At 37.4% G+C, this 72,089-nt stretch overlaps 1 protein-coding gene and 1 pseudogene across 1 annotated transcript; one reads left to right on the forward strand and one right to left on the reverse strand.

The window, feature by feature from the left end:
• Positions 1-21,612: 21,612 nt before the first annotated feature.
• On the reverse strand, positions 21,613-45,382 carry SLC5A7 (solute carrier family 5 member 7). Its single transcript, XM_036092994.2, has 8 exons — positions 45,171-45,382; positions 39,934-40,047; positions 39,010-39,165; positions 34,101-34,249; positions 31,158-31,301; positions 27,128-27,281; positions 23,286-23,503; positions 21,613-22,239 (listed from the first exon to the last, which is right to left on the reverse strand). Exons 1-8 carry the CDS (start codon positions 45,346-45,348, stop codon positions 21,613-21,615), a joined length of 1,740 nt encoding a protein of 579 aa, XP_035948887.1. The 5' UTR covers positions 45,349-45,382.
• Positions 45,383-61,738: 16,356 nt separating this feature from the next.
• Positions 61,739-72,089, forward strand: part of LOC118536283 (transcription factor IIIA-like) — a 14,328-nt pseudogene continuing 3,977 nt past the window's right edge.

Here is a 72,089-nt window from a genome sequence, read left to right on the forward strand (position 1 = left end):
TTTGCCCTGGCCACCCTTGGCTGTGATGCACGCAGCTGTGTGGGAGACAGCTCGGGTTTCCTGGGTGGCAGACTTTGTCACCAGGTGAACTTCTTGTTGAAACAGATCTGAAGTCCTACTTGTTATGTTATGCTCATTCATATTCAATTCAATAGCTGTAGCGCTTCTACTTGTGTCAGGCATTGTGCAAGGACATGAGTAATGAAGATGTGGGGGACATGGGTCATCTATGGCTGCTGACATCTTTTGCATATTGCCTGTACATTTGATAATCTACACCTCACCCTGGGCAGATCCTTCTGTAATAATAGTAATAATATGGAATCTAAACTATATTTTCCAGACTTCCTGCAAGCATACACCTTCTTTCTAACTTCCCTGGGAATAGTTGGAGGATTTGCTCTTCCCACAAATGGAATATATCTCATTTCTCTCTTCTGGGGTGCTGCAGGGAAGCTTCACAGATGCACTCCCCTGAGAACTCCACTGGGGTGACCCTCGAGCTCTTTAGGCTTTTGACACCTGAAATCCATTGTCCTGAGGCTTTGGGATTCCTCCACCAATATCCTACTTCTACTTCTTCTATGCCTCTTAAAGTTATCTTATTTTCCATTGTTCTGTTGAATCCTTTATATGTTCAGAAGGTGCTTCTTCTACTTAAATTTTGATTCCTAGTTCTCCTTGAAAGACCCTACATTCTTTTTGATTTTTTAGATTGGAATCTCCTTATTAACCCACACACCTCATGCTATAGAACATAGAGAACCCATTAGCATTCTCCCACCATCCCGTGCTACTTTGAAACATTGTTTCTCCTCTTGGAAACTTTCTCTTTGAAGGTCAAAACCTACCTCTTATCATCCCCTTTTCTTGTTTCCGTAATTGGAACAACTTTCTGGAACTCCTCTTTATTCATTGAAGACTTTCTTTTTTTAAGATTTTATTTATTTATATGAGAGAGAGGGGGAAAGAGAGAGAACATGAGAGAGAGCACAAGAAGGGGGAGGGGCAGAGAGAGAAGGAGAAGCAGACTCCCTGCTGAGCAGGGAGCGCAACACAGGGCTTGATCCCAGGACCCTCGGATTACCACCCGAGCTAATGGCAGACAGACACTCAACTGACTGAGCCATCCAGGCGCCCCTCATTGAGGACTTATGCAGGGGACTCTCCACCTTTCTTTAATGCTCCAAATTATGCCTTCATTTTAACTTTCCTATTATTCAATTGTTGCTTCCCACTCCCACAGCTACATTCTGGATTTTTAATGGCCCAGACCTTTGACACAACTTCTTAGTTTAGGCCTCTACACTGAAACAGTGCATGGCCAAATTGTTTTTCCAAATGTCAACCTTTCCTGCCATCTGTCTTCAAACTATCATTCTACTTGGAGATTGCAAACACTGAACAAAAATAACATCTCTACAATAATTAACTTCCACATTATATTTGAAGATATAAATAATATTTTTCTTTCAGGAACAAAACAGGCTTATTTTTAAGCCCCACAGAAACTCATTCCTTAAGGCCTATTGCCAACTTTTATGTATCATAATTTTGCTTCCTGTTTTATGTACTAGTTTTATAGTCTGTAGAGTAGAAAAAACAACAACAGAACCAAATATGGTTTTTTTCTCATTTTGCTTATTTCACCTGAGATAAGAAAATATCAAAGATAATTAATGTATGCTGAAAGGTGATGCCTTGCACCTCCAAATTTTTAAAAAATATTTATCTATTTACTTTAGAGAAAGAGAGAGTGAGGGGTGGGGAGGGGCAGAGGAAGAGGGAGAAGGAATCTCAAGCAGACTCCCCACTGAGCAGAGAGCTGACATGGGGCTCCATCTCAGGACCCTGAGATCATGACCTGAGCTGAAATCAACAGTTGGACACTTAACTGACTGAGACACTCAGGTGCCCCTTCACCTGTAAATATTGAAAGCAACTTGAAGTATGTTTCCATAACATAGATATTCATACCTACTAAAAGAATTCCTCTGGAGTGTGTGTGTGTGTGTGTGTGTGTGTGTAATATAATACATATATATATATATATATATTTCTTCTACAGAATATATGTAATATAATATATAGTATATATATAATACATTCTGTAGAAGAAATCACATTTTTAAATTTTATTTTATTTTACTTAATTTCAATTAACTAACATATAGAGTATTATTGGTTTCAGCGGTAGAGTTCAGGGATTCATCATTTGTGATGGAACTAGAGGCAAATCACATTTTGAAGGGAGTCATTCTTTTGCTGCCCTGAAAGAACAGAGTTCAAATTCCAATAAAGAATCTTAATAAAGAAGCCTGGCAATTTGCATTCTCTATTCTTAACTCTGTTAATATAAGATGTTGCTTTGGGCTAATGCAGCTTTGGTTTCACTCAGTCCCGCTCTGCCACCTGCCTCCTCATGGGCAGCATTCACAGAAAGATATCAGCTTCAGTCCTGGGAAGCTCCACAGGAAGAGAAATGGGTTCTTGTGACAGCTCTGCCATTTATTTGTCTGTCCCTAGGTAGTTGCTCAGCTTCTATAAGTGATGAGCTTATTAAGGCTCTGCTCTTTCAAAGTCCCCCAAGGGACAGTTTTCTGTCTCTTTGGCATTCTGTGCTCAGTATGTAGCAGTCAAGCAGTCCCTATTTAGCCAAGCTTCTGGTTGTATTCAGCTGTGTCCTTTGAGCCTGCACACCAGGTGAAGGTGCCCTTCTATAAGTGAAGTCTTAGAAATGGAGGCTGTTGGGCCAGTGTGTAATTCATGCAAGTCCTTCTTCCTTGGTCTGGCTGACTTCAAGGTGAGCAGAAAAAATCAAATTGAAGAAATTGCAAAGTAAGGTAATGCAGTTCAGTAAATACTTGGAGGTAGAAGACATTGACCCTACCAACTCAAGTTAGAGTTTGGGGCCATCTGTGGGTTTCAATTTGATGTTAATATTCCCTGCCTCCTCAAAGTGTCGCTGCTTAATGCTGTAGTAGATTTCCAGAAGTTGCAATAGGAACATGGTTACTAGAACCTCAGAAAGCCATACTACATGACTTTCAGCAGGAGTGTTACTTCAATTTTTTGAAATATATCAAGTGTCAAAAAAACACATCCAGTATTAACATATGGCAAAATTGGCTGCAGAAGCAGCTGGATCCTTAGTATTTTCTCCTTTAGACTATTCCATTTTTTTTCAGTAAATTACCCTTGTGGAAGAAAACATATTATCACATCCACATTTTGATTTACTGTCAATAAGATGACAGCCTAAGACTTACAAATAATGACAGCCATATCTCACTTTATCTTCTTGCATTGCTGAAAAATAAGGAAATGCAAGTATATATACATATATATTGAAATGTTTATATATTTGTTGTTACGTATTAGATAATGGTTTCTGGTTGAGATTATGTGTGCAATTTTTATAGCAAACTATATGTAACAAAAGAGTGAGCTTTTGATATAGTAAAAAATTAGTAGAAGATTGAAAATTAAGATTAGTTACAGCCAATGTGGCCAGTAGAATTAAAAGGAAACTTGCAACTTCTCTTTGCCAAATGGAAATTGACCATGTGACCTTACCTCTCTGTAAATGAAATAAAAATGTTCTAAGAAGAAATAACATCTGAACTAAGGGCATTTGTGAGCCCAAAGTAGTGAGATTCTGTCTCAGGGCTCTATTTGGATAGAGCAGATTTTAAAATGCGAGGAGTCGGGGCGCCTGGGTGGCTCAGTTGGTTAAGCGACTGCCTTCGGCTCAGGTCATGATCCTGGAGTCCCGGGATCGAGTCCCGCATCGGGCTCCCTGCTCGGCAGGGAGTCTGCTTCTCCCTCTGACCCTCCCCCCTCTCATGTGCTCTCTCTCTCAAATAAATAAATAAAATCTTTAAAAAAAAAAATGTGAGGAGTCGGTCTGTAGTAAGCTATAGTATTTTCTAAAGATGTAACTGAAGAGTCAAGGTTAAATTTTTTTTTTCTTTTCAACCAGATTGTGAGTTGCAGGCCTTTCTTGGATTAACCGGAGGTTAACAAGTCCTGATAGTTTTGTTTGGGGAGTTTTACAAACTCCTGCTGGGAAATGGAACATGGAACCAGAAGCATGAGGTTAGGGGAAGCGGAGGAGACAGTAATACATACGTATATATATATATATATTACTGAATCATTATAATTAATAATCATTTATATATAAATGAAATATTTACTAACTAAATTTAATCACACATATTTGTATATAATTATAAATATTATATTTTATATAATATGTATATTTATTTAAGTCTTTAATCTTAGGACTATTTCTCCAATGGTTTTAATCAGGTCTATTTATTTTCAGTAGTAGTGAATTTAGGGTTTTATGCTAAAAGGAGCTGGCCACTTGGGAGGTACTTTCAAAGCACTTCTACCCTGGAGGACAATTGGGAAGGACTGTGACGTTATGAGTAATTCCCAGACCCTCTGCAAACCATGACCTGTCTTCTGTAAAAGTCATTCCTGGCCCCGCTATGCAGTGGCTGGTTAGTGGAGTTCTGCACTTACCTGAGAAGTAGCCTCTGGTCTCAACAATGACAGGTTCGGAGATGCCTCAGAAACAATTGTACATTTAGTAATGCAGAAGCAGCGAGCTTTAGATTTCTGTTCTGATAAGGAAAATTCTCAATTCAAGAGAAGCCATCAATGTCTGGATCGACCTAAAATAGTTATCTTCTCTGAACTTTGAGCTTTCTGTTGGGCACACAGCCCAATCATAGATATACCACAAGCAGTGTCATTTTAATAATCAGATTTACAGTGTCATGTCAGCCACCTGTCCTTGTAACTTTGGATTAGGCTAACAGTGGGAGTTAATAGGATTTATCTTCATCAAAGAGCTAACAAAGCTAAGACACCAGTCCCAGACAACACAGTGGGTCTAAGCAACAGACTTCAGATTCTCTTTGAAATACTTTATAATCACTGGTGCTTTGTTTTGTTTTCTCATTGCAGAAATATCTCCTCACTTGTAAATAAAAGTATGTGTGATGAGTATTACAGAACATAAAATGGAGCTTACAGTGTGCCAGGCAGTATTCCAAGTGTTTCATTCATGATCAATACAGAAAGTGGGCTCCAAATGGTGAACAAACTTGCCCACAGCTAGCAAGTGTTTGAATCATGATGCTCCATCATCCTGAAGCTGATCATTTTATAAAGTTTGGCACTGAAAGTTTCTGAAAGTTTTGTTCATTTTGTGCCCTTTAAAAAATTATTATCAGAAGTAGACCAGAACAAGTGTAAAAGAAAGGATAAAATAGAAAATATCCATCACGTGCATTAATAAGTGCATCAGCCCAGTGGATATATCTGTGCATCATGCCCACATGACAAAGAGAAAGCATTTTATTTGAAGGGGACTGCTCTGTGTGTGATGGATCAGCTCCCTTTTGTCAATAACCTTGCCTTTTACATCAAGATTGATGGATATGCCCCGACCTTCTTTTCCCTCTATCTCTACTTGAAATGAGTGAGTGACCTAAAGAATAGTTCATCTAAGGTTGTACATTTAAAGAGCAAACACTTTCACTCAAGATTCAACCAGAGTCACTTTCTGTCATTCACTCTGCTTCAAGTGAAGAAATATATACTAAGGATGCTTCATTTGATGACTTTTTTCTCTAAAGAATTTCCTCTTTAGAGAAAAGTCTTTTGGAATCCTTGAAGATAAAATGAGTCTATTGATATGTAAGTTGTAATTTATTCTACAAGTTTTACTAAAGTAAGTGACAATGTTAATGAAAATATTTGAGACCAGTAAATCCTGACACATGACCCCCAGGTAGGAGACTCTGATTTAATGCCTTCTGGAGAGGTAACTGGGCCTCTGGGTTCTTAAAAGTGTTCCCAGGAAATTTTAATGTGTAGCCAAGGTAAGAATCACGGTATGAAACTCTTCAGACTAAATAAGCAGACTATTCCTTTATGAAACTAGAATTCTAGACAAAAGAGAACACACACACACACACACACACACACCACACAGAGTTCTTAGTTTCCAATTTGCTCTTAACCGTATTATTACAATCTTCCACTTTAAAAACATCTTTCTTGAAAAAGAAATAGAAAACCAATAAAAGAGTCTTGTCATCTGTGATTCTTTATAGTTTACACATGTCATCCATTTAATACTATCTTCCTAATTAATCTTCATGGCATCCCATTTTACAGACAGTAAAACTAAGAAGCTATGAGCTGCTTTGTACATAGTGTATTAATCACCAATAGGTATTACTGAAACAGAAGTGAAAAAATAAAAGTTTAAAAATCTTATTAAAAATTAAAGTTTTCAATTCATAAGAAGGCTTATGAATATTTTGATTTTATTTTTTCAGGCATCCTTGTCTGCTTTTGGTATCACAGTAATACTGGCCTCATAAAATGTGTTTGGAAGTGTTTACTCTTTTATTTTTTGCAAAGGTTGGGAAGGATTGGTATGAATTCTTTTTTGAATGATTAGTAGAATTCACTAGTGAAGCCATCTGGTCCTGCAATTTTGTTTGTTTGTTTGGAGTTTTCTGATTACTGATTTAATCTCCTTACTAGTAATTGGTCTGTTCAGATTTCTATTTTTTCATGATTCAGTTGTGGTAGGTTTTATGTTTCTAGGATTATCCATTTCTTACAGGTTGTCCAATTTGTTGCTATGTAATTGTTCATAGTTGTCTCTTGGGATCTTCTGCATTTCTGTGCTATCAGCTGTAAAATCTCCTCTTTCATTTCTAATTTTATTTGAATCCTCTCTCTCTTTTTCTTGGTGAATCTAAATTAAAGGTTTGTCAATTTTGTTTATCTTTTCAAAAAATAAAAACCAAAACACATAAAAAAGAAGAAAAACCCCAAATTCTTAGTTTCATTGATCTTGTCTATTGTCTTTTTAATCTCTGTTTCATTTATTTCTACTCTGATCTTTGTTACTTCTTTTTTTCCACTAGCTTTGGGCTTAGTTTGCTTTTCTTTTTGTAGTTCCTTGAGGTATAAAGTTAGATTGTTTATTTGAGATTTTTCTTGTTTCTTGAGGTAGGCATATATGAACTTCTCTATTAGAACTGCTTTTGTTGTACCCCAAACTTTTAGTATGTTGTGCTTCCATTTCATTTATCTCAAGGTATTGTTTTTTAAACTTCACTTTTGATTTCATCTTTGATCCACTGGTTGCTTAGTAGTATGTTGCTTAATCTCCACATATTTATGAATTTTCCAGCTTTTTTTCTTGTCATTGATTGCCAGCTTCATATCATTGGTATGATTTCAATCTTCTAAATTTGCTAAGACATTGTTAATGAACTAACATACGATGTATCCTGGAAAATGTTCCCTCTGCACTTGAGAAGAATTTATACAGGCACACCTATGAGAAATTGAGGGTTTGGTTCCAGACCACCACAATAGAGAAAATATTGCAATAAAGCAAGTCAAATGATTTTTTTTTATTTTCCAGTGCATATAAAACTTACTACTATATTGTAGTCTATTAAGTGTGTAGTAGCATTATGTCTAAAAAACAATGTACATACTTTAATTTAAAAATGTTATTGCTAAAGAGTGCTCACCATTATCTGAACTTTCAACAAGTCATAATCATTGATCACAGACCATCATAACAAATACAATAATAAGGAGAAAGTTTGAACTGTTGTGAGAATTGCCAAAATGAGACACAAAGAGATGAAGTCAGAAAATGCTGTTGGAAAAATGGCACTGATGAACTTGCTCAATGCAAGGTTGCCAAAAACCTTCAATGCACAAAAAACACAGTAGAACAAGGTATGCCTGTATTTGCTGCTTTGGGATGGAACATTCTATTAGGTTCTGTTAGGTGTGTTAGTTTCCTTTGGTGTAAATTATACGTCAAGTCCATTGTTTCCTTTTTGATTTTCTATCTGGATCCATTGTTGAAGATGGGGTATTGAAGTTCCCTACTATTATTGTATTATTATTATTCTCTTTAGGTCTATTAGTATTCACTTAATGTATTTAGGTGCTCTAAATATATATCTATTTTACAATTCTTATATCCTCTTTTTTTTTTTATTTATTTTTTTAAAGATTTTATTTATTTATTTGAGAGAGAGAATGAGATAGAGAGAGAGCATGAGAGGGGGGAGGGTCAGAGGGAGAAGCAGACTCCCTGCTGAGCAGGGAGCCCGATGCGGGACTCGATCCTGGGACTCCAGGATCATGACCTGAGCCGAAGGCAGTCGCTTAACCAACTGAGCCACCCAGGCACCCGAATTCTTATATCCTCTTGATGAATTGACCACTTTATCATTATCTAATGACCTTCTTTGTCTCTTCTTACAGTTTTTGACTTAATGTCTATTTCTTCTGCTATAAGTATAGCTACACTTGCTCTCTTTTGGTTTCCATTTGCATGGAATATCTTTTTCCAACCTTTTTCTTTGAGCCTATGTATGTTCTTGAAGCTGAAGTGAGTTTCTTGTGGGCAACATATAGGTAAGTCTTGTTTTTTTATCCATTATATTACTCTGTGTCTTCTGATTAGAATTAATCCATTTACACTTGATGTAATTACTGATGGGTAAAGACTTATGATTATTATCTTGTTAATTTTTGTTTTGTTTTGTTTTGTTTTGTAGTTTTTTTTTGTTCTTTTCTTTCTCTCAGGACGTCTTCCTTTGTGAATTGATGAGTTTCTGTAGTCATATACTTTGATTACCTTCTCTTTATCTTGTACATATTTACTATAGGTTTCTGTTTTGTGGTTAGCCTGAGGCTTACATGACCCATCTTGCTAATATAACAGTCTGTTTTAAGCTAACAACTTAACTTTGGCTGCATAAAAAACTCTTCACTCTTATCCTCCTGCCCCTATTTTATACTTTTGATGTCACAATTTACATCTCTTTATATTATATATTGTTTAACAAGTTATTGCATAGCCATTTTTAATACTTTTGTCCTTTAACCTTTATATCAGAGTTAAGTGGTTAATTCTCCACCATACTATGGTATTAAAGTATGATAAATCTGACTTTATGCTAAGCTTTATCAGAGTGCTGTATATTTTCATGTGTTTTCATTTTACTAATTAGCATCCTTTCCTTTCAGCTTAAAGAACTCATTTCTTGTAACACAGATCCAGTGGTGATGAACTCCTTCAGCTTTTGTTTGTTTGCTTAAGTTTCATCTTACCCTCATTTCTGAAGGACAACTTTGCTGGATGAAGTATTCTTGGTTGGTATTTTATTCTTTCAACACCTTGTATGTATCATCTCACTTTTCTGCTGGAAAATCTGTTTATAACCTTATGGGGGGCTCCCTTATAGGAGAGAATGTTTTTCTTTTGTTGTTTTATTTATTTATTTATTTATTTATTTTAAAGATTTTATTTATTTATTTGACAGAGAGAGACACAGCGAGAGAGGGAATACAAGCAGGGGAAATGGGAGAGGGAGAAGCAGGCTTCCCGTGGAGCAGGGAGCCCGATGCGGGGCTCGATCCCAGCACCCTGGGATCATGACCTGAGCCGAAGGCAGATGCTTAACGACTGAGCCACCCAGGCGCCCTCTTTTGTTGTTTTAAAGTTTATTTTTGTCTTTGATTTTGGATAATTTTATTATAATAGTCATTGTAGAAGGTCATTTTGGATTGAAATTATAGGGGTATCTATTAGCTTATTAAACTTGGATGTCCGAATCTCTCTCTAGGATTGGGAACTTCTTGGCTATTATTTCTCTATGTAAGCTTTCTCTTTAGCCCTTTCTTCTCCTTTTGGGACTCTAGTGATGTGCAGATTGTTTCTCTTATTTCTCTTGTTTCTCTTCCCATGAATGCCACAGGCTTTCTTCATTCCTTTTTATCCTTTTTTCTGACTGGACAACTGAAAATGATCTATTTTCAAGCTCACTGATTCTTTCTTATGCTTGGTGCGGTTGCTTATTGAAGCTCTATTGCATTCTTCAGTTCAGTCATTGCATGCTTCAGATCCAAAATTCTGTTTGGTTCTTTTTTATTTTCTATATTTTTGCTGAACTTCTCATTTTGTTATATTGTTTTTCTGATTTTGTTAAATTACGTATCTGTGTTCCCTTATAGGTCTCTGAGCATCTTCAGAAGAAGTATTTTGAATTCTTTTGTCAGGCAATTCATGTATCTATCTCTTTGGCATCTATAAGTGGAAGTTTACTGTGTACCTTTGGTGCTGTCATGTTTCCATGATTCTTCATGATCCCCATAGCCTTGTGCAAGTGTCTGCACATTTGAAGAAGCTGTCACTTCTTCCAGACTTCATGGACTGACTTCAGTAAAGAAAGCACTTCACCTGCAGGTGGGAGAACCCTGCAGTATACTGTAGCACTGGGTCTAGTTGTGCAGGGCCATGTGGTGGCTCCAAGTCTGGGGTGGCATGATGTCTCCTTGGTCCAGGCCTCTGGAGTCCACAGTATCAACAACTGCATGGTCCTTGGTGAGCACTGCAGGAGTCTGCAGTGGTTGTAAGGTCTATGGGGATTCTCAGTGGCACCTCCAGTCCAGTGGCTAGGAACAATGGCAGGCAGCATGGGTGACTGGAGCTGGTATTCTGTACATACTTGGTTGAGGGGGCCAGCTGCAGAAGCCTGTGTAGTAGTAGGGGCTAACTGCAAACACAAGAGCCTGGGTCAACAACTGTGGGTGTGTTGGCAGCTGTGGGGGCCCTGCATGTCAGTATGTATTCCTCGGCCTGCAGAATCTCCTCATGGGTGCATGCATGGCAATGGAGGATGGTTAAGGGAGTTGGGCTGCTAGTGTGAAAGTGCATAGCTGGAAGGGCTTGCTGCAGGAAAATCCAGTGGTACAGGCCAGTGACAGGATCCAGGGCTGGAGCCAGGCCTACAAGCAACTGTGTGAGCTAGCTGCCGATGAGCCAGTGGTTCAGGCCAGGTACTGGAGACAGGGCCAGATCTGGGTCCGCAAGCATCTGTTAGGATCTAGGCTTTTCAGTTGTACTTCTGTGTCTGCAAAACCTTGTCATGGGCACATACATGGTGGTAGAGTCTTGTGATGTGTAAATGCACAGCTAGAGGGGTTGGCCCTAAGCAAATACATGGAGATGGGGGTACCTGCAAAGGTCTAGGCTGGTGTTTTGTGCTCACACAGCTGCAGAGGCCTGGGCTGGCTATTGGTGCAGTTCCTGGGCTCTGGTATGGTGGGAGTAGAAGGGGGCAGGGAAGGACTCAAATGACCGGCATGTGTGAATGCAAATAAGTGTGGCGTGAACACCTGGTAAAATCTGCAGTGGGTTCATTGTTGCTGTGCTGGCTATATGTTTCTTCAGAGATGAAAGCTGCTGGGGTCCTCTGCAGAGGTTATGGGAACCTCAGTCATTCAACATAGCTGGTACCAGTAGCTCTTGCTTTTATTCCTTGATCCTAGGTTTTATTCCTTGATCTCTGTTCATCTTAGCTTTACCAGTCTCTGAGTGGGGTAAATTTGAAGTGAGGCCTTCATGTGGTGCCCCAAAGGCTGGGGAAGCCGGTTGTTCACCCTGCTCTGCCTTTTCTATTGAGGGGTTCTCTTTCTAGTTGGGGAGTTCCCATATGGTGCTCAGCAGTGCTGGCCTGGGCAATGGAATGATGCAGGCAAAATGAAATTGTTCTTCCTAACCTTTTTGTGCAGTTATTCTCAGGTTTTCCCACTGTGTTCCTGAAGTTTCTTAACTGGACTCCTGAGCTCTCCCAAGGATGTTTTTGTTCAGAGAAAGCTGCCTAATTATTGATCTTTGTGGGAGGGTGGAGGCTGGGGTCTCCTACTTTGCCACCCTGGTGATGTCCTAGAGTCTTTTTGTAATATGGTTTATTAAATGAAATCAGAATGTTTCTAAAAAATATGAGCCCTCTGCTTCCTAATAAATATAGTTAGAAGTATTATCATTGCTTGATCTTTGATTTCTACTAGTACCCAATAAAATTGTTGCTTGGTCTCAAAAAATTGAATAAATGATTCTATTTCCACCCCAGAAATAGTCTTAAGAGCCTCAGGGCCTTTTTGTTGGCTAACCAAGCATACTGTTTTTGTACTAAGTAATATCTGGAATGATACTTCTGACCTGTGATCTTATTAATATCCTCAGAGGAAAGATATCTGAGTTCCATAATTCGCTAAGCATCTGTAAGTTTTCTTTGTATAACAACTGGATTAATATGGACAAAATCATGTTTTTAGGGACTTGGATTGGCTTTGGTTCACATCTGTTCTATAATAAAAACCAGAATGGAATATGTGTAAAGTTTTGTTTCCTCTGTACCCTTAATTAGCTGAAATATCTCTAAGAAGGGAACTACAAAGGGCAAAGGCAGGGAATCTTACTCTTTGCTTCCTCTCTATTCAATTCAATTTTTGACATATTTATAAGGATTTATAAATTAGGACACTTCCCTGGAATTATCTGAAGTCCCTTGTAAGATATGTCTGTAACCAACCATCTTTTTCTATAGTCAAGAGGCCAGATAAGATCGCTTCCACATAAATGATGGATGAGTTCATGCTCTCACGGAAGTTATTCCTTCAGTGAAGAGGGAGAGATTGGTACACAGAATATGGTATCTTATAACCAGGTGCATTATGACAGTGGTCTTTGATTAGCAATGGCTTTTGCCTGTAAAATTAAAAGCATTCTCATTTTTTCTGTTATTTTAGTTTATTTTAGCTCTAGATTTTGTAGACATGCCTAAATATGGTTTTAGAAACCATGAGAAAATTGTGCTCTTAGAATATTAGCAGAGTTGACATGCCCAAATATTGGGAAAATACATTTTTATAAAAACGGATGTGTGTATAGCTTCTACTTTTCTCATGGTCTAAAAAGGGCTTTTGTAGGTTTGCCACCTTTGTTCTGCTTGTCCAAGTACAGAGTAAAGATATAGGCCTCAGGAAGACCAAAAAAAAAAAAAAAAAAAAAAAAAAAGGCTGAATCTTTCTCCATGAGGAAGAAAAGGCAAGAAAGAGTCAGAGAGAGAACATGGCCAGAAATTTTGGGAGAGAAAGACAGAGAAGGGACAATAGGGTAGGACTGGGCACAGTGGGATTTTGAAGACTTATGTGGATAACTTTTGACTTCATGTGGAGTGGTGGAATTTTCCTTTGTCACCTCTTCAAGATGGCAAATTATATGAAAGTATATTAGACTTGAATTTGTATTTGCTGTGAATGGAACATATGACAAAGACTTCTCTTTCTGAATTGCTCTCTTATAGTTCACCACTTTTCTACCACCTTAGCTATATTTTTTTCCATGAGGACAAAAGGTGACAGGAGTTTACTATATAGGTCAGATTATTTGTTGCTGTCCATATAGCATCATCTGTAACTATTTGAGTGGCAAGAGTGCGACTCTTCTGTTACATTTTTCAATCAAAATTGTGCGTAGGGAGGTTAATTTGCACTTTGTTGTATAGACAAAGTTTTTGTTTCAAGTTTAAGGGAAATGCAGACTTTGTTCAATAAAATGAATACATGCTAAATAGTAGGAACTTTGTAATATTTGGGTCGGCTGACTCAGGAGTTGGTGAGTATCCTTCACCAGTATGTTCCAAGGGGGACTGAAGGACCACTTGGAAGGAGGAAGTAGGCAAACATTACTTAGAGGTCCAGAAATTTTAATCGACTCTTTCAAGATTCCAGTGGATCTCTTTTCCTGGTAAAACTTGGAAAAGGAAAGCAAATGGAACCAACTACAGACCTACCAGGGCACCTGCTTTCAGGGCCATGACTAACACTCATTGTCTCCCTTTTCTGCTAGACATCTTAAATTCCCTCCCTAACAAGACTGCTAGTGGTGACTCATGCAAACTTCATCCCTGAGGGGTCTAAGGGTGGGGCACCATGTCCCTTTTCAGGCATATTTGCTGAACTTGTCCATTTTTATTTTCTCAAGTAAGCAAGAGAATACCAAAAGGCATAGAGTAATCGCTTGGATGCTAAATGTATTCCTCCTTGCTCTCACTGGGTAAAAGCAGTTCTAGTTCTCTCTCACGATCAGCATCAATATCCCCATTAAAGTGGTAACTTTTCTTCTTGCCTTCTAGAGCCTTGGTAAATGAGCTCAAAGTGCCCAGGTGACAGTGGTAGCTTTTTTTTTTTTAATTTTATTTTATTATGTTATGTTAGTCACCATACAACAGTGGTAGCTTTTAATGCAATGAGATTCTTGCTGATTTCATTGGCAGAAGTGATTCCCCTTTTGGGGTCAGGATTTCCAACTATGCAGAGCTCAGAGCTATAGGGATAGGTAGCGTAAATTCCCCATTGGGTTACTAAGGGTGTTGGTTAGTAAGGTCAGTTCTGTTTCCCCATTCTTTGGTCCCAGACACATTTATTTTTCCTACTGAGCACACAGCCTCAGGTAAAGTTCTTTAATCCAAGGTGTATACTGCATCCTAGAAGATGGCACTATATTATCATAAAGTCTTTCCTCTGAAGCAGTGTTTCAGTTGTACCTTCAGAAGGTTGTTACACTCTGACAGGCAGGCAGCTTCTAGGTCATATGTTGTAGAACATGACCAAAGAATCCCATGGACATAGGCCTACTTGCATACCTCCTTTGCTATAAAGTAAGTCCCTTGGTTTGATGTGAGGTTATAAGGGACCCTGTGTTGGAGGAACAACAGTCTATCAACTCTTAGATGGAGATGTTGTCAAGAAAGTCAGCCCATTCCCAGAAAAAAAATATATATATATGTATTCTATTCTTGTCAGAATTAATTGCTTAGTCTTCCAGAGTGGAAGAAACCCAATGAAATCAACTTGCCATCATGTGGTCTTTTGGTTTCCTCAAGGAAGGATGTCACTTCATAACTCTGTTAGTCTCTGTTCCTGGTCGACTAGACACTTGGGCAGTGGTATCTAGATCAACTTGGTAAAAAGGAGCCTGTGTGCCAGTCTCATCTACAGCCCCTATCCATGCCACCATGGCCACTTCATTCATGCGGTCACCATGTCAGCACTTAAGTGGCCGATGACAAGGACTGTCTTGTATACTTGGTTATTGGTGCCTCTTCCAGATGAGAAGCTTTTTGATGGGAGCACTTGTCTGAGGTACAGGATCTCTGGCAAGGACCCCTGGAGAGGGTGTGAACTCATTACTAGGTTGGCCTTAGAAACATGAAAATGTTTTGGCCTTGCTCAATGAAATTGAAATACCAGAACTGCCATATTAAATAGTAGAGGAAAGGATTAAAACATTCTGGGAAGTGGGCTTACTGGAGTAGGGTATAATACACGTAGTGTTGGAAATTCAGTGGTGCTTTCCTTTGTAGGCCAAAGCAGATGGTAGCAGGGTTCATTGATAGCAGTCAGAATGATAAGAGATAGGACCACAAAACAGTAGAGTCCTTGGGGTGCCTGGGTGGCTCAGTCAGTTAAGCAGTTGCCTTTGGCTCAGGTCATGATCCCAGGGTCCTGAGATCAAGCCCCACATTGGGCTCCCTGCTCAGTGGTGAGTCTCCTTCTCCCCCCCTTCCTCTGTGATCTCTCTCATTCTCACTCTCTCTCAAATAAATAAATAAAAATCTTAAAAACAAAACAAAACAAAACAAAAAAAACAGTAGAGTCCAAATTGAAGTACTCAATTATCAGGAGGCAGGAGACACAATTATTGTAATAGGCAACAAGATTGGGTGGTCATTAAGGGTACCTCATTCATAAAAATTATGGCAATGGTATATGGCACACAGTGTTCCTGAACAGTGAATACTCTACAGATGAGAGATGAAGAAAATTACTTTTCTTTGCTCATAGAGGTGAGGAATGCAGCTGTCTCCTTGGAAGGATAATGGGCATGGGTCCTAATTCCAACCCTTTTAGTATTTAAAATCTCTCCAAAATTCCGAAAAACTCAAAATTTGGCTTTTATGACCTAGACATTCTTCCAAGTTCTGAGCTTCATTTCTCTTGAAATGTAAATATGTAGTAAGAAAACACTCCAGTCTTCCTGACATCCTTGGGTGTAATCCAGAGCCCTACTGTGGATATTGATTTGGTATAGGAGAAGTTTTGGTCATTTGGTATAGGAGAAGTCTTCTTATATTTTGGGTCAGAACAATTAACTAGAAAAATGGCCTCAGAGCTAATGCTCATGGTATTTAGAGTTGCAGAATGTTTGGGCTCTCACAGGAACACTGATAGAAGGGAAGTCTTATTCCCATTGTTCTATGCAGTTGTGTCAGATGTATAGATTTGCATAACCACTGCCACAATCAAGTTACAGAACAGGGTCCATCACCACAATTTTTGCTTGCCATTTCCATAATGCTTCAGTTCACAGCAAATGAAGAATTTGAGATCCAGGAAATCTGATAATTTGAATAGTTCCAGGATAAGTAATGAAAGTATGTTTGGACTGATGTGGAGGAGAGATGTAGACTCATGTAGTTGTTAAATTCCAAGTCAGAGAGATCTCTAAAGACCATCGTTTATAGAAAATTACTTGGCACCAAGAAAGGTCAATTAGCCTATCTAAGATTAAACCAGGAATGAAGGGTAACATCTCCTAACTCCTTATTCAACTGGGGATGAAGGTAAGAAAGTAATAGGTCAGCAACATGAAGGTAAGAAAATAAGAGGTCAGCAACATGAATTTTGAAAACTGGTTTCACTTCAGGCTTTATTGTTTAAAATTCTCTACATTTTTTCTTAAATTAGAAGGTAGAGTAAACTAAAATTAATTTTAAGGCTTTTTCTTAACCATCTTTCTAAAAACAGTGATCTCAGAATTGTTTTGTAGATAATAGGCATAAAAACAATAGAAGACAGAATCAAATATGCATAAGGCTAAATAGTCAGATAGATGGTTTTTATTTTATATTATGTTTTAAAATCTTTAGTAGGAACTGGTTTACTGGAGCTTTATTGTTCTCTCTGAAAAGTGAAATGTGGAAAATACTTACTAAACATAGTGTTACTTAATAGAAATTTTATTCTAAAAACTAAAATGAAGTGAAAAGCAAGTTGTTATGAAATGGAAGCCTATGTGGGTTAGATTTTTTCTGAAGGCTAAATGTCAACTCAACGTTGAGTAACAGAAAATAGATCATGTGGCATCCATTGTATCTATTCATGCTCTGTGAACACAAACAAACATGGTTGGGGCTGCAATTGCTTTGCATGCGTTCAATCCAGAGTGCTCCCTGCACTTAAGTCATAATTTATATTTTATGCCCATGGCCATCTGTGCTCAGGACATCTTAACCTATATGGAGTAATGTGGTTTGCAATGCTTTCGTGATCTGATACTTCTAAATTTCATATTAATTTCTATTGGTGTCCATCAGCACATTTCCACTCCCACCCTCAACATAAACATTTATGAGCTTTGAAGGCCAGCTTCGAGTGGTTTTCAGCCTAGCAACAGACAAATGCAATTCTCATTTGGGAAACTGAGGCCCTAGAGGTTAAATGCCTTGACTGAGATTTTGACTGTTGAGATCCTCATTCTGAGGCAGAGCGGCTGTTTCAAGCCGTATGTGTCTTACTCTGCATTTCCTTTCTTACCTACTGTTATGCTACAACCAGGCCAGAGGCCGGTGAGTCCGAGCCATTCTTGCGCTGTGGCTCACTCACTCTAGCTGTGTTTTGCAGCACCATCAGGAGGCCATTTTCAGTTATTCCTTTCATTAATATCCACTACTCTATCATTATTAGCCTTTTGGTTTTATCTGATTTATGTTTTTAACTACTCCTAGTTCAAAAATTCATAAACCAACACAGCATTTTGACTTCAAAATACATAAGGTGGTGCTTATTTTAAGTAGATAACCATAGCTTTCCAACCAAAAACCAAAACAAAACTACCATATACTTCTTGATTATAAAGAACTTAAATACTAGGAGATGGCTGTTTTTACTGTTTTGGGGTTCTTCTTTGGGTGATTGGATAAAATATAAAGAAGTAATCATTTATCATCATCTTGTAACTCTTTGGACCTCTCTCAGAATATCTGCCTTAGAGGAGAATGTTAGTGATCATATTAAACTCTCTTAATACTAGGGTTAAAATGAAGAAAGCATACACAGGCTCCAATACACATTGTCTTTTCTAGCTCCTAATAATTTCCCTTGTAGTATAGATTTCTGATAAAGCAAAATACAGGCTCTTCAGAAATGTGTCCATGATGACAGACAAACTGGTATGTGTCTTCCTGTAACTACTTATTCTTTCCTTCATTCATCCTTAAGCTCATTCTAGGCCCCTCCTCTCTACATATCCAAAGGCACAAATGTTTATGATGAAGGTGTAAGAGGCCAAAGTTCTTCTGAGGATATATATAATTACACTTTTCAAGACACTTGGAGAGAGTTAGTAAGAGATATAAAGTACATACTTAGAGCATAATGAGGACAGTTCTTCACTTAGTGATTGGTTGTGTATCCTAGATCAATAATTATCAGACACCTATTTGGTTTTTAAGATGCAGCTATCTTGATATGAATGGAATAGATATTCTGTCTACTGATTTGTTTGACTCAAAGAAAGGCCTGTGTGCAGTGGCAGAACTTCTTTTCCAGGAACAATAATTCATATTTTTTGAGATATGACATCATATATTGCCCTAAGATTTATGCAAGGTGCAATATTTCCATTTTATATTTTTATATGTTCCAGCAGTGAGATGGTTTATTTCAATTCCATTGAATAGTTGTCTCCAAGCACCACTTATATTTGTTTTAAGGGAGGGCCCCAAAAAGCCAAACCTAGACAATGATCTCCTGAATTGCACCAGCACAATTTAATACAATACCATTACATTGAAAACATTTACATGTATAGTTGCAAATCTACTTATTTTAAGCATAGTTTATATAATATCTTGACAGACAAAAATATATGTTTAGAACCATTATATGTATCTGTCTGTTCAGTAGCAAACTTACAATAAATTATACATTATGCCGGAGTAAATTTTCTCAGACTAAAAAGAAAAAGTCACACTTTATGTTTAAAATACAATGCCAATTCATTATTTCCAAATAAAAAAGCTAATAGCCATTACATTAGATTCACTTATTACAAGCTTACATTCATTTGACATTCACATAAAATTCATTACTTTTAACAGTAGCAACAAAGTTGAATTTTACACTGAGTGTTTGAAAGCTTGTTGACTTTTCAGTCCAGCTACAAGCTTGATGTTTTGGAAAATATGTGTGGGGAAAAAAAGCACATTAAAATTACCCAAGAAACCATGTTATCATGTTACAATTATTGTAGAAGTATGAAAATAAAATATGTGTTTTATCCTAATACCTAGTTTTTAATATTTTGGACAAGGTAAACCCTTTCCCCCTTATCTTTCTATTATTACAAAATGAATGGAATGGAAGAAATTTTCACTGTTAATATTTATTCTATTTCACTGGATTTAAATATGGTTATTGCACATATCTGAACATATTTGGACAACTGTTGCCCAGTAAAATAGTAAATTATAACATCTTCAAAGAGACTAAATCTCTGTTATATTTTATTATAATATGGGCGATATCGTCTATGGAAGGTGGCGCCTAAATGGGTTGAAACAAAAATTCAGGGTGATGGGGTGCATAAAAATAATTATTCAGGTAGTGTGCTGCAGAGCATGGAACATCTGAAGGAGCAGATGTACCAGGAACTGCGGTCCCCAACAATTAATCACTTTTCCATGCCAAATGTTTCCATCATTGTACTTTGTCCTTCGTGAGCTTCCTGCCCTGGGTTCTTTTCTCCATCCATGTCTGAGAATCTTGGGATTCCCACACTTACCGGTTCCAAAAATGTGCTCCTTCCAAGTACTCCACTGGGTACTAGGCATAAAGAAGATTCTGAGCAAATAGATGAGTGAAAAGAATTCTCTTTTCATTTAAGTATAGATGATGATCTATAAAGATTTTGAACGCAACATCATATTCTCCATCAAGTTTTGATAAAGCATTAAAATATGGGACATCACAACATATAAAATTATTTAATTCATGTTTAAAAAATTACCCTGTGAATTTAATTCATGTATAATAATAAATAGATGCATTAGTTGATGCTTTTAGATGATTAAAAATTTTTAAAAAAAGGAATTCTAGCTTCCTCAACACAACTTTTATACTTAATGTTGAACACTGAATTAACTTCATTTTGTCTATGAATTGCAAAACAAATGTTTTTGGACAATGTGCTTTAGTTTAAATAAGTCATGTTGCCTTTCCTTATTGGATCAAATGCTCAGATAATTTTTTAGCTCATCAATTCACTCTGTTTTTGTAGACACAGCTATGGTTATTTCTATAATGTGACTACTGGGAAAGCATTTAAAATTCTAAAATCATATAAACCATTGCATATTTATATACACATATGTATTTTTTAACTCCAGAAACGGAGTAAAATAATATTTAATGACCAACCTCATGAAAGTTATGTGGACACCAAATGTTAAAATTGATGGCTTTTTCCCTTTGGGACTTATTTTTACTTTCTGCTTTCTTCTGCATTTTAAAATTCACTATCTACTCTCTGTAGTGGTGATTTGTCTAGTACCTAAGACTGGTTTTTGCAAAAAGTGCCACAGAGTCACTCTCTTGACATTAAATCATCCTCATAAATGAATGAATGTTCAAAATTGAGAGGGTTTTGTTTTTCTAGTTTTATCAAGAGGTGCTGTTCATCTCTCGTTAACCTTAATTGGCGCTACGCTGCTACCTCACTTTATATATGGCTCAATTTCACTTCCAATACCAATTTAGATAGGAAGCCAAGACATTACTTCTTTTATCATGAAGCAAAACTATATAAACTTCAGATGAAAGTGGAAACCCACTCTTCTTCCTGTCACTTTCTGCTTAATGGCCTTCTTGATTTATTGCTTTAAGGTTGCCTAATAGTCATGACTTCCATCCTCCAGGTATGTGTCTCAATGCATATGGTAGCTATTAGACACACTCAAAGGAACCAGTGCTCCTCTACAAAGATGGATTCTACTTTCCTATTACCTTGTACCTAAAGAAATGACACAACATGATATTTTGTGTGTGTTTGCTTTGTCTGCGCTCAGAATAATATGTGCCACTATAAAAAGAGAAACGGAATGCATATTCAGTAAATGTTCTAGTTAAGAACATGAAAGAAGGGATTAATCATCACATCAGGACAATCAGTGGTTAATTTGTTGCACCATTCATTGGAGTGATGGCAAGTTCCTCTCCTGCTTCACTGCGACCGTAAACTAGACCCACTAGTGCATTAACAGACAAGGTCTGGATCAAGCCCACCTAATTTCCTTGGCTCTTTCATTTTGTGTCTACTTCTTTTTTTCAGAATAAATACTCTGTTTGGCCCTCCGTTCTTTGAGTGGGTCTTAATTCAATTTTGAATACTTAACAAAACTAACTAGAGTCAGAATGAAATGAGGATGAGAAATATCGATGAGAAAGCAAGCTGTTGCTTTCACAGATGCTTCCTTCTAGCTTGGCTTGCACTTTTGCAATTGCACTTTTATATGGATTTTTGTCTTCCTGAATGCTGTTTGTTTTTAAAGTATATTTTTTATATGCTGCAACCCAGATTAGCCTGCTGTGGTGCTCTGTTTGTGAAAGCAATATTTTATTTGGATGGGGTCATTATGAGTTATCTTCAATCCCAGACCCTTCTGGGCTGGAGTCGATGTCGACGAAGGCCTCCTTATTGGTGAAAGTGGTGCTGAGAGTTAGGCTCTGTCGGGGCTTCACAGGTGCAAGCTCATCCAACTTAATGTTTTCATTTTTGACCAGAACTGTCTTATCCATGTTTTCTTCACTGTGCCTTGCGACAACAGCATCAAACACATCTAATTTGGGCGGCAAGGTTCCACTTTCAAATAGGTATTTGGCTAGATAGGAGATGCAAATGTTGGATAAGAACGAGGTAACCATGGCAAGGGTTTTAAATGGGAATCTCTGATTATATATGCCACTCTTATCAGAGTAGTAACCAGGGTAAAAGATCAAGGGCTGCAGGCACAGATACGGCTCCCCGCCAGTTATTCTCAGGAAAAGGCCAGACACATAACCTGTCACAGCCCCATATGTGTTGGTTCCCTTGACGAAGAGCACACAAAGCAGCTGGGGGAAGATGATGATGTAAACGAGGTCTGAGCTGAGGTACCAGAGCCCGTACACGGTCTTCGTTAGTAAGGCCATGGCTGTGGCGGAAGCTCCAAACACAAGTACGGTGATTCGCATGACCCAGATGATTTCCTTGTCTGATGCCTGCAAAAATTGCCACAGTAACAGCTTTTCACACAGTGCACTGGCTCATTTAGGTGAAGTATGAGATGGATCTCTGTGCTTTAAAGCTGGTGTAAACAATTCCCCTGGTTCATATAGTTCAATGTGGCCAAAATCACCTAAACCACATCGTAGGGAGCAAGCCGTCTAGGTGGCCTCCCTGGTGGGCCTTTGGGAGGGGTTTCTGTGTGCCATGTGCAGAAGCACAGGCAGCTACACCTTTCCCTGAATGCGCAGGGGAGAGGTGAGATGAACTAACGTGCTGTCATAGGGGAATAATAATGCGAGAAAGGATTTCACATATTTTACATAAGGAATTAAGGACAATTAAGGACTAATTCCTATGTGGCTGTGAGGAGGTATGGCCCACCCTTGCTTGCTGTCCCCTGGGAGTCCTACCATCTTTAAGCCCAGCCACCTTAAAAACAAGTGGAACCATTTTGTTCACTACGACCTAGAAAAACTAGAGAAAAACAAAACCTTAGTGAAGGAAGAAGGTGAATAGGGGTTATTGGCTCCTCAGTGACACAACAGTGCTGTTCTGCACCTACTTGATTCAATAAGGTCAATCACACTGAAAAGCAATTTTCTTACCAATATAGACTTGGGAGTTCAAGTGAAGAGTGGGACAGATGCTACACAAATGCCCAGGAAATAGCTTACTCACTATGCTCTGCTTCAAGTTTCTTATCATATTTGATTAAACTCAAAGTTTTTCGATGTTTTAGGTTTCATGACTCTTTCATTAGAAAGACAAGAAATATAAATTATAGCAATATGACTGTACCTCTCAAAAAATGCTAGTGTTGATTTGGTCCCTTTCATACCAAGATAAATGATAACATGCATTAAAAATGTTTATGTACCGCTTAAATAAAATTCAGCATTATTTAACCTTGTGTGCTTAATCAAACTAGAGTTCGATTTTAATACAGGATATTAATAAACATATAATACTACAGACACAATAAATACAATGATGACAACAACAACAACAATAACGTTACGTTTGGAAAAACCATTCTTACATTTTGTCTGAATGAAAGCTGGTAGATGTTCCGGGCAAACATGGAACTTGCTGACAAGATTGAAGAATCTGCTGATGACATAACAGCAGCAGAAACTGCACCAAGGCCAAAGAAAGAAATGTACACAGGGCAGAGATACTTCAGAACAATGGGTAAGATCATGTCCGCTTCATTTTTGTCCTTGGGACCTAGAGGCCCGTATGAAGTCTGGTTCCAGTCTGTTGAATAGAAAAAACACATATAAAAACAACCAAAGAACCATATGTTCTTTATCCATCTGGGGGTCATCCTATTTACTAGGAGCTTTTGAAATAAATTCAGAATGTATGAATAAGTCTAACTAAAGGAGAAGTCTAGGGTGCCTGGGTGGCTCAGTCGTTAAGCGTCTGCCTTCGGCTCAGGTCATGGTCCCAGGGTCCTGGGATCGAGCCCCACATCGGGCTCCCTGCTCAGCAGGAAGCCTGCTTCTCCCTCTTCCGCTCCCCCTGCTTGTGTTCCCTCTCTTGCTGTGTCTCTCTCTGTCACATAAATAAATAAAATCTTTAAAAAAAAAAAAAAGGAGAAGTCTATAATTCGGTCTAGAAATCTAACTAGGTATGTTGGTCTGAGTAGGTGGGAAGTCCATTGTCTTATATACAATTCTGGCTTCTAATGGGTTTTGGTTACACTTAGCCTTATTCATAAGACCTGTTTATCTATCTATCTATCTATCTATCTATCTATCTATCTATCTATCATCTAACAATCGTCAATCATCTATTTACTTACCTACCTTTACCTATTTCTATTCTGTAATTATGACATCAAATTGTCATTTGATTTCTACCTATTTCTATTCTGTAATTATGACATCAAATTGTCATGTGATTTCTATGACAGAATCATAGAAAACAAATGTTATAAAACAAAAGCATTGAGTATTTCTTCAACCAGTTGGAGATGTGAGAGGACACTTAGTGTTTCAGTGCTCAGTCCTCAGTCAGACATTCATTAATGCATACACGATAGTGGAGCTATTCTCACCCATCCTCTTCCTGTATATAAACTTGGTTTTTGGAGCTCCCTCAACATTATTTTTCTCCCAACTAAATTCCTTCTTGCATTGGATTCTACCTCCTGGAAACAGGAGGCATGATATGTAAAAGAAAGTCCTTGCTTTATTGAGTAGAAAGTGCAGGTATGAGCCTGCACTTCAGGAGGATTTTGGACTTTGTGTAAAAGGACTCAAAACATAAAAGATAAAAAGAGTCTCAAGGAAGCAGGAGGGCATGGGCACCAGAGATCCACAGGCAACTGTTTGCAGCACATCTCTGGCTAAGTCTGTGGGCCAGGCTGTTAAAAGCAATGAGCCAGTTTGACAGTTGTGAGGATAAGGAAGAAATGCGCAGAGAATGGCAAGTGCTTGATTTTGTTAAAGCAAGAAGTAAAAAGAAGAATCATCATTGGATTAATTCAGTGGTTCTCAAACCTTAATGAACACTGTGATCTCTCAGGCATGCCTTTACAATGCAGAGTATCCTGAAAGATTCTGATTGCATAGGTCTGAATGATGATAATATTCAGCCAAAATCTGGGAATTCACCAAATTATAGTTAGTGCAATAGATTAACCTTTGGAGTAAAATTTCATTACAGAGTATTACCAATTTTTTTTATCTCACAAAATAACACTGTGAAGCTGATTTAGAAAAACTACATTCATAAATTATACAACCACACATTTTCATACAATAAGTAATATATGTAAGTGTCTGAAAATGTTTTTTAAAACCACAAAGCCAAGTAAGCAACATGCAGTTTCTTCAAATATATAAACGGTTTTTTGAAAAAAAAATAAGCAAATGTGCTTTCAAGTTTTAAAATTTGAAACTTAGAAATTATATCTGATATTGATACTATGAAGAAAATAAGACACTGTATTTTTTATTTCAGAAAGTTTGTCTTTTTTATCATAATTGAAGGAATTGCATGATCAATTAAACACTGTCAGCATTATTTTCCAAATTTTCCATTAATTTTTTAAATGCAGCCAAAAACCTGAAAGTTTTGATTTATACAAACCTGTCCATTAATGGTCTAAGACTCACCAACATTAATATTATTCTTCTTCAACAGAATCTGAGATAAGCCACTAGTAAAATAGGCTATAAGATTATTTAGATTTTATGATGAGTTGGTCTGCTGAACTGTAGAATTCATAGAAGGAATTATATCTTCGAATTGATTTTAGAAAATGGCTATTAAGGCTTTATTGTAAAGGTTACAAAAATACCTTGTGCACCATGCAAGATGGAGACAATCATGGTGAAAACAAACAAAAAAATAAGTTTATCTTTGAATATATAGTTCTTTACTGTTTAGTTATACTATCATGTACTGAAGAATACAATGGAATCTTTAAATGTACATTAGTATAGCTCCTTTTTTATTTGCTGAACTTCTATGGCGTAATTCCAGGACCAAATAGGAATGGTTTCCCTTGAATCCTATCACTTTTTTCTTCCCCCATTTTCCACTACAGTTGTTCAAAGATATGCTTTGTTGAAGCCAATTTTATAGCATTCATTGAGACGTTATGGTACCAGAAATAACAACCAAGAATAACAATCCAAGAAAAAGATAGAGTTTACATTGGCTTTTTTAGTCTGCTGTCCTACAACACACACACACACGAACACACACACACACACACACACACACACACACACGAACACCCACACACATGCACAAGCGTGAGTACACAGCCAGATCTGTTTTTTGATTGTGACAGAAATGCTATTTTTTATTCAGAGGCACACAATCACCTTTGTCAGTCATCTTTTTAAGTGCTTGTTTATGCTATGGATGAACAACTGGAATGGAGAATGTACACTATGAAACATGGCTGCTCTTGTAAAAGTGACATAATCCAATAAGTAGCTCTACTAATTGAAAATCAAAATAGCCATGGGTGTATCACCTGTATCATCTTTACAAAACACAGTGGAGTGCAAGGTAAACTTCTTTAGTCTGTTTTAATGATTTCTACCTACAGGACTTCTTTGAATTTGGGTTACTGTGATGTATTTTCATGAATGCTCTTGGAAGCTATATAGCATAGATATGTAAGTTTCAGGAGAAATTAACAATTTCAATTAAATTAATGGTGAGATTTTAAAAATGTCTTAGATAGAGGCTAACTAGGAGACAAGCATCTCATTATGCTCTTTTTACCAATTTTGAGTAAGTTATTCTCTAAGTCTCAGTACCTTAAGTTTACCTTTACCTGCACACCTATTGATTTATTTCTCCAAGAAAGAAAACTTTTAATTAACCAACTATTAAGAATGTAAAGCAGGAATCTCCAGTTCAAAGTGGTCCTTAGGTGTCAGTTAGATTTCTAAGCCAGTAGCTTTCAACTCAGACCAACTTTGACCAACCAAGGGGCTTTAAAAAACACCAGTCTCTGGATCCATCTTAGATTATTAAAATAAAATCCCTGTGGGGTAAGATAGAAATAGGTTTTTTTAAAGCATCTCTTCTCCTCCCCAGATGATGTCAATGTGCACCTTGACTGAGAACCACTGCTGACAGGATTACATATACACAATTCTTAAGTATACCAACATGGGGGGGTATGCTCACATATATTTTATTAGTGGTGAGAGCAATCAAAAACTGTTTGGAGGCACTGGGCTATAATACAATTATTTGAATGCTATAATAAAAGTCTATATGAATATGATGAGAAACAATCAACTAAGTGGGGTAAGAGGGCAAGTGGGGGAAGGAGGGCAGTGGGTGGTAATTAGTCACTTCAGTGAAGCCTCAGTGGGTCAATTAGTGAAGTGTCAAGAGATATACCTGTTGATGCTCCAATGGCCCCAATGAGTATGGCTGGTAGAGCCATCACCAGGCACCCAAAAGCTGCCAGGAAAGACAACACTTGAGCATAGGTGGCTGAGGATGAAGAGAGGACCCTCTGGAAATAGGCTTGCCATGGGATTCCACCCAGCATCTGCATGGAAACAACAGGGACTCAGAATGAATTGGAGGCAAACAACATCTATTAGGTATTTTTAAGTAAGATTTTTTTTTTTACAGTCACATTCACAATAGTCATATGTATGGTTCTGATGTGCCATAAAGAGTCCTACATGACAAACATCTCAATTGTGATCATGTCATTGTCACATCTTCAACTATGCAGAATTTCCTCAAGTTTTTTTCCTTCATCATTACATAGCCCAACCTTTTCTATTCTTTAATTTACCTATTTCAAACTGCATTACAACTATCCAGAAGCCTTCAACCTGTTTTCGTCTGGAGGTTTTAACCATCACAAAATTGTCTCAAAAAATTAAGATTCTGAAGGGAGGAATTTTAATTTGAATCAATAAAACCCAATAAATATTTCTGAACCAGGTAATAGGATGGTAGCGAGGGGAATGGTTTCTTGCTCTGGAGCAACCTGTTCATATCGGAGAGTCAATGCAACACACTGTTTTCCAAAGCGGGGTGTACAGAGTGCTCAAGACAATATAGACAATAGCATCAAATAAAATATTAGAATTTCTATTTATACTCTTTTTTACCTCATACTTATATGTTACATTCTTTTTATTAAATGATTATATAATGTATTAGTACCCTATGTGTAAGTAATTCATAACTACATATATCTACATTGGGAGTGTGCTTACAATTCTTACTGAGGATATGCATTCATAAGCGTTTTGGAGACAGTGAACTATAATGTAATTTGTAGCCTGCTATAAGGAGGTATGCATGGGAAGAAAAATGAGAAAATTAATTATTCAGGAGTAACAGAGGGAGGAGGGAAAGTGGGATGAAGGACAACTGCATGGTAATCAGGAAAACCTACAGAATTGCATGGAGTCAGTCCTTAAGCATTGAGAGGGTGTCACTATATAGAGATGGAGAGAGAAGAGAGCCCCTGGCAGAGAATTCAGTGTGAAAAAGGAAGAAAGAAAAAAGAACAATGAAACAGCTCTGAGACCACTGTGTCTTTGGCTTGATTAAAGGTTAGGGTGTGTGGGAGTGGCTAAAGAGGAGTCTGGGGAATTCCTTCCCCATGATTACTGCCATGGGTCTCTGACTTGCATACAGTCGGTGTTCAATAAATATTTATCATATGAATGAGTGAACTGATGAATGAATTTTCCATATTACAATGTACTGAAGTTGTTTCTTTAATTGCCTGTCTCTCTCACTGGGCTCTAAATTCTGGGATGTCTTGTTTATCAACTCTCACCTCTGTGTTAATCAGAGTGCTTGTTACATATTGATTCCAGGATAATCTCTTCCGTATAAAAGCTATACATGTTCAAAAGTAAAAAAAAAAAAAAAAAGTAAAAGAAGAAATTCTAAAATTCATAATCCATGCCTCAAGTCTGTATTCTTTTTTTTTTTTAAAGATTTTATTTATTTATTTGAGAGAGAGAATGAGAGAGAGCACATGAGAGCGGGGAGGGTCAGAGGGAGAAGCAGACTCCCTGCCGAGCAGGGAGCCCAATGCGGGACTCGATCCAGGGACTCCAGGATCATGACCTGAGCCGAAGGCAGTCGCTTAACCAACTGAGCCACCCAGGCGCCCTCAAGTCTGTATTCTTCCAAAACTTTTCCTTTGGTTTGCAACCTGTTAATCAATACAGATCTTCCTTGACTTATAATGAGGTTATATCCCAATAAACCCATCATAAGTTGAAAATATCTGAAGTCAAAATAAAAAATGCATTTAATACACCTAACCTAGTGAACATCATAGCTCAATCTAGCTTACCTTAAACATGGTCAGAACACTGACATTAGCCTATAGTTGGGCAAGTCATCTAACACAAAGCCTACTTTATAATGAAGTGTTGAATATCTTATATAATTTATTGAATACTATACCGAAAATGAGAAGCAGCATGGTGTATGGGTACAGAATGTTTGTCAGTGTATCCGTTGTTCACCCTCATGGCTGACTAGGAGCTGTGGCTGGCTGCCGCTGCCCAGCACAATGAGAGAGGATCATACCCCCTATTGCTAACCTGGGAAAAGACCAAAATTCAAACTAGGGTTTCTACTGAATGCTATCGCCTTCTCCCCATTGCAAAGTTGAAAACCTAAGTCGAACCATTAAAAGTCAGGACTGTCGGAATACCCTTAACATTTTCTATGCCAATGAATATTCATTAATAATTTCAACGCCTGTATGAATCGATACACCATAATTTACATGCCAATCTCTCTAGACATTTAGGTCATCAGTGCTTTGTAAGTAAGGTAAAATCTGACCTCCGCAGACAAACAGAAGGCCTGATGGCAAGGTGGAAGAAGGGTTTGGACAAGTGGGATGCGGGCGGGCCGCCACATGGAGACTGTGAAGGGCCACCACAATAGGCCAGCTGAGGAATGCTGTCAGCGAGCAGGTTCAGGGTGGGGCTGGGAGATCTGTGGAAGGTATCCAGAGCAGGACTCCACAAGTCACTTATGACAAGTGGAAGTTGAGAGAGACAGTTGGAAGATCAGACACCCTTGGCGAAACATTTCGAGGCATACTTCTACAGTTCACTCATTCGTTCACTCAACATCTATCATTTCACTACCACTTATGGTACATTTTGAAGAATGAATATGACTTAGTCATATAATTTTGGGGGGATGGAGGAAACTTTAGCAGTCATTGGATATAATGCCTTATCTTGAAGATTAATAAATCTGAGGACTAAAGTGTAGTGTAGGAGAAATGATTTTAGGGTCTTGATGCTTTATTTCAATCCCTCATTCACACAATGGTGTGATTATCAACAGACTGTCTATCTTCTCTGAGTGCCATAATCTCCTCCATATAACCATAGATATACCTGCCATGCAGATATATTTTCACATACTTATAATATTTAACCCTTTCTCCATTCAATTCATAATTATAAACCATTCTAGAAAAATGTCAGCCAGTACATTTCTTAACAATCCTTGGGAAAGAAGCCCTCCCCCCCACCCCTGGAAACAGCTTGTTTGCATGTTTTCCTGCCTTCTTACCAGGAATTTCTCTACTGGGACAGACACATCTACTTTTAGTGCTGAAATTTAGCAAAGTGCCACAAATACAAAGTGAAATCATAAAATATTGTGAACCCTCAAAAAAGGAAACAAAAATAATCTCCGCTTAATTTTGATATAAACATTAATCTATTTCTTATTTTGAAATTAAATACAGTGTTTTACTTTTGTAAGTAACCTCTCCAGTTAGCAAAATCACAAAATCTGGCAGGTTCTTTTGGTTTTTCCCTCTTCCCTCAATCTGTGATCTGCCTTTATTTCTTCTGTGCCCCACGTCTCACTACCAACACCTTCACCCTGAAGTTCTGCAAATTCCTAAGCTGTCTCTGACTTCCCAGTGCTTCTTTCTTGGCATCTTTCCTGAATGACACCTCCTTTCCCAACTTCTGTCTGCACTAAAGGCCTTTTGGCAGTAATTTACTTACTCAGTAATTAGAAACTGAATGGGTTACTTATTTCAGAAGAAGCTGGTTTTAATGCCTTAATCCAAAATACAAATTAAAACTTTTAGATGGCTTGGCGTCAGACTGGGGAAGTCCCTGGGGGTAGGGCATGGTGTTCCTTACTTACAGCACAATAGGAATGTGGATACACCATACATCACCCTGCAGACATTCTCCCTTTAAGGCTTCACTCTCTCTCCACTTTGACACTAATCAGCTACCATAGTCAGTAAGTGGCTCCATCCTTCCAACAGGAAGTAGTCAGTGCAGAAATAGACATGAGCCAGTAGGTGATATTTACATATAAACCTTAAATCTGAAAAATGCACTTGATTTTAGGAAAAATGAAATTGCCTTCCTCAGGTAAGGGCATTACTTACCAACAGCAGAAAACTATCAAGCCAAGTATAGACTTCAAATGATTCAATGGTCCCCAGCCAAGGCTTTTGGTATCTGGCATGCAGAGCAGTGTACCCAATGTCAGTAACTGAAGAATGCGACAGGGCGAAAGGGACGCTGATCCACTGCAACCAGAGAGGGACGTGACAGAGTTAAGCTATGGCTTTTGCCTGTCTCATATACACAAGGTTTAGCCATGTGTTTGTTTTCTCAGAGACTACATAGCTCGGTTGTTCTTCTTGTTCAGACAGAGAAGAACCTGGAATCACGTTCTCTGTGGGACACCATGAAACACTGATTTACAAAAGTTAGAGGAACATATTATCTATGCCTGTGCTTAATTATACCATGTCATATCAATTATAGGAGCAGTCAGCCAACCTTTGGGAAGAAAACATTGAATTTGAGAACATTATATCGATATATAAACTTTTAATGTTCTCCTTGAATTAGAGAAAGATGTCCATTTATTAAAGTGACAAGGAAAGATCTGATTGAGAACTTGGTGGGTGAGACAAAATTTCAAGGGTGAGCCCAGGGCTAATAAAAGAAGGAAGAGAATGGGGAGGCCGTCTAGGTGGAACAAGGCAAAGAAGAGAAAAACATACAGGGTGTGCACACAGATCTTTTGCATGACAAGGTGTGCTGGCATGGGAGTGGCTTAGGGAAACGGGAGAGATAAACATAAATATATGGCAAGAAATTTGAATTGCAAGCTAAGGGGTTTATATTTTGTTTTGTGGGCAACTGGAAGCTAGAGGCATTTCTTCTGAGTTGTGAAAAGATTTTAGTAGATTTCTTCTGCATTTTAATATTATAGATGTGAACAGTGAGCTTAGGAGAAGGAGGAGTTAGGAAAAGCAGTAGGTGCACTGATATGACCCAGGTAAGGGCCTTAAATAGAGCCATGATACTAGAAATGGAAAGACATTGGTACTGAAAAGAGTTCTGAAGGGAGACTGAGCAGCCCTTAGATTACAGTAGGAAGAAGTTAGAGAAAGAAAATGAACAGATGAACCTCAAATTTACAGTTGTGGAGCTCCAAGGATGGTGATAAAATCAACAGAATTGGAGAATTTGAGAGGAGATCGTTTAAGGTGTAAATTGATTCATTAATTATGTATGCATGTATAGCCATTTGAAGCTTGGAAAACAAACCAAGCTTGGCCTTTTACTCAGTCAAGTCAATAGGCTCTTAACTAGTAACCAAGACAACTAGATTCCTCATTAGTTTAGTTACATTTTGTAGCAGAAAACCACTCTAACATCTATCCCCACATATATTTGTCCTATCATCTTTATACTCGCATGCTTGATTTATGCTCCTGTGTATTTTAAGTTCTGATCTCATGAAAAGCAATGAGAAATTACATATATCATCAATAAATAGCTTCATCCCCTAGCATTGTCTTTCTTGGTATACCAAGTGCATCAGCTAAGAGATCTGTCATTGCCAAACCCAACTTGCCTCCAAGTTCTGAACAGAGATTTATTTCTGGAAGTTTATGATGATACTAAGCAGAATTCTGAATTTCAGCACTGTTCACTTGCTTTTGACAATTTAAAAATAAGAAAGTAGGAGTCATTAAGCAAATTAAATTGACTTGAATTCAACTAAGATACTAGTGAATGAGATTCCATGAAATGCACATAGATGCTAATGGAAAAAGAGGAAATGTTGTGATCATTGCTAGCATATGTAAATTTATGGCTAAACTGTAATTTTAGTTGTAGTCAGTTCTTTTAAAATGCTCCTCCCATTATTACAGATGCTAGGAAATAAAAAACAAAACAAAAATGAGTATGAGCTTCGACTTCATTTTTCATTCCTAAATGTCTAGTGTAAGCATTAAAATAGAGTGAAGAGCTTTTCATTCTGAGAAAAAGAAGGAAAAAAAAGGAGGCTCAAGGGTGCTTTAATCATCCATGGGAAGGGAGTCATGATGTGCAGCCTTAGCTGCTTCTTTCTGTGGTCTTTCTCCAAGGGCACTGGTCCTATAGGCTACAAAGCTGAGATAACATACATGTGTATGAACCCACTACAGTGCCCAGCATGGAGTACTCACACCATTTTCTTGGATATGTCTTAGGTGTTGGATATTATTATATGTATAATAATGCAGTCTTCACATTTTAAAATGTTGAGTTTGCAAAGGCTCAACATTGACTAAAATGTGTTCATAATACACAAAAGCACTTTTAATGTAATACCAATAATACGTCTCATAATTATACAATACCTTTTACTGAATAAAACACACATATATTACCTAATTTAGTTTAGGATTTATAAGCAATATATAATAAATATTTCTAGTATCTTATATAATTAAGCCTTTTCTTTGTTTTTAGGCCACAAATAGTGATGATTAATATTGAAACCCACAGTTTTTCAAATGTGATAATTTCTGTCTTATGAGCAGTCTTATGGATCACTTAAAACAATTACAGGGGAAGGTTAAGAGACCAATGCAGTGGGCGCCTGGGTGGCTCAGTAGGTTAAGCATCTGCCTTTGGCTCAAGTCATAATCCTTCAGTCCTTGAATCGAGCTCCACTTCAGGCTCCCTGCTCAGTTACATTTTAACTCTGAGTAAAGTGTGTTGCATTCAAACTCAAGGAAGAGCACACATAAGTTTCCATCAAACGTAGGCATGAAGGAAAGGAAGCCCTAGACCTTTCTAAGAATTAAACTGAGGGCATATTTTCTGTCAAAATCTAGCAAAATGATTACATTTTTTTGTCCAATTAATTCACTGAGAAATCTAAAATTTCAAATGGTACATGACTTACTATGTATTATTCATGATGGAAAATAACATTTCTATTAATTTTTGCTGAGTTCATATAAAATACCACATTACCTTTTAGAAAGAAGGAGAGGAAAGTAAAAGAAGAAAGAAAGTCTGTGAATGGCTCCACTTACCAGGCCTATGAAGATACAGAAAAGCTGAACTACATCGGTGTAGGCCACAGAATAGAGACCACCCACCAGCGTGTACAGAGTGGCGATCAGTGCAGAGACGATGACAGAAGCTTGCACATTGACGTTAATGATCACGCTGATGGTGGCTCCTGAAGAAAGCAGACAAGAGAATGCTGTTGTCAAGGTACTCAAATGGATTCCACTTTCTGTTCAAGGATATACTGAATGATCAGTTGACAGCAGGTATTTTTCCCTGTGTCATGCGAAATATATTGGATGATAATAGTTAATGTAAGTTTTCATATAAAAATCTTAAAATCTCTATAATTTGCATATGTATATACATATATATACTTATGTATATAAATACACATATGTTTAAAAATATTCCTTCTTTCTGAAATTGATGCTTTGGTAACTTGTTTATGTGCAACACCCAAAATTCATGACATGACTTCAGAATTCCATGAAATACACTAAATTTAATACTACTATAAGAACTTGCAATAATTTTTACTAGCTATATGCACTATATTTACTCATATCCTCGAGATAAGCACAATCACCCAATTTCCATTTTGCATTAACTCTGACCCCTGCTAGCTTTTTAAATTTATTTTTATTCTTTTAAAGATTTATTTATTTATTTTTGAGAGAGAGAAATAGAGAGCAAGCAGGGGAAGGGGCAGAAGGAGAGAATATCCAAGCAGACTCCCACTGAGTGCAGAGCACAACTTGAGGTTCCATCTCATGACTCATGAGATCAGGACCTGAGCCGAAACCAAGAATTGGAGCCACCCAGGTGCCTCCTTGCTAGCTTTATTTAGATGACAGATGGTATAAAGTACCAATGTTTAAGATAATTTTGTAGAAGAAAATAATAAAATTGGTAAATTTTATTCCAGTCCCACTGCTAAGACACCAATGTGTTGAAGGGCCCTAGATTTCAATATCATCTTTTTAAGTAATTTTCATTATTAGAGTTTTAAACCTGCCTTAGAAATAAAATTTATGTTTTTCTTATGTTATGACTTTGTTTATTTTGTTTGTTGGTGTCTATATTTCCAATGAGAATATTAGGGAATGGACAATTGGACCCACTATGGTTCTTGGATTTCCAGTTCAGAATTCACTTGCTGTTTTACAGACCCTTTCCCCATTGTTCTCAAAAGTAATATAGTTTATATTTTATATTGTTAAACACAGCAATTATAGGAAAGTTAACATACACGGAGCAAATCTGTGATTTTTTTATATCATTAATTGCAATCTTATGTTCTGCCACCACTCCTCAATTGCATGCTAACAGTGTATGCAACCTACCAGAGATGAAAATCCATTTTCTGAAGGAGCAGCATAAAATATTTTGATCTAAGATAAAAATATAAAATCTTTTTCAGGATTTTTTTTTCTTAGTGCTTTGGATTTGGTAACAAAATTATTTTCTTGAGTAAAGCCAATTAATAAAATGAAAATTCTGGTAAGGAATTGGAGGATGAAGACAAGGGAAGGTGGTCAATTATTTCAATTATTTATAAGTGACTTTGGATAATTGACTGAGTTATTGTTGTATAGATATTTAACAAGTTTTTTTTTTCCTGCAATTATTTACTTCATGCTGGAATTTTAGTTGCAATTCTTTGCCATTCTTCTTTTGGCCTGGTTTTCTTCTTTAATAACAACATTTCTAAGTCATATCTCATGAATTATGAAAAGTACAATTATTACCCTGCCTCTTTGGACTTCTGTTTAATTTTCTACCCATTAGTGAAAATTTTATTAATTCTACACCTCCAAAAGGTAGGGAGGGAGGCTGTATAGAAGAAAGATCACTGAACTAGGATCCTAAAGATTTAGATACCGGGAAATACTACCATTTGGTTGCAACTCAGTGGTTTTAAAGAAGTCACCCACTTTTCTATCACTATTAAGATTAGGATCAACTTTTTCTCTAAAATATTTTCTTTTTTTTAAAGATTTTATTTATTTATTTGACAGACAGAGACTCAGTGAGAAAGAGAATACAAGCAGGGGGAGTGGGAGAGGGAGAAGCAGACTTCCCGCCGAGCAGGGAGCCCGATGTGGGGCTCGATCCCAGGACCCTGGGATCATGACCTGAGCCAAAGGCAGACGCTTAACAACTGAGCCACCCAGGCGCCCCTAAAATATTTTCTAAATAATTTCATCATTTGTAGTGAATAAAATAAGTTATACTTCCAGATCTGCTATGAAATATTACTTTATTCATGCAGCCATAAAAATAAACATACTATAAATAAAGTTATAAAAATTCACTGAATTTGAGTTGTGAGAAGTGTAAACATACATTTTTAAGATTTTATTTATTTATTTATTTATTTATTTATTTATTTATTTATTTATAGTGAATAGGAGTTTATTTATTTATTTAGAGTTGGGAGAGGGGCAGAAGGACAGGAAGAGAGAAATCCTAAGCAGCCCGGGAGCTGAGTGTGGAGCTTGATGCAGGACTTGATCCCATGTCCCCAAGATCATGAACTGAGCCGAAATCAAGAGGTGGATGCTTAACTGACCAAGCCACCCAGGCACCCCTAAATATGTATTTCTTAAAAAAATGCATGTGAAGGATGTTGTCTCTTTATGCCAAGAAGAGAGTTTAAAATTCTCCCCAGTTTCAGTGGTGAACTAAGCCCATTCACAGGAAGGTGGTAATAGATCTTATATTTGTCTATTCTTAAGCATTCCAAGTTATTTCTAATAAACTCTAATTTTGAATTATGTCCAACTATTATTTTTGAAGAAAATATGTGTTAATTTAAAAATACACATTCTGTTTACCAGAGCATATACTTCAAGCAATAGCAGCAATGATTCTATACATGTTGTTTGATATGTGTGTGCATCTATGTAGAGAGGGATATATATATATCAACATATTTTACATAAATATTGTCACATATTTTACATATATATTGTCACACACACAGACATAGACACACACATATACAAAAGCAACTAATTGCAACAAAGTTCAGAGCGCAGTTCAAGTTTATATTTCCAAAATACTTTAGAAATATTAGTTGGAGCACCTGTGTGGCTCAGTTGTTTGAGCGTCTGAGTCTTGATTTTGGCTCAGATCATGATCTCAGGATCCTGAGTTCGAGTCCCGCTTCAGGCTCTGCACTCAGCAAGGAGTCTGCTTCTCTCTCTCTCTTCCTCTGCCCCTCCCCCTGCTCGTGCTCTCTCTAAAATAAATAAATCTTTTGAAAAAGAAATTTTAGTTTATTAATTCAATCCTCCCTTTAGGGCTCTGTTATATAAATTGATCTTTATTCCATGAGAGTGAACATTTTGTATTTTGTTAGCTATTCAGCCCACTCCTTTTTTAATATCTCAGCAGGCAGCTTGTTCTTAAAATCAACATTTTCTAGCATTGAAACCAATGACAAATAAACTACCCATTGCTTGCTTCTTGGCTAATGAGAGCAAGGTGGAAAGGGAGGTGTATTTTTACACATAATTTCATTAGGATATAAGTGCAATGATAATTGTGGAGTATTATTATATTGCACCAAGAAAGTGCAACATTTTCAACTGAGTTATACAGCATTTTATAGTTATCAAACTCTCTTCTTTTCTACATCAAATCATCCATTCAGTTTACAGTTGGAGACCAAGAAGGAAAGATTATATGGGAGTTTGAAAAAGAAAGGAGTGAAAGGTAACATAAACTAATATCTGATATTACAGAGGTTAGATATGATGATAATACTGAAGCCAGAAGACAAGTTTGTGGTCTGGAATAAATACCACAGAAGGACATTCATCTTATCTTACTTTTGCTTTGACTACTTGGGGTCTAGCTGTAGACTGAAGCCCTTTATCTTCATTTCTAAGAAGAGATGGAGAGAAACATACATAGATACCTTGATGTCAAACACAGACATAGTTCACTGAGGAAGGTTGTGGAACTTCCAACTCTGTTGATCTTCAAGAAGGAACTCAACGCTCAGTGAAATGGTTTATATTTTCCCCTGATCAAAAGGCAGGTTATCAAGCCTGACTGACAATCTCCCACCATCCCACTGAAATCTCTCGTTTTCTAAACCTTATTAAGTGGGCTGAGAATCATTGAGCCCAGGATAGGTGGTCCTTAGCATTTACTGGAGTCTCAGTTCATTTTCTAGATCCCTAAACATGTGTACAACTCAGTACTTTAGGATTACATTGAGAAAAGAAGTAATATTGTTTTTCTTTTGAAGAAAGTAGAGAGGATTCACTCATTCACTCATTCATTCATTCGTGATAAGATTACAAGGCACAAGTCCTGCCTTCAAGAAATTTATAATCCCTTTTTTGAGGTTGGATTTGGGCGTGATAAACAGGCACATAATCATACAAAGTGACAAGTCCAATGAAAACAAAATTCCAGGTGCCTAAGGAAGCCCACAGGAAAGGCATCCAGCGAGGTCAGGATTACTGGTCCGAGTAAGTGACATCTAAGAGAAGACTGAAGGACATTTCCTGGTTAGCTAGGCAGATGTGCAAAAGGGCAGGCGGGAATGAGTCCAAAGTAGAGGGCATCTGGACTTGCACAGTGTTAGAGGCAAGAGAGGAGGTGAGGTTTAGAGTTCTGGAAAAAGGAAGGAGGAGGGGCGATGATGAGAAGAATCAGAGCCTAAGTCATAAAAAGCTTTATGCACTTACTTAAAAGTTTGGAAAGGAACAGTAAAGGGACATGATCAGATTTGCATTTTAGAAGGATGAGTCTGTACTATGTGTAGAATAGAGGAGGAGCGCTGAACAATAAGCGGGGAGATGGTTGCATTCATCCAGGTGAGGGAGGCTGCAGGTGGCCTGGCCTGTGGCTTAAGGGAGTAAAGTTGGGTTTGTAATGTTCTGTTAACCAGAGAGAGGCAGAGGTCCTTACCTAAGGCAGAGAAAATGGCTGCAGCCCAAAACATTTCTCCCATTAGTGCAGGAATAAATAGGAGCCCACCCATGCGTTTTCCATAGATCTGCTGAAATGGGTCTAACATGGTCACATATCCCTTGGAACGCATAGGCTTTGCAAAGAACAAACCACCTAAAATAAATTAAACAAGCGTTTATGAGAAAATAAAAAATTCATAAGATAATAGTCTTTGCCAACTTTTTACTATGCTATAATTTCTCAAGGGAAATAATCTTTTTTAGAACACTGATATGTGTGGAAGAACTAGTCTGAAATATACTGTGAGTATAGAACCAAGACATATTTAGTAACCAAACATGAATTTCTTAATACATTTGTCATTGTAGGCAGCCAAAGGGCCATTGAATGGTGTATCCAAGGCATGTGGATTGAAAAACATGGACCAGTGTGGCACTCACTAAAATGCCTTTGTATCACCCAGCATAGCATTCAGACACTGATTAAGCACAAGATCCAATAAATGTATTTTAAGTGCAAAAAAACAAAAAAAAAAATAGGAACTCTGTTATATAATATTCTTGACCTTTTCTTAGTTTGATTTACAAAAAGAAATTCAGGTACAATTCAAGTTGATTCATTGTTAATGATACCTCTATACTATTTTTGAAAGAAAAAAAATCATATGTTAAGAAATTCACAATTCTATTGCCATAGATCAAGGGATTTTTAAAAAAACATACTCCATAATCAAGGGATCAAATAATCTTAAGCATTAGTGTTACCGATTTCTGGTAACATCTACTTGAGAGATTTCTGGTAACATTTTTTTTTTTTTTCGCAATAGTTATTCACAGTTTGACTTGTTATTGCACTTGTTGTTTGTACTCCTGTTCTTTATGCTTTACTGAGTGGGTCACTAAGGTTTAAATTTTCACTTACCTAAAATCAGACTAAGAGAATATCCAATTGGTGCCTGAGCCCAAGCTAGACCATAGTCTGGTACATACACTGCTTCAGCAGTCCCATTGATGTAACCTCCTCCGACCCAGGTGGCTGAAATAGAATGAACAGTGAGGGAAAGACACGGCCATACTTAGCATACTGCTCAGTTTAACACAATGGCCATTAGCATCCTGTGACTATTGAGCACTTGAAATTTGGCTACTCTGGTCTGAAATGTTCTGAGTGTAAAATACACATTGGATTTCAAAGACCGAGTATGCAAAAGTAAATGTAAGCTGTCTCAATATTTTTTTTTGGATTAATTAACTGGTGAAATGAAAACATTTTCAATGTATTGAGTTAAATACATTCTATTATTTATATTTATTCCCTTATTTTTTCATGTTCTTTAAAGTGGTTTGTAGAAAATTTAACATTCCCTTTATGGCTCACATGATATTTCTCTGTACAGTGTTCCCCTGGGTCTTTTCTGAGTCTATTTAGTCATCAATACTTTCAAACAATATTGTTATATCCCAAAGTCTGACATTATATACAAAATATTATATGACTATTTCTATTCTCAATAATAGTACAACTTACACTTCAGCCTCCATAACATGAGGTCAAGTTTCTTTATTATTTTTTTCTTTTTATCAAGTTTCTTTATTTTAAGGTCCTTCTGTTTTAACTGTATTGTTCTTCTCACATTGATCACAGTTATATTCCTGGTGCAGGGGAGTGGCAGGGGGAGTATGTGCATGTGCAGTTGTGGATGCATGTGCTTTTTTTTAAATTTTATTTTTATTAATAGGGTCACTTCTTAATCACCTTAAACATCTTACTTACTTTCTTAAAATGTTAAAGGAGAGATGACACTTTTGCTCCAAGGCTTCCTAAAGTGAGTGTAAGTTATCTTTTCCTTCCCTCTTGCCAAGTACCCAACATGCACTTAGGCATAAGAAATAATTTAGAATTTGAAATGTTGACTGCATACCCACTTGTATTCTTTGTTTTAATCTGGGTCTTTTAGTAAGAAATTTGATATTTCATGGAGAATAATAAGAAATATTATCTTCTTCAGGTGTTATTTAATAGAATATCTGTAACATAATAGTTGAAGGAGGAGGTCAAGGAACCAAAGAAAACACATGTTGGTTAAACAAGGTTGGGCCAAGAAGGATCTATAAACTCTACCATTTTCTGTGACAAGGCAGTATCATATTTGATTATTGCTGAAAAGCTAAAGTTAATGGAACACTTAAATCTTTATAGTTTATATCCTTTGAGGAGTATTGCCAAAATATTTAAAAGAATCTCTTGTAGAATTTGTATAAAATTATGAGGAACAAAGGCTGGCTTACCAGATATGAGTCTGAATTCTAGGCTATATCATCCAACTGGGAATAAAATTTGACTCTGAAAAGTTATTTGAAATCTCACAGAATGTAAGTAAAATAAAAAAAAAATATGTACATGAAACTGTCAAAGACAGGTAGACACCTATAGCATTCATGCCAAAATTTATCTGGCTTTTGATCCAAATACAAAGCAAAGAAGAGAATGTTGTGGGGTTAGTACTATTATTTAAATGTTAACATGAAAAGACCTCCCTGCAAAGGAATTTTAAACACATTTAAATGGAAAGTTTATATACAAAATCCTAAAGTGGGCAAATATGCACTTAACAGCCACTCTCATCTGCTTGGAAGCTTTTACATGGGTGTTAACAAATAACAAATGCTATTATTTGTTTCTCTCATTCTAAGCCTTCCAGAAAATTTAAACAGGGTTTCCCTGGGCAGAAGACATAAACAGACATTCTCCAAAGAAGACATCCACATGGCCAATAGACACATGAAAAAATACTCAACATCACTCAGCATCAGGGAAATACAAATTAAAACCACAATGTGATACCACCTCACACCAGTCAGAATGGCTAAAATTAACAAGTTGGGAAATGACAGATGTTGGCGAGGATGCAGAAAAAGGGGAACCCTCCTACACTGTTGGTGGGAATGCAAGCTGGTGCAGCCACTCTGGAAAACAGTATGAGGTTCCCCAAAAGTTGAAAATAGAGCTACCCTATGACCCAGCAATTGCACTACTGGGTATTTACCCAAAAGATACAAATGTAGTGATCCGAAGGACCCCAATGTTTATAGGAGTAATGTCCACAAGAGCCAAACTATGGAAAGGGCCCAGATGTCCATCGACAGATGAATATAAAAAGATGGGGTACACACACACACACACACACACACACACTGGAATATTACACAGCCATCAAAAATTGAAATCTTGCCGTTTGCAATGACGTGAATGAAACTAGAGGGTATTATGCGAAGCGAAATAAGTCAATCAGAGAAAGACAAGTATCATATGATTTCACTCATATGTGGAATTTAAGAAAGAAAACAGAGGATCATAGGGGAAGAGAGGAAAAAATTAAACAAGATGAAACCAGAGAGGGAGACAAACCATAAGAGACTCTTAATCATAGGAAACAAACTGAGGGTTGCTGGAGGGGAGGGGGGTGGAGGGATGGGGTAACTGGGTGATGGACATTAAGGAGGGCATGTGATGTAATGAACACTGGGTATTATAGAAGACTGATGCATCACAGACCTGTACCTCTGAAACCAATAATACATTATATGTTAATTTAAAAAAATAAAAATAAATAAAAATAAAAATAAATAAATAAATAAATAGTGCTTCCCCCCTCCACTGGATGTCTAACTAGGACTTGAAGAAATGATTCTCACAGGTGCAGAATCAGACCTGATTCTCCTGCTAGGCAACTGGAACTGCTAACAACATGCAAGCAATGTTTTCATTGCATAAAGTAAATGGTCTTATGAGCACAGAGCTTATTAATGATCATTTTTCATTGTGCAGGTCTCCTCTCCCTTGTCCAAAACAAACTTGGTGACTGAATATCAACATTATAATATAGAAGTGAAGACTTGGTTACTTATCATGTTAAAGTCCTCCCATTTTTACCAGTCTCATCCCTTTTAGGCCAGAATTTGCTCTTCATGTCTGTATATTTCATGTCAGATTCACCAGTGAGAACAAGAATTCTTTCAAACTATATGCGTTTTTATTTTTTAATCTTTATTCTTTGTTAAATATATACAATTAATGAATCTGACAAGGTTTAGATAATATGGTTCAGATTTTAAATGAATTATGATATTGACCAAGATTCTTTTCAGTTCTGAAAGACTGAAAAAAATCTTTAAAAAATGAGCTAGACCATGACACTTCATATGAAATATCATGATTCAAATTTTTTAATATACTTTAATAGACTATTACATTGAAAAAATCATTCTAGGTGCTAAAAGACCAAATTCTGAAATATTATCTTTATGAACACAATAGATATAACATTAGAGTAATAGAACATTATAATGAACAATATTTACAATGAACAAAGACTTTGATATAGAGCAGCTCATTTATTCTTTTCAACAGTTTCTTGAGTTAGATCAACTTTCACTGTTTTATTTTGTTTTTCTTCTCATTTTCTTTGTACAGGAAAAACCTGAAGGGAATATAATCACAATGTTTTGATTCACTTCAGATGCCAGTATCACATCTGGATCTTTAGGGTAGAGAAGAAATGTTTGTGGTATAATAAACAATGAAAATGAAGATGTAAAGTTGTGTATGGTGTTCATCAATAGGTGGATAATAAGAGAAACCATATCTGAAAATGTATACTAACATTTCAGTAAACATATATGCAGGTGGTAGGCTTATGGATGATTCTTATTGTTTTTGTACTTAATCTAACTGTGTATATTAGCTATCACAGAAAATATTTTGCATGATACAATTTGCTCTATATATGTGTTTATGTAGAAAAACTGAGCAACAGAGGGTAAAAAAAAGGACCTCTTTACAAAGGAAGTGCCTTTATAAAGAAAGGCAGTGAAGTCAGCTGGAGGTCTGCATGCAGTGCACCCTGCAGGGGCTTCAGGGCGTGGCTGCCAGAAGACCTGGGTTTGGTGCTGATTCTGGTCCTTGTTAACCACGTAACTCTGTGTCCTTACTTAACCCCAGAGCCCTTTCATGGTGCGCAAACATAAAGAGCTTCATGAAGATCATATGAAACCATATACAGTTGACAAAGAGTTAAAGAACATAAAATATGCATATCTGAAAAATAAAACCTATAGTCCTTAAACTATTCTAGAACATGGTAGGTTTCAGATGGCCAACAGGGATGTAGTCTTCACAGATTGCTTTGGTAAACCATTCCATTTACAGATGAATCGTTTGAATAGCACATCAGGACTGAAATTTGGCATCATTTGGATATGATTTCTGATGGGATATTTTCCAGTGGGCCCTCAGAGTTCCAGTTAGTGTGGATTATATTGCTAATGTTTAAAAACCTAGTAAGAATCAGAAGTGAAATGTGTGTTGTTAGTGAATATTAAAGATATAATTTTAAATTGTTGTTTTTCAGAAATATTTTCTACAACCAAGAAGAATATAAAAGAGAAACAAGTCACCACTTAAACAGAGCCATCTCAGGGCATCAGATCCTCAGAGCCCAGAGGTGGTTTGAGAGGGAGAGGGCTGCAGATACTGGCTGAGGCATTCCTGTTAGGACACGCCCTAGCTTTTCCCCTTCTATATCAAGGTTCATGGAAATCATTGTGTTGTTGTTGTTTTTTTTTTTTTCCAGTGCTGTGGATTCCTAATATGTGATTGTCTTCCCCTGAGGGAATTAGTTAATTAGTTTATTAAATGGGAGAATTAGGTTTCAAGACAGGGCATCTATCAATTTGGAATTGTGTTGCCCCTAACTGATTTATTTAGTTGAAAACCATCATCTTTTAAGACAACCCAAAGTCACAACTTTGTGCCTGTGTTAGTGAACATGAGACACTGACTTTATCACATAACTTGTAAGACTAAGACACTTTTCTCCACCTCTTTGTTTTTACTCTGTTCCCACCCACTGAACTGTCCAGATAGCCCAGATTCATTTCATCCATATTCTGTCCAGCGATTTATTATAAAATCATTTTGTTCAAGTACTACTGAGTTGAAACCATTTTATTTTTGTTTTAAATAAATGTAAAATTATTTTTAGAATATATAAGCAGTGAATATAAGGGATCTCCAAAGGACAAAGGCTAAGGTATGCTTTGTCACTCTGAGAAGCTAAGGAGGGGTGGGCAGCACAGAGTGGAGGCATCAGAACCTACCTGTCATGGTAAATCCACCCACCAGCAGACCAATGTCTCGGCCACCAACTATGATGGCCTCGCTGCGTTCTTCTGAGCTGCCACTGTTTTTGGTTCTCCAGGCAGCCCATATTCCAACCAGCAATATTAAAAGGTAGAACACGATGATAGCTATCAGTCCTTCCACTTGGAAAGTCATTTTTACTTAGGGGTCCAGATTCTTCCACAGCTAGCTACTTCATTAAGATTTCTGAAGAAAATACAGTAATGCATTATAAACCAGCCAAGCATGCATAGGCAGCTGGGAATAAACCAGCTGGCTCATGAGAGATCCTGTGCCGCTTACAGAAAAAGCACATTGAAATTACATATGACACTAGCAGTTGCGAACACATGCCCACTATTTTATTCTAATTACTATTTAACACTTTAATATTGTTTTGAGCTTTCAAGAAAAAGAAAAAAAATAGAAAATGCTGCTTAACAAATGTAACCACCGTCACTTTTTGTGTCTAATAAATTCTTTTCAATTTAAAATTAACCTTGTAACTTGGTCAAGAAATCATTTACAAAGATTATGTATTTGGCTTTTGGAACTAACTTACTATTCCATCTAGAATTATTCAGTAACTAAAGGGTAGTGTAAGACTACTCTGAGAATTCTAACAGTCTTACATTCATTCATTCATTCCTCTATCTCTCCTTTCAAACAATTTCAGGGAATGGTTCCAGAAGAAATGTGACATGCAAATATCTGGGGGAAAAATACCTTAGGAAAATCAGTTTCAAAAACACATCAATTCCAATTTTCAACAAGTGCCTGTGGTCCAAGTTACTGTAGCAACTAAAGATGTTACATTGTTTAAAGAGTGCACCCTCTTGGCCAGCTCTTCTTCCTCATCCATTGTTCTTTGCTCTTTTCATCTCTCCCCCACCCTTTTAATGGTATATACAAGAAAACGACTTAAAAATACAGAATTGCCTAAAAATATAAGAGGGCGTCAAAGGTATTAAAAACAAGACTCTTTAAGAGACAGATGTCAAGTTTTAACGCCTGCACTTCCTGGAATTCTTGTTCTCTGTTATTTTTCAGCCCTCGTGACTATGGCTATTTCATGCACTCGCGTTCACACAAGCACGTTTCTGGGGGGAAATACAAGTATTTGTGTCCGCAGGTGGGTGATGAGACCTTGGGCGAAAGAACTAGCCTCCCTCGGATTCAGGGGAAGCGAAAGAAGCGCGGGCAGGCTGGATGCGCTCCGCTTTTGTGAACACCGGAGCTGGGAAGTTCTTTCTTTCCCCAGCCCAGCCCGGGGGCTCCCCAGCTCCCCGCTATCCCTCCTGCGGCCCCGTGGCCCCTCTCCAGTGCCCTGACTTTCCCGCCGATGCACCTTGAGAGCCATGGGTGCCAGACAGTGGACCCGCCCGCGCATCCCCACCGAGAGGCGAAAAAGCCGCGTCCCTTCTACCTAAAAACGCCGATGGGGCGGTCACCGTGTCCCAGGGGAAGCGGGCTCCGAGGCGTCCCGATGCCCGCTCTGTTCCTACCTGGAGTGGTAGCCGCGCGGGGAAGCGCTCCGCCGTCTGGGGCTCCTCCCGGGACCGCCGCCCAGGCACCGTGGGGGTTGGGGGCTCCAAGGCTGCGGAGGGTGGGGGAGGGTCAGGGGTGCCGAGGGGCGAGGGGTAGGGCCAGGCGGCGGGGTTCCAGCCCCCGGTGTCCCAGAACCTGGGCGCGCGCGGAGCTGACAGGTGTGTGAGCTGGTGCGGAGGGCTCTCGACGCGGGCGAGGTGGCGATCGATCCCAGTATTGGCAAAAGTCCCCTTTATAAGGGCGGCCGGCGGGGGCGATCGTCAGAGCTGGGAAGGCGGACGTCAGAGCAAAGTGGTGCTGGGGCGGGTGCTGGGGACAGTGCCCTCGCGCGCTGGGTGGGTGTGGGGGTGCGGAGGGAGGTGGCTGAGGGACTGGGGCAGAGCCTGGGCGGTATCCCGCGCCCTGGCGGTGCTGGCCCAGTCCCGGCCACTCCCTCTCGCTCCTCCGGGAAGGAGGGCGTGTTCCCGAGGGTCATTTCGCATTCTGTTTCCCCAGGACTCTAGTTGGAAGCCGGTAATGGAGAGGCTGGGAGGGTCTCAGCGCATCGTGTTTTCAGATGGAGCAGCTGGAAGTCCAACAGAGAGGAAGGGGCGGGAGTTGTCTTCCCAGACTTTGCCTGAAATGGTTTCTTACATCTCTCACTGAGTGGAGGGGCTCTCCCACTGCCTCCCATGGGCCTTGGGTGGAGGATGGTTCCGGCTGCCCTGGTGAGGGGGTTCTCTGAAGATATTTCAGGAAGGTTTCCAAAGTCATTTTAAATTCATGTCCCTTCCGCTTAAAAATGGGGTTAAAATGAAAGGCTCCTACGAGTTGTCCAAAACAACAATGAAGTTATCACACAAGCCAGACAAGATAGTTTTCCTTGTAGAGCTAATAACTGGGTTGCTTGCCCACCAAAATATCCTATTTCAGCGTTACAAAAAATCTACTGTGTAAGTTTAAAATTATCTACTATCCATCTATCATCTATCTATCTATCTATCTATCTATCTATCTATCTATCTACCTACCTATCATCTATCATCATCTATCATCTATCTATCATCTATCCCTAGATATCTATATTTAATGCATAGATTATTTATATATCCATGGATATAGTTACACATCTATACCTCTATTTATATATCTAGATATATAGATATATTGATAGATATAGATATCTGTGTGTATTTATATACATCTGTGAGTGTATGGAAAAAGAGAGAGAAGAGCCACAAGTCACAAAGCCACAAGTCCCTCTGGTCACTTTCTTCTTTTTTTCCATACTCTACCATGCCAGTCTATTGAACAATGGAATATGAAAATCTAGTAACTGATAGAATAAGTAAGAGTATTCCTTAATTACTGGTCACCTCTCTCTAGGTGAAATTTTTAGACCATCCCCCATTTTCTTATGCTGGGTTTGGAAATGAACTTTCAAATTTTTATCACTACTTCTTTGTTTTGTTCTCTGTATAAATAGTAACTGCATCCAATCACCTTGTTTGAGATAAGAGGCCAATGGAATTCAAGCAGAAGTTAGGACAAGGGAGAAGGGTCTGCATGGACAGTTCTTTCATCTGGTTCAAATAATTAGCTCACTGATTTTCTGGAAAAGGTTTAGAAAGTCTTTCAATGTAACTCCCATTTTTACATGGAAGGGTTATAAATTTAAGCAATTTTAAGGAACTGACAGAAAACAGAGATGGAATTTCATATCATTACTCAAGTGCTTTTCAACAGAAACTCATTCATTCATTCATTCTTGATTTTGTTTTTGACAGTTATATATAAGTCAATTTCTGATTCTGGACTTTGGCCACAGGTTAATTTATGTCTTCCCTACCAGAATACCCTTATGATGATGACAAAAAGCTTGTGGTTGTAGCAGAGCAGATGTGGACAATGAGAGTGTATGAAGTAGTGCACAAGGCTAAGGTCCGGGGGGCTAGACTCAAATCCAAAGAGGGACAAAAGAGGTGGCTGTCCTCAGAGAAACATCCCCTGGGCTTTAGGCTGTAAGAGTTGGGAATGCAGCCAGGACACAGAGCTCTCTGTGGGGCCCACCTAATCCACTTTAAGAAGCCAGATTTGCCAGCCTCTAGATTCAGTGCCAGATCTGGGAAAGTACAATGACCTTGAAGGTGGCCAAAACAATTCTGACCTGGCAGAGCAGCTATTCTTTATGACAGAAGGCACCCGTTGAAAATAACAACTGCTGATGTATTGAGTCTGCTTCTGTGGAGACATTTCCTCATTTGCTGAGCCCTTTGAACTCCTGCATCTTATCTAATGATGATGCCACTTGTGAATTTCTGCTCCAGGATGTACCTTCCCAGACACCCATTCCTATTTTGTCTTCAATACGCGCCTCTTCATCCATCCACTCTCCTGAGAATATGGGAAATACATGGCAGTGGAAGCTCAATTGCAACTTTGGAAGATAAAAAAGCAGATTTTGCCTTTTCAAATCATTTATTTATTTAACAGACATTTCCTAAGTGCCTTTGGTTCTAAGTACTGAGAAACATGGTGGAAAATTATATGGTCCCTGCCCTCAGGCAATTTATCATTAGTGAAAGGAAAGCAGGAACAAACAAGCAAAAGCTCTACTTGAGTATACTATTATAAATGCTGGCAAAGATATGTCATATCTGCACACACAGATTTTATGGAAAACACACAAAAAAGCCTTAATCAGACCCAGGTATTCTTATAGGAGGGGGAGATTTATTCATTCAGCAGACACAATGTGAGGACCTACCATGTGCCAGGAATTATGAGAGATGCTAGGTACATAGACAGAAACAAAGAGAGCTCTGTCCTCATTGAGCTTACAGTCTACGACCTTACTACTCAAAGTAGGGTCCATGGAACCACAGTGTCAAACATCATCTCTCTGTCTCTCTTTTTTTTCTTTTGTTTTTATAACTTTGGTCATTTGAGAAGGACATCACTTTTCATACACACATTGAACATGACTCAGATATGAATGACAATGCATAATGAGATTTTGGGGGAATCCATTCTCCTTAAGTCATTATCCTTCATAATGTCCCAGTTTCCTTATACAATTTTTATGTGAACCTTTCATAATTTCCAGTTGATTATATTCAGCTTCAATTGCAATTTGGCCTGTCATTTGCAAACCAGGGTGATCATCAGAGTCACAGAGTACTTTAAAGATTAGAGATACTAGGACCCCACAGCAAAAGTTCTGATTCAGTAAATCTTGGGCAAGTGTTCAGAAATCTCTTTTTAAATAGAGTATTTTTTTAAGAGTGACTTAAATTCACAGAAAATTTGAATAGAAGGTATTTCCCAAATACTACCCAACACACGCAGTCTCTACTGTTATCAATACCATCCACACCCTCACCCCCACCCAGTGGTACATTTGTTACAATGGCCGGGCCTACACTGACAGAGCATTATCACCCAGAGTCTGTAGTTTATGTTAGATTTCACTCTTGGTGTTCTTTCTATGGGTTTGAACAAATGTATGATGACATGTATCCACCATTATAGTATCATACAGACTAGATTTACTGCCCTAAAAATTGTCTCTACTCCAGTGATTCATTCCTCCTTCTTCACTAACCTGTGGCAACCACTAATCTCTTTACTGCCTTCATAGTTTTGCCTTTTTCAGAATGTCATATAGTTGTAATCAAATGGTATGTAGCCTTATCAGATTGGTTTCGTTCACTTAGTAATGTGCATGTATGTTTCCTCTATGTCTTTTTATGGCTTGATAGCTCATTACTTTTTAATGCTAAATAATATTCCATGTCTGGATGTATCAGCTTATTTATCCATTCACCTACTTAAGAACATTTTCTTTACTTCCAAGTTTAGGAAAAAAAAAATATGAGTAAAGCTGCTATAAATATCTGTGTGCGGTTTGTGTATGTGTTTGTGTGTGTACATAAGTTTTCAACTCCTTTGCGTAAATACCAGTGCATGATTGCAGGATCACATGTTAAGAGGGTGTTTTGTTTTGTAAGAAACTGTCAAACTGTCTTCCAAGTGTCTGCACTAATTTTTACTTCTGCCAGCAATGAATGAGAGTTCCTATTACTCCACACCCTCAACAACATTTGGTGTTGTCGGTGTTCTGAAGTTTAGCCCTTCTAATACATGTGTAATAGTATTATATTTTTATTTTAATTTGCATTTCCCTGATGTCATATGATGTACAGCACATATGCTTATTTGCCATCTGTATATCTTCTTTATGAGGTATCTTTTAAGGCTTTTAGCCCATTTTTAAATCAAGTTATTTTCTTGTTGTTGAATTTTAAGAGTTCTCTGTATCTTTTGAATAAAAGTCCTTTCTCACATATGTGTTTTGCAAACATTTTCTTCCAGTCTGTGGCTTGTCTTTTTATTCTCTTGACAGTGTCTTTTGCAGAGCAGCAATTTTTTTTAAAGATTTTATTATTTATTTGACAAAGAGAGACACAGCGAGAGAGGGAACACAAGCAGGGGGAGTGGGAGAGGGAGAAGCAGGCTCCCGCTGAGCAAGGAGCCCGATGCGGGGCTCGATCCCAGGACCCTGGGATCACGACCTGAGCCGAAGGCAGATGCTTGACTGAGCCACCCAGGTCCCCCTGCAGAACAGCAATTTTTAATTTAATGAAGTCCAGCTTATCAATTACCTCTTTCATGGATTGTGTCTTTGATGTTGTATATAAAAAGTCATCTTCATAGCAAGGTCATCTATATTTTCCCCTTTTATCTTCTAAGACTTTAGAGTTCTGTGTTTTACATTTAGGCCTGAGATCCAATTCGTGTTAATTTCTGTCAAGGGTGTAAGGTCTGTGTCTCTATTCATTTTTGTTTTTGCATGAGGATGCCCAGTTCTTCTTAGGACCATTTGTTGAAAGACTTTCTTTGCTCATTACAATGCCTTTACTCCTTTGTCAGAGATTAGTTGACTACTTTTATGTGGGTCTGTTTCTGGGCTCTATTTTTTTCCGTTAACGTATTTATCTGTTTTTTCACCGACACCACTTTGTCTCATTGCTGTAGCTTTATACTAAGTCTTAGAGTTGAATACCGTGAGTCCTCCAACTTTCAATATTGTGTTGACTGTTATGGGTCCTTTGCCTCGCCATATAAACATGAGAATCAGTTTTTCAAAATCCCCAAAATAACTTTCTGGGATTTTGATTGGAATTTTATTGACTCTATAGATCAATTTGGGAGGAACTGACATCTTGACAATATTGAGTCTTCCTATCTTATCCATGAGCATGGAATATTTTTCCATTTATTTAGTTCTTCTTTCATCAGTTATGTAGTTTTTCTTAGATTTTGTACATATTTTGCTATATTCATATCTGTATTATTTTGGGGGTGTTAATGTGTTATTGTGCTTCTAATTTCAGATTCCACTTGTTCATTGTGTATATAGGTAAATAAGAAAGCAGTATCTTTCTTTTTTTTTTTAAGATTTTATTTATTTGACACAAAGAGACACAGCAAGAGAGGGAACACAAGCAGGGGGGAGTGGGAGAGGGAGAAGCAGGCTTCCTGCCAAGCAGGGAACCCTATGTGGGACTCGATCCCGGGACCCTGGGACCATGACCTGAGTTGAAGGCAGACACTTAATGACTGAGTCACCCAGGAGCCTGAAAGCAGTTTTTCTTTCTTAATTTCTTTCTCTTTTTCTTTTTTTTCTTTCTTTCTTTCTTTCTTTCTTTCTTTCTTTCTTTCTTTCTTTCTTTCTTTCTTTTTCTTTCTCTTTCTTTCTTCTCTTTCTTTCTTTTCTTTTTCTTTTCTCTTTCTTCCTTCCTTCCTTCCTTCCTTCCTTCCTTCCTTCCTTCCTTCCTTCCTTTCTTTCTTTCTTTTTCTTTCTTTCTTTCTTTCTTTCTTTCTTTCTTTCTTTCTTTCTTTCTTTCTTTCTTTCTTTCTTTCTTTTTCTTTCTTTCTTCTTTTCTTTCACCTTCCCTGGTGAATGTGATAATCAGCTAAGTTTGGGGATCCTGTTGCATTTCAGGGTGGAAAAATTTTGAAGTCAAAACACACAACTTTAGCTGATATTTGCTAGCTATGGGCACTTCAGAAAATTATTTTGCCTTCTTTGAGTTTTAATTCTTTTTTCTCTAAAGTGGAAATAAAAACCATGCAAAGTTAGTGTTGATCTCATAGGAATGTGAGGATTAATTGAGGCAGTATTTTTTAAAACATTATGTGCAACACATGTTTTCCCACTGGTGCTCAGTATACAGTAGGTAATTGCTACCTAAGCAGTAACTTCTGTTATTGTTGCTTGATTCACTGTTGAAGCCTGCTGATGTTCCAGCCTCTGGTGGAAGTTAGGTACACAACTAATGTGGTGGATAAATATTTCTGCCCATTTCCTTACCTAATGGCAAATAAATGTTTTGCTAATAACCTCAGGGCTGCTTCAGAAGTTCATATATTCCATGAACCACATCATTGTACTTCTTGATCAATTTTTAACTAAATTCAATTTATGCTTTTGTAGGTAAGGCTGGGAGGACTGGTAATAATTCATTTTCGAGATACATGTGGAAGAGACATCCAGCTTCTTCCTCTGCCTGACACTCAGTCCTCACCAACAGTCCCCAGAAAATTTTCAGTGACACCCTTTCACCTTGTATAAGACTAACACCTTTTCATTTAGATCCAATTCAGACATGCTTCCAAGAGAAACTTCCATGATCCCTGTCTACACCCAGCCAGGGTGATGTGTCCCTCTTCCAGGTTGTTGTCTTATGGCACTTAACTACTATCTATTGATTGTCTACAGATCATATGTTGATTTCTCTTTTACCCTGTGAACTCTGGGAAGGGAAAGATCACATTCTATACATTTTATATAGTCAGCATTTAGCACTGTGCCTAGAATACCACTAGTCAAAAACTTAGTTGAGCTAAACTGCCTTAATATTTTACAGAAGGAAAAATTGAGATTCAAAATAAAGGCCTGAGCACATTAGAATAGACCTCCATGTGCTGACAATAACACTAAAATTAATCACTTGGAAACAAATCAATTAGATTCAAATGCAATTGCTCAGCAAATGCCAAGTTTTTTCTTCTGTCCTTATGGTAAATGGCATATGATGACTAAATCTTCATACTTTTAAAACAAGAAGTTATATAGGAATTATATAATTGTATACCCTCATCACAGTTTTTTTTTTTAAAGTATAACAGTAATAAAAATGTATTTTGGGGTCACCCTCTATTGGTGGTGTCAAAGTCAGTCTGTGCAACCATTGCTATCATTCTTGTAGTAGCAGAAGGTATTTTTCCTTTTTTCCCCTGACATTTTATTATGAACATATTCAAATAAACATTAAAGTTGAAACATGTATCAAAGTTAGCACTTGTATAACCACCATTTAGATTGTATCAAAGCATTTCTTTTTTCATATCTATCTTCTATCTATTCATCGATTCATATTATTTATTTGATGCATTGTGAAATAAATGACATAAGTAGAACACCCCTTGAGCAAGCATATCATTAACTAGAGTTCAATAATTATTTACAGTTTTTTTTTTTTCCTTTCCTATTGAGGTAAAATTTACTTGCAATGAAATGCATGAATCTTGAGAGTATATTAGCTGAGTTTTGGTAAATGCAAGAACCAGTGTAACCCAAATCTTGATCAAGATATAAAATATTACTTGTGCCCCCAGAAAGTCTCTTACAACTCTTCCGAGTCAATCCTTGACATTGTCCCTGAAAGGCAAGTGATGTTCTGATTTTTATTCTACTTTAGATAATTTTCTCTATTCTAGAACTTCATGTAAAAGGATTCACACAGTATGTACTTGCATCCAAGTAGTTTTTGAGATTCATCCATTTGGCTGACTGGAAAGGTATTGTGTTCCTTTTTTGCTGTCATTTTCCACTGTGTGAATATATCACAGTTGGTGATCTATGCTCTTATTGATAGGCAACTTGTTGTGTCCAATTTTTTACTATGAACAACTATTTTTGTGGACACAGGTATTTATTCCTCTTGTGTAAATGCCTAAAAGTGATATTTCTGGGTCACAGAAAATGTATGTTTAGATCTTTTCCCAAAGTAGTGGTACTATTTTATACTCCCACCAAGAAGGTATAAGATTTTGCTTCATATCTTTGCCAGCATTTGGTGTTATCAGTCCTGTTTTAAAATAATTTATTAAGGAGGGCACAGTTTGTGATGATCACTGGGTGTTGTACACAACTGATGAATCAGTGAACACTACGTCAAAAACTTATGATGTACTGTATGCTGGCTAACTGAACATAATAAAGAAATAAATAAATTATAAATTTTTGTGGAATCCTAAAAAATAATAATTTATATATATCTTTTTTTCCTTTAATTTTGGCCCTCTGACTGTTATGTAGAGATACATCATTGTGGGTTTAATTTGCATTTTCCTGATGGGCTTAATGATTAATACTATGTCTTCTTTTGGGGCACCTCACTGGCTCAGTGGGTAGAGCATGTGACTCTTGATCTTGGAGTTGTGAGTTTGAACCCCATGTTGGGTACAGATATTACTTTAAAAAATAAAATCTTAAAAAAATATTATGTCTTCTTCTGTGATGTGTGTATACTTGTTTTAAAAAAAATATTATTTAGTTGTAGACATTCTTTATATATCTACTTATTGAGGATCAGAAGTTTTTAATTCTGGTTAAATCCAATTAATTATTTTTTTTAGTTTTATTAAAGTAATTGAGTAGTTTCTTTAGTTTCTATTTTCTTAAATTTAGTTTCTTTCATTTTTCTAAGACTTTTAGCTCAAGTCAAAGAATAGTCTCCAATATTTTCTTTGAAAAGCTTTATAATTTTGCTTTTACATTTAGTTCTGTAGTCTATCTCAAATTAATTTTTGTGTATGGTATCAGGAAATTTTGCATCATTAAAAAATTGTGTTTCGGGGCGCCTGGGTGGCTCAGTCGTTGAGCGTCTGCCTTTGGCTCAGGTCATGATCCCGGGGTCCTGGGATCGAGCCCCACATCGGGCTCCCTGCTCCGCGGGAGGCCTGCCTCTCTCCCTCTCCCACTCACCCTGCTTGTGTTCCCTCTCTCGCTGTGTCTCTCTCTGTCAAATAAATAAATAAAATCTTAAAAAAAAAAAAAAAATTGTGTTTCTGAGTAGCGGAGCAAGATGGAGGAGGAGGAGGAGACCTGGATTTCGTCTGGTTTCAGGAATTCAGCTAGATAGGGATCAAACCATTCTGAACACCTACAAACTCAACAGGAGATCGAAGAAAAGAATAGCAACAACTCTCTGAACAGAAAAGCGACCACTTTCTGGAAGGTAGGACGTGTGGAGAAGTGAACCCGAAGAGATATTCGGGAGGATAGACGGCGGGGGAGGGGGCCTCTGTCAGCTGCTTCTGACAAGTGGTGGAGCCGCGGAGCACAAAATCGGAACTTTTAGAAGTCTGCTTTGCTGAGGGACGTCACTCCAGTGGCTAAGCGGGGGGTGGAACCCTCGCGGGACAGTGTGGTCTCAGGACCCTCGGGGTCACAGAAAGACCGGGGGTGCCTGAGTGCGGCAGAGCTCCCAGGTATCGGAGCAGGGAAGCCGGCTGCAGAGATGGAGCCCAGGCGCGGGCTCTCAGCTCAGGGTTGCCATAAACCGTGATCCGTGGCACAGTCGGGCCACTGCTCCTCCAGCAGGGACCCAACAAGCGGCAGATCTGGGGAGACCCCCCTTCCTTCCACGGGGGGAGCGGCGCGGGAGCACACTGCAGGGATCTGCTGGGTTTGGAGACTCCACACGGGGTCGGGTGCCAGAGATAGAAACGCTCGGTCACAGGCCGGGTGAGCACGGAGTACAGCCAGAGACCGGGGAGACGGGAGTGACTGAATGCTTTTCTCTGGGGTCGCACTGAGGAGCAGGGCCCTGAGTTCTCGGCTCCTCCGGGGCGGAGATTGGGAGGCTGCCATTTTCACTCTCAGCCTCCAAAGCTGTACGGAAAGCTTGCAGGGAACAAAAGCTCCGGAGAGCAAACCCGAGCAGATTACTTAGCCCGGACCCGGCAAGGGCAGGGCAATTCTGCCTCCGGCAAAGACATTTGGGAACCACAGCAACAGGCCCCTCCCCCAGAAGATCAGCGAGAACAGCCAGCCAAGACCAAGTTTACCGATCAATGAGAACGGCAGAACTCCAGCGCTAGGGGAATACTGCACATAGAATCCATGGCTTTTTTACTATGATTCTTTAGTCTTTCAAAGTTAATTTTTTTTAACTGTCCTTTTTTTTCTTTTTTGAATTTTTCTTTTTCCCTTTTTCAACCAACATCTTATCAATCCTTTTTTAAAAAACATTTTTATTTTTCATTTTTAGAGTCATATTCTATCCCTTCATAGTAGTTACCCATATTTTTGGCATATATACATAAGTTGTTCTCTTTTTAAAATTTTGAGATAGTTTCTTCTAACAGATCAAAATATACCCTAAATCTCTAGTATATGTTTTTTTTCTACTCTCCTGCCTGATCACATTCTCTCCCTTTTTTTTCTCTTTTTTTTCTTTTCTTTTTTTCTTTTTCTTTTTTTTAAAATCCTCTTCTTTCTTTTTTCAAACAACATCTTATCAATTCCTTTTATAAAATTTTTTATAATTTTCATCTTTACAGTCATACTCCATCCCTTCATCATATCAACCCTTATTTTTGTACATATATAAGTTTTTCTTTCTTTAAAATGTTGGGAGGCACTTTCTTCTAACAGACCAAAATACACCCAAAATCTAGTGTGTGGCACTGATCTATGTACCAGCCTGATCATATTTGATCATATTCTGTTTTTTTTTTGTTTTGTTCTGTTTTTGCTTGTTTTTATCTTTATCTTTATCTTTTTCTTTTTTCTTTCTTTCCCTTTCTTTTCCCCCTGCGTCAGGTCTTTTCAGATTTGTTTAGAGTATATTTTCTGGGTACATTGTTACCCTGTTAGCATTTTGTTCTCTCATTCATCTATTCTCCTCTGCACAAAATGACAAGATGGAAAAAATCACCTCAACAAAAAGAACAAGAGGTAGTACCGTCTGCCAGGGACCTACTCAATATGGACATTAGTACGATGTCAGATCTAGAGTTCAGAATCATACTTTAAGGATACTAGCTGGGCTTGAAAAAAGCATGGAAGTTATTAGAGAAACCCTTTCTGGAGAAATAAAAGAACTAAAATCTAACCAAGTAGAAATCAAAAAGGCTATTAATGAGCTGCAATCAAATATGGGGGCGCTAACTGCTAGGATAAATGAGGCAGAAGAGAGAATCAGTGATATAGAACACCAAATGATGGAAAATAAGGAAGCTGAGAAAAAAAGAGATAAACAACTACTGGATCACGAGGGCAGAATTCGAGAGATAAGCGATACCATAAGATGAAGCAACATTAGAATAATTGGGATCCCAGAAGAAGAAGAAAGAGAGAGAGGGGCAGAAGGTATATTGGAGCAAATTATAGCAGAGAACTTCCATAATTTGGGGAAGGAAACAGGCATCAAAATCCAGGAGGCACAGAGAACCCCTCTCAAAATCAATAAAAGTAGGTCAACACCCTGACATCTAATAGTAAAACTTACGAGTCTCAGAGACAAAGAGAAAATCCTGAAAACAGCTCGGGAGAAGAGATCTGTAACCTACAATGGTAGAAACATTAGATTGGCAACAGACCTATCCACAGAGACCTGGCAGGCCAGAAAGGACTGGCAGGATATATTCAGAGCACTAAATGAGAAAAATATGCAGCCAAGAATATTATATCCAGCTAGGCTATCATTGAAAATAGAAGGAGAGATAAAAATATTCCAGGACAAACAAAAAGTAAAGGAATTTGCAAACATGAAACCAGCCCTACAAGAAATCTTGAAAGGGGTTCTCTAAGCAAAGAGAGAGCTTAAAAGCAACATAGACCAGAAAGGAACACAGACAACATACAGTAACAGTCACCTTACAGGTAATACAATGTCACTAAATTCATATCTTTCCATAGTTACCCGGAATGTAAATGGGCTAAATGCCCTAATCAAAAGACACAGGCTATCAGATTGGATTAAAAAACAAGACCCATCAATGTGCTGTCTGCAAGAGACTCATTTTAGACCCAAAGACACCCCCAGATGGAAAGTGAGGGGGTGGAAAACCATTTACCATGCTAATGGACACCAAAAGAAAGCTGGGGTGGCAATCCTTATATCAGACAAATTAGATTTTAAACCAAAGACTGTAATAAGAGATGAGGAAGGACACTATATCATACTTAAAGGGTCTATCCAACAAGAAGAGCTAACAGTTGTAAATATCTATGCCCGTAACATGGGAGCAGCCAATTATATAAGGCAATTAATAACAAAAGCAAAGAAACACATCGACAACAATACAGTAATAGTGGGGGACTTTCACACCCCCCTCACTGAAATGGACAGATCATCTAAGCAAAAGATCAACAAGGAAATAAAGACTTTAAATGACACACTGGACCAAATGGACTTCACAGACATATTCAGAACATTCCATCCCAAAGCAACAGAATACACATTCTTCTCTAGTGCCCATGGAACATTCTCCAGAATCGATCACATCCTAGGTCATAAATCAGGTCTCAAAGAAGAATTAAAAAAATTCATGGAAACCAATGAAAACGAAAACACAACTCTTCAAAATCTTTGGGATACAGCAAAGGCAGTCCTAAGAGGAAAGTATATAGCAATACAAGCCTTTCTCAAGAAACAAGAAAGGTCTCAAGTACACAACCTAACCCTACACCTAAAGGAGCTGGAGAAAGAACAGCAAATAAAACATAAACCCAGCAGGAGAAGAGAAATAATAAAGATCAGAGCAGAAATCAATGAAACAGAAACCAAAAGCACAGTAGAACAGATCAACGAAACTAGGAGCTGGTTCTTTGAAAGAATTAACAAGATTGATAAACCCCTGGCCAGACTTATCAAAAAGAAAAGAGAAAGGACCCAAATCAACAAAATCTTGAATGAAAGAGGAGAGATCACAACCAACACCAAAGAAATACAAACAATTATAAGAACATATTATGAGCAACTCTATGCCAGCAAATTAGATAACCTGGAAGAAATGGATGCATTCCTAGAGATGTATCAACTACCAAAACTGAACCAGGAAGAAATAGAAAACCTGAACAGACCTATAACCACTAAGGAAATTGAAGCAGTCATCAAAAATCTCCCAACAAACAAAAGCCCAGGGCCAAATGGCTTCCTAGGGGAATTCTACCAAACATTTAAAGAAGAATTAATACCCATTCTTCTGAAACTGTTCCAAAAAATAGAAATGGAAGGACAACTTCAAAACTCGTTTTATGAGGCCACTATTACCTTGATCCCCAAACCAGACAAAGACCCCATCAAAAAGGAGAATTACACACCAATATCCCTGATGAACATGGATGCAAAAATTCTCACCAAAATACTAGCCAATAGGATCCAACAGTACATTAAAAGGATTATTCACCACGACCAAGTGGGATTTATCCCTGGGCTGCAAGGTTGGTTCAACATCCACAAATCAATCAATGTGATACAATACATTAACAAAAGAAAGAACAAGAATCATAGGGTTTTTTAAATGAGCAAAGTATCTGAAGAGGCATTTCACCAAAGAATGACAAAGGAGCATATGAAAAAATGCTCTACATAATTAGTCATTAGAGAAATACATATTAAATACAAATTAAAACCTCAATGAGATACACACTTACTATAATGGCAGTAATAAAGATAATAGCGAGTTTTGAGAAGGATGTGTAGATACTGGTATCTCATACATTACTAGTGGGAGCATAAAATGATATAGCCACTTTAGAAAATAGTTTGGCAGTTTCTGAAAGCTTTAAATAATAATCATAACATATAACCCAGCAACTTCAGATAACTAAACTCAGTTATCCACACAAAGATTTATATGTAAATGTTCATCGTAACATTATTCAAAATAGTTTAAAAGTAGATACTTGAAATATCCATAAACTGGTGAAGGAATAAACAAGACATGGTATGACCATACAATGGAATACTACTTAATAATGAAAAGAATGCACTACTGATACATCCTACTACATGTATGAACCTCAAGAACATTATAGTAAGTGAAAGAAAGCCAGACTGAAGACTTCATATTTGTGATTCCATGCAATAATAAGTCAATAGTGGCAGAAAGGAAATCATTATTTGCCTATGGCCGGTGACTGTTAGTGGGAATAAATTGCATATTAGCATGAGGGAACTTTTGGGTTAAAGTAAATGTTCTAAAACTCAAATGCAGTATTGTTGACCAACTCTGTATGTTTACCAAAAATTCACTGAATTGTACACTTAAAATAGGTATTCTTCTTAAATACAGAGAACAAACTGATGGTTGCCAGAGGCAAGGTGGGGGATGGGTGAAATAGATAAAGGGGATAAACAGTACACTTATCTTGATGAACACTGAGAAATGCATAGAATTGTTGAATCATTATATTTTACACCTCAAACTAATATACACTGTATGTTAATTATACTTTAATAAAAAAAGATAAATTTCATCATATGTAAATTATACCTCAATGAAGCTTTATAAAATTACTGATTTATGAAACCACATGATGAATTCCAATATCAGTTTGTTGAGTGTAATATGCCTTCAGAAAAGAGTACAGACTGTATGAGAGCAGTTACATGAAGTTCTAGAACTGGCTGAACAGATTTGTGGTGAAACATAGAGCACTAGTTCCCTCTGTTGGGGTGGGGTGGGCACTGGCTGGAAAGGAACATGAAGGAAACTTCCCGTGCAATTTGATATCTTGACAGCAGTATGTTAGTAGTTTGTTTATCTAGATTTGCTAAAATTTTTTAAATGTACACCTGAGACTCAGCTATTTCCTTTTATAAATTCTACCTCAAAAAACATAACCAAATATTGATATTCATAATGAAATGCTTATGGATGAAATATGTCTATAACTTACTTTGAGATCCAGAAAAAAAAAAAGGTAGAATGATCGATGGAGGAAACGATGAGTAGATGTGTGAATTTGCAAATATCGCAAGATGTTAATTATGGAATCTGGGTATGAGATGGTGCATGTTTGCAACACAGTTCTTTCAATTTATTTGTATATTTGAACATTCTCGTCATATAATGGAAAATGACCCAATAGATACTGTTCCCGCTAATATTATTTGGTAAAGGTCATAAGCCAATTATATTTAAGGCTAACATACTCTTTAATATATTTGGTCAGTGTAGGAATCTTCCAATTTTATTGAGAAAGAACCACTTGTAATTTCTACGAAATTCTTGATATCACCAGAGGTTTGTTCACTGCTGTTACTTAAATCTTTAAGAAGAATTAGGATTGCCACTACATGTCTTTGTTTCCATTACAGATTCCAAATAAGCCATGGAAATAACATGACTGTTGGAGCAGCAAATGGCTTGGTGGTCTTCAGGATAAAATTTCAGAATCCTCTAACTGATCCTACTTTTCTGCTTTAAGGCCTGCTTGGTTTACAGAATTGAAGTGGTATCTGGAATGTGATATCTGGAATAAATATTTTCGGCACAATTATTTAATTTTTTTTCCTTTAAAAACTGTAAACTAGTGGCACCTTGGTGGCTCAGTCTATTAAGCATTGGGCTCTTGGTTTCAGCTCAGGTCATGATCTCAGGGTCTTAAGATTGAATCCCAGGTTGAGCTCCACACTCAGCACAGGGTCTGCTTGAGATTCTCTCTCTCACCCTCTGCCCCTCCCCCCTACACTCTCTCTTTCTCAAATAAATGAATAAATAAAATCTTTTAAAAAAACTGTAGCCTAGTACCAAAAAAAATTATTAAGGTTGTTGGCTGTAATTCAAAGAAAAACATGTGAGTTAACTAAAATTGTATACTTGCATTACATAAAATACTTGACACTTTTATAAACCTTTTCTAGTCTTCTTGCCAAAAAGGTTATTTTAATGAATTTCAGTGCTACCTACCCTTAGAAGGATATAATTATATTTCATTCCATCCCTTTATATTTACTTGGTCTTTGACATAAAAAATTTGCAGTGAAACTATGAAATAGAAAATAAAAGCTTCTGTTATACTTAATAATAGTATTTCTTTCTCTCTGTATATACATGAAACTCTATGTATATTTTATTATACACAGAGTTACTTAAAAGGTAGAAGGCTTTGTTTTTCAAAACTAGAGTATGTTACTTAAAAGGTAAGAGGCTTTTATTTTTCAAAACTAGAGTAACATTTTTCTTGCATTCTTTTGAGAAGTTTTTCCATTAAATTTAAATTATGCTCTTTTGAGAGAGTAGTTTTACATGGCTTTTCATTGATTGCAAAACCTTCCATTTTCAAAGAACATAGGAACATGATATATGATATATGATATATGTCAAATGAATTTAATAAACTATCGCTAAAGCAACTACAAAATGAGTCAGTGAGCTACCTGAGTACATTTGACCTTGACCAGTTTGTGACGGCAGTAACAACACCAGATTTTGGCCTTGATTACCAAAACATTTCTTATTATTGCAAATATAATTTAAAACATGTTACCGGATTCACTTTCAGGTATCATCAGTAAGGATTTGGGGAACAGTAGGCAGTGCAAGCCAGTTCATAGCACTGAAGTCAATAAGGGATTATAAGTGCCAAGAATATGGAGAGAAAGCAAGTTCTAAGGTAAAAGAAAACCAATCAAATACAAATTCTACAATAATCACTATTCCAATAGGAAAGAAATCAACATCATGTTTTTTCCAATGAATTTTTATTTTAGAATACTTTTAAATTCCAGAAAAACTGTGAATAGTAGAGAATATATACCACACTCAATTTCCCTTATTGTTAATATCTTACATTAGCGTCGTACATTTGTCACCATTAACTAATATTGAAACATTATTATTAATTAAAACCCATCATTTATTCAGATGTCTTTAGTGTTTACCTAATGTCCCTTTCTGTCCCAGGACCCTATTCAAGATGCCATATTACAGTAAGTCATCATATCTCCTCAGGTTCTTCTAGACTGTGACAGTGTCTCAGATTTTCCTTATTTAATGGCCCCAACAGTTTTATAGAGTACTAGTAAGGTATTTTATAGAATATACCTCAACTGAGTTTGTTTGATTTTTTTTTCCCCCACAATTACACTGTGATTATGAATTTGGGGGAGGAAGGCCACAGAGGCATAATATTCTTATATCATATCAAGGGTACATGCTATGAACATGGATTCTTACTTGGCTGAGATAGTGTTTTTCATGTATCTCCACTGAAAAGTTACTCTCCCTTCCCCTCCCCCTTTCCATACTATACTTTCTGGAAGGAAGTTTCTATGTGCAACCTACATTTAAGGGGTGGAGGCTTACACTCCAATTCCTTGAGGGGGAAATATTTACATAAATTTCTGGGAATTGTTCTGCATGAAATTATGGAATTGTCTATTCTTCCCAATATTTTCATTTATTTGTTTAATCATTTATTTATATTGGTGTTGTCTCATGGATATTTATTTTATGCTCTGGGGTTATGATCCAAAACCAAATTATTTATTTTGTTGCTTAAATTGTTCCAGCTTTGGAATTAGGATATTTTACAATTGGCTACTGTGTCCTTTTGACATACTGCCATTACCTTGTGTGTGTGTATGTTTTAAAATTTTTTATTAACATATAATATATTATTTGTTTCAGGGGTACAGGTCTGTGATTCATCAGTCTTACACAATTCACAGTGCTCACCATAGTACATACCCTCCCTAGGGTCCATCACCCAGCCACCTCATCCCTCCCACCCCCCTCCATTCCAGCAACCCTCAGTTTGTTTCCTGAGATTAAGAGTCTTTTATGGTTTGTCTCCCTCTCTGGTTTCGTATTGTTTCATTTTTTTCCCTCCCTTCCCCTATGATCCTCTGTCTTGTTTCTCAAAATCCTCATATCAGTGAGATAATATGATACTTACCTTTCTCCAATTGACTTATTTCACTTAGCATAATATTCTCTAGTTCCATCCATGCACGTTGTTGCAAAAAGCAAGATGTCATTTTTTTGATGGCTCCATAATATTCCATTGTATATATATAACACATCTTTTTTTCCAATCATCTGTTAAGGGTCATCTAGGCTCTTTCCATAGTTTGGCTATTGTGGGCATTCCTGCTATAAACATTGGGGTGCATGTGCCCCTTCGGGTCCCTACATATGTATCTTTGGGGTAAATACCCAGTAGTGCAATTGCTGGGTCATAGGGTAGCTCTATTTTCAACTTTTTGAGGAACCTCCATACTGTTTTCCAGAGTGGCTGCACCAGCTTGCATTCCCACAAACAGTGTAAGAGGGTTCCCCTTTCTCTGCATCCTTGCCAATATCTGTCCTTTCCTGACTTGTTAATTTTAGCCATTCTGACTGGTGTGAGGTGGTACTTCATTGAGGTTTTGATTTGTATTTCCTTGATGTGATGTTGAGCACTTTTTCATGTGTCTGTTGGCCATTTGGATGTCTTCTTTGCAGAAATCTCTGCCCATTTCTTGATTGGATTATTTGTTCTTTGGGTGTTCAGTTTGATAAGTTCTTTATAGATTTTGGATACTAGCCCTTTATGTCATTTGCAAATATCTTCTCCCATTCTGTTGGTTGTCTTTTGGTTTTATTGACTGTTTTCCTTGCTGTGCAAAATCTTTTTATCTTGATGAAGTCCCAATAGTTCATTTTTGCCCTTGCTTCCCTTGCCTTTGGTGATGTTTCTAGGAAGAAGTTGCTGTGGCTGAGGTCAAAGATGCTGCTGCCTGTGTTCTCCTTTAGGAGTTTGATGGACTCCTGTCTCACATTGAGGTCTTTCAACCATTTGGGGTCTATTTTTGTGTGTGGTGTAAGGAAATGGTCCAGTTTCATTCTTCTGCATGTGGCTGTCCAATTTCCCCAAGACCATTTGTTGAAGAGACTGTCTTTCTTCCACTGGATATTCTTTCCTGCTTTGTCAAAGATTAGTTGACCATAGAGTTGAGGGTCCCTTTCTGGGCTCTCTATTCTGTTCCATTGATTTATGTGTCTGTTTTTGTGCTGGTATGATACTGTCTTGGTGATGACAGCTTTGTAATAGAGCTGGAAGTCCGTAATTGTGATACCACCAGCTTTGCTTTGCTTTTTCAACATTCTTCTGGCTATTCGGGGTCTTTTCTGGTTCCATACAAATTTTAGGATTATTTGTTCCATTTCTTTGAAAAAAGTGGATGTATTTTGATAGGGATGCATTAAATGTGTAGATTGCTCTAGGTAGCATAGACATTTTCACAATATTTGTTCTTCCAATCCATGAACATGAAACATTTTTCCATTTTTTTGTGTCTTCCTCAATTTGTTTCATGAGTATTTTATAGTTTTCTGAGTACAAATTCTTTGCCTCTTTGGTTAGATTTATTCCTAGGTATCTTATGATTTTAGGTGCAATTGCAAATGGGATCGACTCCTTAATTTCTCTTTCTTCTGTCTTGTTGGTGGTGTATAGAAATGCCACTGATTTCTGTGGATTGATTTTATATCCTGCCACTTTGCTGAATTCCTGTATGAGTTCTAGCAGTTATGGGGCAGAGTCTTTTGGGTTTTCCACATAAAGTATCATATCATCTGCAAAGAGTGAGAGTTTGACTTCTTCTTTGCCAATTTGAAAGTCTTTTATTTCTTTTTGTTGTCTGATGCTGTGGCTAGGACTTCTAATATTATGTTGAATAGCAGTGGTGATAATGGACATCCCTGTGGTGTTCCTGACCTTAGAGGAAAAGCTCTCAGTTTTTCCCCATTGAGAATGATATTCACTGTGGGTTTCTTATGGATGGCTTTTATGATACTGAGGTGTGTTCCCTCTATCCCTACATTGTGAAGAATTTTAATCAAGAAATGATGCTGTACTTTGTCAAATGCTTTTTATGCATCTATTGAGAGGATCATATGGTTCTTCTTCTTTCTTTTATTAATGTATTGTATCACATTGAGTGATTTGCGGATGTTGAATCAACCTTGCAGTCCAGGAGTAAATCCCACTTGTCATGGTGAATAATCCTTTTAATGTACTGTTGGATCCTACTGGCTAGTATTTTGGTGAGAATTTTTGCATCCATATTCATCAAGGATATTGGTCTGTAATTTTCCTTTCTGATGGGGTCTTTATCTGGTTTTGGGATCAAGGCAATGGTGGCCTCATAAAACGAGTTTGGAAGTTTTCCTTCCATTTCTATTTTTTGCAACAGTTTCAGAAGAATGGGTATTAATTCTTCTTTAAATGTTTGGTAGAATTCCCCTGGGAAGCCATCTGGGCCTGGGCTTTTGTTTGTTGGGAGATTTTTGATGACTGCTTCAATTTCCTTAGTGGTTATAGGTCTGTTCAGGTTTTCTATTTCTTCCTGGTTCAGTTTTGGTAGTTTACAGGTCTCTAGGAATGCATCCATTTCTTCCAGATTATCTAATTTGCTGGAATATAGTTGCTCATAATATGTTCTTATAGTTGTTTTTATTTCTTTGGTGTTGGATGTGATCTCTCCTCCTTCATTCATGATTTTATTTATTTGCATTCTTTCTCTTTGTTTTTTGGTTAGTCTGGCCAGAGGTTTATCTATCTTATTAGTTCTTTCAAAGTTCTATTTTCATTGATCTGTTTTACAGTTCTTTTGGTTTCTATTTCATTGATTTCTGCTCTGATCTTTATTATTTCTCTTCTCCTGCTGGGTTTAGGTTTTATTGGCTGTTCTTTCTCCAGCTCCTTTAGGTGTGGGGTTCAGTTGTCTCTTTGAGACCTTTCTTGTTTCTTCATAAAGGCTTGTATTGCTATATAATTCCCTCTTAGGACCACCTTTGCTTCATCCCAATGATTTTGAACAGTTGTGTTTTCCATTTTCATTTGTTTCCATGCATTTTTTTAAATTCCTCTTTAATTTCCTGGTTGACCCATTCATTCTTTAGTAGGATGCTCTTTAGCCTCCATGTATTTGAGTTCTTTCTGACTTTCCTCTTGTGATTGAGTTCTAGTTTCAAAGCACTGTGGTCTGAAAATATGCAGGGAATAATCCCAATGTTTTGGTACCAGTTGAGACCTGATTTATGACCTAGGATGTGATCTATTCTGGAGAATGTTCCATGGGCACTAGAGAAGAATGTGTATTCTGTTGCTTTGGGATAGGATGTTCTGAATATATCTGTGAAGTCCATCTGGTCCAGTGTGTCATTTAAAGCCTTTATTTCCTTGATGATCTTTTGCTTAGATGATCTGTTCATTTCAGTGAGGGGGTTGTTAACGTTCCCTACTATTATTGTATTGTTTTCTATGTGTTTCTTTGATTTTGTTATTCATTGGCTTATATAATTGGCTGCTCCCATGTTAGGGGCATAGATATTTACAATTATTAGTTCTTCTGGTTGGATAGACCCTTTAAGTATGATGTAGTGTCCTTCATCATCTCTTATTATGGTCTTTGGTTTAAAATTTAATTTGTCTGATATATGGATTGCCATCCCAGCTTTATTTTGATGTCCATTAGCATGGTAAATGGTTTTCCACCCCCTCACTTTCAATCTGGGGGTGTCTTTGGGTCTAAAATGAATGTCTTGCAGACAGCATATCGATGGGTCTTGCTTTTTAATCCAATCTGATAGCCTGTGTCTTTTGATTGGGGCATTTAGCCCATTTACATTCAGGGTAACTACTGAAAGATAGGAATTTAGTGCCATTGTATTGCCTGTAAGGTGACTGTTACTGTATATTGTTTGTGTTCCTTTCTGGTCTATGTTGCTTTTAGGCTCTCTCTTTGCTTAGAGGACCCCTTTCAATATTTCTTGTAGGGCTGGTTTCATGTTTGCAAATTCTTTTAGTTTTTGTTTGTCCTGGAAGCTTTTTATCTCTCCTATTTTCAATGACAGCCTAGCTGGATATAATATTCTTGGCTGCATATTTTTCTCATTTAGTGCTCTGAACATATCATGCCAGTCCTTTCTGGCCTGCCAGGTCTCTGTGAATAGGTCTGTTGACAATCTAATGTTTCTACCATTGCAGGTTATAGACCTCTTGTCCCAAGCTGCTTTCAGGATTTTCTCTTTGTCTCTGAGACTTGTGAGTTTTATTATTAGATGTCAGGTTGTTGACCTATTTTTACTGATTTTGAGGGGAGTTCTCTGTGCCTCCTGGATTTTGATGCCTGTTTCCTTCCCCAAATTAGGGAAGTTCTCTGCTATAATTTGCTCCAATATACCTTCTGCCCCTCTCTCTCTTTCTTCTTCTGGGATCCCAATTATTGTAATGTTGTTTTGCTTTATGTTATCACTTATCTCTCAAATTCTGCCCTCGTGATCCAATAGTTGTTTATCTCTCTTTTTCTCAGCTTCTTTATTCTCCATCATTTGGTCTTCTATATCACTAATTTCGTCTTCTGCCCCATTTATCCTAGCAGTTAGTGCCTCCATCTTTGATTGCACCTCATTAATAGCCTTTTTTATTTCGAGTTGGTTAGATTTTAGTTCTTTTATTTCTCCAGAAAGGGATTCTGTAGTATCTCCTATGCTTTTTTTCAAGCCCAGCTAATATCTTTATAATTGTCATTCTGAACTCTAGTTTTGACATCTTACTAATGTCTGTATTGATTATGTCCCTGGCAGTCGGTACTGCCTCTTGTTCTTTTTTTTGAGGTGAGTTTTTCTGTCTTGTCATTTTGTCCAGAGGAGAATAGATGAATGAGAGAACAAAATGCTAACAGGTAACAATGACCCCAGAAAAATATACACTAAATGAATCAAAAGAGACCCAAAACCAGGGGGAAAAGAAAGGGGAAAAAAAAAGAATATGATCAGGCTTGTGAATATAACAGAGCTCCACACTAGATTTTGGGTGTATTTTGGTCTGTTAGAAGATATTGCCTACCAAAATTTTAAAGAAAGAAAAACATATATATATATATATATATATATATATATATATATATATGTATATACACAAAAATGATAAATGCAATGAAGTGATGGAATATGACTGTAAAGATGAAAATTAAAAAAGATTTTAAAAAAGGAATTGACAAGATAAGATGTTGGTTGAAAAAAGAATGAAAAAAATTAAAAAAAAAAGAGAGAATGTGATCAGGCAGGGGACTAGGTCAATGTCATACACTAGATTTAGGGTATATTTTGGTCTGTTAGAAGAAACTGTATTCCAAAATTTTAAAGAAAAAAAATTTTATATATACATATACAGAAAAGTAAAGGGATAAAATATAACTGTAAAAATGTAAATTAAAAAGATTTTAAAAAATGAATTGATAAGATATTGGTTGGAAAAAGGAAGAAGAAAAATTCAACTAAAAAATAGAAAAGAAAAAATGAAAATTTAAAAAATTAACTTTGAAAGACTAAAGGATCAGGAGGAAAAAAGCCATGAATTTTATGTGCTATATTCCCTTAGCTCTGGGGTTTTGCCATTCTCATTGATTGGTAAACTTGGTCTTGGCTGGATGTTCTTGCTGGTTTTCTTGAGGAGGCCCTGTTGCAGTGAGTCTCAAATGTCTTTGCCTGAGGCAGAATTGCACTGCCCTTGGCAGGGGTCAGGGTAAGTAATCTGCTGGGGTTTGCTCTCAGTAGCTTTGGTTCCCTGAAATCTTTCCGTACAGCTTTGGAGGAGGAGAATGAAAATGGTGGCCTCCCAATCTCTGGTCCCAGAGGAGCCGAGAGCTCAGGGCCCCACTCCTCAGTGAGCCCTCATGGAAGAGCAGGCAATCACTCCTCTCTCCCTGGTCTCTGGCTGCACTCTGTGCTCACCTGGCCTGTGACCAAGTGAGCCAATTCCTCATCTATCACTCTGGGGTCAAAAAGAAATAATACTGCCAGTTTACTGTTGGGAGAAATGTAATATTACAATGAAGAGGCCCAAATTTAATCCACCAGACATAAGGACCTACTCCTTAACCATGAAACTCCCCAATACTCTACACTTTCTAATACCAAGTGTAGAATGGTATTACAAAGCAAGATATGGTCCTTGGGTGTGCTCTTTGTTTCTGAAACATCATTGTTTCTACTTCTCTCAGATAAGAGTTTGGAAATATGTATGAATACTAAACATGTTTACACACATATCTATAAATATTCTACATATATTCATCCCTATCTATCTATCATCTATCCATCTATCCTTCTATCATCTATCATTCATCTATCATTTATCTATATCCATCTATATGTAAGTATGTATGTATGTATCTATCAATCATCTACCTCTATCCATCTGTATCTCTATTAAAACATGAGTTCATAGTGTTTCTCTAACTCAAATCCAGAACCAGTTGGATCGTTCTAGTCATTATTATCTCTTTTTTGTAACTCCCCACTAGAACAATGATAAACCTGGTTTCCATCATCTTTCATCTACTTACTTAATTCAATCAGCATAGTTGTGCAGTGGTTTCAGAATTTCAACATCACACTTTAATGTTAAAACAAAATCATGTTAGCCAAAGCCATTCTTGAACTCTGTATATTTTTCTATAGTAAAATAAAGGACTCTGTACTAAGGCTCATAAGAAATATTTTATGCATTTAAGGAAGTTAAAATCCAGTTAAGATGACTAATTGAGAGTGAACATAAGTTTTTGCCTCTAATTCACGGAAATTATTATTAGTATTTGCTACTTAAAAGTGGAGAGGTAATTAAAGGAAAAGAGATAAGCCAATTCCTCATCTATCACTCTGGGGCCAAAAAGAAATAATATTCCCAGTTTACTGTTGGGAGAAATGTAATATTACAATGAAGAGGCCCAAATTCAATCCACCAGACATAAAGACCTACTCCTTAACCATGAAAGAGTTCTTTTGTTCCCAGCATCTTGATTTCATCTAGGATATATTTACTATCTACCAGGGACATTTATGTTTTGAATTACAGAATCCTAGGTTTTTCGAGGACAAACATTTTAAAACCTGGAAACTATAGTTATATCTCAGATCTCTTTGCTTATTTTTTCCTGATGACTGGTAGTGATTTAATTTTGGTATTTTAAAGATTAAAAACTCTATAAGCATTAATGCCTCATTTAATTCAATTTCACAGAAAGTCTGTGAATGTGAATCTAATGGACCATTTGGTGAGTCTTCTCTAGTTCCTAACAGTAAGAGACATTAATCATTCCTTAGTCACACAGAATCATCTGTATTGTGCATCATGTTCTTCATATTGTAATTGATGTTTGGAATCTGTTTGCTCTGTTCATGTTGAATGTAAATACCTTCTGTTAGTAAATGTTTTTGACATTAAGCACTGCTGCTCAGTAAGGAAGAAAATGAAAATGAACATTATCGTTGCCACTAGTCAATCAATGATT

Source organism: Halichoerus grypus, chromosome 10, assembly GCF_964656455.1.
Source record: "Halichoerus grypus chromosome 10, mHalGry1.hap1.1, whole genome shotgun sequence".
Classification (NCBI taxonomy): domain Eukaryota; kingdom Metazoa; phylum Chordata; class Mammalia; order Carnivora; family Phocidae; genus Halichoerus; species Halichoerus grypus.

Bases quoted from the DNA above. Each gene is read 5' to 3' on its own strand.
- SLC5A7 (XM_036092994.2), bottom strand. From the start codon at position 45,348: ATGACTTTCCAAGTGGAAGGACTGATAGCTATCATCGTGTTCTACCTT. The intron at 40,048-45,170 runs GTAGGTTCTGAT...ATTCTATTTCAG, and splicing joins GGGTGGATTTACCATGACAG to CCACCTGGGTCGGAGGAGGT. The intron at 23,504-27,127 runs GTATATCTCTTG...TCTATTCAACAG, and splicing joins GGCCATTGGAGCATCAACAG to ACTGGAACCAGACTTCATAC.